Here is a 72,089-nt window from a genome sequence, read left to right as displayed (position 1 = left end):
ATCTATTTGATTAAACATATTATGCATAGATTAATTGAGAGATTTTAGGCCTATTCGACAAGACTCATGCTGAGTTTCATGGCATTAAATAAATGTTCATAAATGTTTTTGTAGTGCAAGGAGAAAAGCTTTGTTGTTCTTTGTACACACACAGAGTTGCCCAAATAGTTTGTAATGTTGCAACGTTTACTAGATGATATCTTAACATTCTTGTGAGAACTATCTGCTGTAATGTAATGTACCTTTTCCTGATACAATTGTAGCATTAGTGCGTGAGAAGCAAATTTTCACAGGAGTTGACAATGGCCTCACTGACAAAAGTATGAATTGCAACTAAAAGTTACCTAACGGAAACTGGTGACAGGAACAGGAGATGAGGAGCCAATCACTGACATGTGAAAGACTGTCTAACTATAGCACAGATTTGAGAATTATTAATTATTGGTTCAACTATGAACAGCCGATATTCTGACCAATGACAAATTGAGAAAATACTTTGTGTTCTTCTAATATAACCCGAGTACACTTGGCAGGAGAGTTAGTTCCAACGTGAGTTCCAAAGAGACGAGCCAGTTCGAGAGACAATGAGACGAAAGCAGACTTGAATGCCCTTTTTAGAGACATTACTTAGTTATTGATCTTTAGATGATGCCCTTCTAATTGGTTCGGCCAACTTATAGCCCATACTGGCTGACCCAGTCCCCTTCACTTTCCCACTGCGAATGCTGACCAGACGGACGTCCAGCTGACGAAGAAATCTCTGCTTGCTGTTTCATTAAGGAGCTATATGAGATTAAATTGTATTTTGTTGCAGGTTTTGTATTTCTTTTCTAGGTACCAACAGCTATATTTTGCTTAAAGCCATAGCTAGATGTTTTCCAAATGAACTTTTGTCTGACTTTTCCTTTTTGCCTGAAAATCTAATCATGCCACTCAAATTAGACGGTTAGTTAGCATGTTCATGTTCTATAGTCATACAACCAAGGATTGATTGTGATCAACTGTCAGTGACTAAATGTATGCTATATCATTAGTTCAGTTATTGTTGATAGTAATTTATATAGAAGCCATTGAATGTTTGATGTTAAAGGCTTTCGCGAAAATTAAGATTCTTTGGCTATTTTGGTCAACCTGTGATGTTCATATATGTCTATCAGCTGATATTGAGATTGCTTTACGTGACTTTAGCATTGTTATTCTAGGGAAATAAATATTCTTAACTTTTACCAAAAGGTGTGGTCATTCATGGTCACATGGGCCATGGTGTGTGAACTTTACTGACTCAAATTTGATAAAAGTTCAAAGTAAATCTGGTGTGAAATTGTAATTGAGATATGAGTAAGGTTTGTAGCCATGGTAAATCACTTTTAACTGAGTCAAAAGGTCCATCAAACCTCTAACGCGTCCCCTAATCAATAAACTATAAAAGGACAAATTAGGCCAGACGCGCCCACTCGACCACCTTCGGGAAGAGGGCCAGAATTTAAATTTCTTACCTGAGATTTGATCTTCCCTGTGACAGAAACCTCTGCTCCTGAATACTCTACCCCTTTGAAGGTAGAACTGGGGTTTGAATTTGTGGGAGAAAGTAGAGGAGCCTCTGAAGAAGTTGCCACCACAGGAAGCATAACGGCCGGTAAAGCGTCTCCTTCCTTTACCAACCCTGCCAAAAACTCTGGAGCTTTAGATCTTTTTTAAGGGAAAACTGAGCTTTGTCCAAAGTGGCGAAAGTAGTTACATACTTGCTCAATTCTTTTATAACAGAGTCTCTGAAAAGTAGTCCACTGGCTTGTTGGCCTTCTTCTCTGGTAGCCAAGATGCCCAGCTTTGGATCCAACTTCAATAAGAGAATGTTATGCCTCTCCTGGGAAATGGCAGTATTCGCATTGTCCAGAATGCAAATTGCCCTCTGAGCCCAGTTAGATAGGACTTCTGGATCAATTTGTGAACCCTCCAGCTTAGCTTCCTCTGCTAAATTTAAGATTCTAGTCAGAGGACCTACTAAATCAAGAAGCCTGTTTTGACAGACCAGGTCCCCTCCACCCCTTTTTTGGGGTCCTTACCAGATTTTGAAAAGAATAAGACCATGTTAGGATCTATAGTGGGAGTGGCAGCAATATTGTGTGGAAGAGAGGGAAGGTGACATTGGGAATGTAATTTTTTCCTAGTGGATTTATCCAACGAATGTCTCAAATGAAGGGAAACATATTCAGCTCCATGATCAGAAGGGAACCATTCTGTAGAATTTGGATGCTGTATTAAAGTGGGATCAAACATTGGTTCCCCCATACAATTGAGAATAGTGAAATCTATGTTATTGGATGAATCACCGAAATCTGATTGAGAAATTTTGCACCTTTTCTCAGGAGGCACAAGCCAGAGATTGTCTGTATCCTGGTCATTAACATCATCCATATCATGGTAATCCATGTCATCATCAGTATTCCTCAACTGGGTAATATTCAGTTGTAGAGAACCCTTATCCACTGTATTAGAATCCTTACGGGGGAAGGACTGGACTTTTGGCAAGAATTTGTATTAATTGGGTTAGAATGAAGCTTAGAAAGGGTATGTTTCTTCCCTTTATTTAATTAAGAAATATTACTATTTTGAGAAACAATTTTTTTAAAAGAGACTTCTAAATTTTTTTACACCTGCAGCATGGAAGCTGAGACAGCTTGCTGGACAGAGTCCTGAATAAAAGCGTTTAAATTATCACAAAATTCTTGTGCCTCATTAACGACATCAGAGTGGTTTTTTGCCATTTTTGACAAGAATATATTTAAATAGTTATTGTAGGCTGGAATGCTCACAAATACACCCAATAAATTAATAATAATAAAATATATATACATATCTATATATATATATATACATATATATACATATATATATATATATATATATATATATATATATATATATATATATATATATATATATATATATATATATATATATATATATGTAAAATAAAATTAAATGTGTGCCTCAGAACAAAATGGTAAAAGGAAACGCTGGTGGGCTAAACGGGCAGCGCGCTCGACAGGAGAACACAGTCCATAATATATATATATTTTTCCTTAAAGGAAAACGAGTTGCAAAATGAAAAGTAAACCGAAACCATTTGGTTTCGTTTTTTTCAGAGTAGGTAGTGGTCCTTAGGACCACTGCCTGCTCTGAAAAAATATTTTTTTTAACATTCACAAAGGGGAAGGGGTCCCATAGGGGACCCCTTCCCTTTTGCGAATGAGTTACCACCAGTGTGACACTGGTGGTAACTGCGAGTTGGTTTGCGACCGCATTCGCGGTCACAAAGCAACTCTGAATTGCGATGCGGTCGCAAATAGGAAGGGAACACCCCTTCCTATTTGCGAGTCGCATTCCCAAATTGCGAGTCGGTACCGACTCGCAATTTGGGAATCAGCATCGCGTTCGGCCGTTTGCATGCCGCAAACTGCGATTTTTGCAGTTTGCGACATGCAAGCAGCTTACTACATCTGGCCCCTTATGTGTTTTTTAATCAAAACCCAATCATGTACATTAAATACAACATCATTTATACTCTTTCTGGTATCATAATCATGTGTCTGCAAAACCTGTTTCTCATAACCTCTGTGCCTCAACCCTTTCAAATCCACATCCACACCCATACTACAAAATGAAGCCATCCGGGCTGGTAGTGGTTTGGATCTGGACTCTCTACCTCTGAGAAGAACAAAAAGAGAAACTCCTGTGGTAGAATGTGGTGTATTCAAATATGCCCATAATTTCTCTTTCAGGAAATCAATTACATTACAATTAGTCGCTAAAGCTGTACACCATCTTTCAGAATACGGTTGGCCCTTTCGACCAAACGATTTGAGGCTGGACTATATAGAGCCACATGTGAATGCCTGATATTAAACTTATTCATAAAGGTTTCCATTTTAGTAGAAGTAAAGTGTATACCATTATCAGTGACAATAACTGATGGTGGACCTTCTAAAAGGAAGAGATGAGATAAGAACAAGATCACAGACTCTGTATCAGCATGCTCAACGAAAGTATAATAGATCCATTTCGAAAAATAGTCTATAGCAACGATCAAGTACTTCATATCCCTAGGTAACAAGTGGAAGGGCCCTGAAAATCAACAACAACACTTTCCCAAGCTTTACTTGGAAAAGGAACTGTACACAGGGGTTTTGTTCGACACTTACAATGCTTATCAGACACAACACAAGTGGAACACTTATCAACACAATCTGACACATGTTTATCAAGACTTGGCCACCAATATTTCTCTTTTAGTCTCCTGCAAGTGGCTGGGACACCAAGATGACCTTCATGCGCAGCCCTGATCAAAATAGGTCTCAGATCAGTAGGAGGGATACATACAGAACCCCTCATACAAATACCATTTTCACAAGACAATTCAGTAGCCAACTGGCAATAAGTGCTAAGTTCACCTTTGTATTTCTTTTTATTGGGCCAACCATGTTTGATATGGTACAACACTTCTGACAATAACACATCCCCAGACATAGCTAGGTTCCAATCCTGCTCAGAAAATAACCCTTCCGATGCAGAAACCACATCTAAAATTCCCACCACGCACTCAGTGTCCTCATCCTCAGCATTCAACTAAGAGTATGGCAGTGGCAGACGTGAAAGACAGTCTGCCCGAACATTTTTTCCACCAGACACATACCTGACATCCAGGTTATACTCTTGTAACCTTGAAAGCAACCTTACTAGCCTGGCAGATGCTTTTCCCAGACCATTACTCATGAGAAACACGAGAGGCTTGTGATCAGTATAAAGAATACAGCAAGTACCCCAGATATACGTCTTACACTTTTGCACTGCCCAGACACAGGCTAAAGCCTCTCTCTCGATGATGCTATAGTTGCTTTCAGCTTCTGAGAGAGCCCTAGACGCAAAAGCAACAGTTTATTCCTGTCCATCCACCCATTGCCCAAAAACTGCCCCCAAACCTTTGAGACTGGCATCCACTGTTATAAAAGACTTTGCTGAAGGTATAAAAGGTTTTAAAGCTGGAGCAGACAAAACAACTTGTTTGATGGCAGCAAACGCATCCACTGCTTGCTTATCCCAAACAAATTTGTTACCTTTCTTTAACAAAGACCTGAGAGGTTGTACCATCAACGCATAACCATTAACAAATCTTGAGTAATATTCACAAAGTCCGAGAAATGAGCATAGCTCATCCTATTTAGTAGGAGAAGGAGCATTTTTAATTGCTTCCAAGTTCCCCTGTTTAGGATTAATACCTTCCGCAGATATAGTGTGACCCAAATATTCTACACTCTCAACCATAAATTTGCACTTCTCAATCTTGATAGTCATACCACAGTTTTTGAGAATGGAGAATACTTTGTCAAGCAAAACTCTATGCTCTTCTATACTTTCAGTGTGTATCAAGATGTCATCCTAAAAAGCACATATGTTGCTTAAGTGTCCAAATAGAGAATCCATCATTTTTTGAAAGACACTCTCCGCAGATGCTAAAACAAAAGACAGCCTGAGATATTTAAAAGCACCAAATGGAGTTACAAATGTAGTAAGTTCCTGAGAGCTCTCACTGAGAGAAATCTGGTGGTATGCGGAATATAAATCTATTGTAGAGAAATTTTTTGAATTACCCAGACTAGAAATTAGTTCTTGGATGTGTGGAAGAGGGTGACAACCCACAAGTATATTCTCGTTTAATGATCTGAGATCCACACATAACCTAAAATCATTATTTTTTTTCTTGGTTAAGACAACAGGTGAAACCCATTCCGACGAGTCAGTGGGAGCTATAATACCATCATCAACCAGTTTGTCAAGAAGAGATTTCAGTTGTACCCTCACAGAAATGGGAACTGGTCTGACTTTATGCAAAACAGGGACAGCCCCATCCTTGACTCTAATACAATGCTCGAAACCGTTCACCGTGCCAAATTTATCTGCAAATACACTGGGAAACTTTGTTATAAAGGACTCTGCCACAATATCAGTAGTGATGGTAGATAACCTAAATTCTTCAGATTTACTCTTAGGTATAATCTCCTAAAGTTATTGGAGTATCACACCCAGAACGAAGCACAATGCCCAACCTGGCTAGATCTCTCCATCCAACGATGTCTCTTCCATTCAATGCCACATAAATTTTAGTCACAATGCACCTCCCCAAGATAGACAGAGTGGTGGAAAAGTATCCTAATAAATCAATATCATGATCCCCAAAAGCTTTGGGATTGATGTCAGCACATTGTAACACCTCCGTTACCGGCCAGAGCTTACCATATGTCGCATTTGCTAATATGGTGACAGGTGCACCCGAATCAGCCATAACGGAAATTTCTTTTGTATCAATGATTGCCTGACAAATTGGTCCTCTGATGTTCCTGGCCACATTCACCCCACCATCAATAGGAATGCCTACAGTCAATACGACATTGGATAATTTCCCTGTGCACTCTTGGACCAAATTTTCATCCTGAGTGTAAACATTGTTAACTTTCATTTTTACTCCACCATGAACAGGTTTATAGTTGCGATTGAACTGTCTACAAACTGCTTGAAAATGGCCAACTTTTTGACACTTTAAACATTTCTTGCCCAATGCTGGACAAGACTGATTCTTACTAACGTGATAACGTGAACCACACCGAAAACAGGACAAATAATTTTTGCTTTGCTTCAAAGAGTTTTCCTTAATTTAACAGACTTCTGAATCTCCAAGCACCTGAATAATAGCTGTTTGCTCAATCTGCCCACACACCACTCTTGATGTAACAATGGACCTCTCTACAGCCTTAGCTATGTCAACAGTTTCATCCATAGAAGGATTGCGACATGCTAATAAGCGTTCTTGAATTTTGTTAGAATGACAATGAAACACAAACTGATCCCTAATGTGCAAATCCACATTGCTGCCAAAATCACACTTTGCAGCAAGTACACGTAGATTAGCCACATATTCATCTACAGATTCATCCACAGCCTGTTTACACATTGCAAAGTTAAACCTCTCCAGCAACACATTAGACTAATCAGAATACTGCTTTCCAATCCTTTCTTTCCCTTCAGTGTACATATTCCATACAATATTATCACCACTGATGTTGTCACCAGCTGGTGGCGGAATAGCAGGCAGGTTAACAAATACCCGCTGCCCAGCCAAACCAAAATGATTGAACAGAAGAGACAACTTCCTTGCTGGTGAATAATCATCGGCCTCAATTGCAATTAAATAGTTTTCAAAAATTCTTAACCACTCACTCCATTTAATTTCCGGCTTTCCTCCCCTTGGTAAAAAATGGTGGTGGTTGAACAACAATATGATTTGATGCCATGTTGCACAAGTTTTCATAGAAATTCAACCCCTAAAAACAATATATACGTCACACAAGCAAGAATGAGTTCTACTGGTGTACAAGAGTTTTTTTTCCAAACGGGTGTTACAGGCAAAAAGTTTGCGTTGCCAAAATAAGAGCAATAAAATAGTCACCACTTTCCACGCGTTGCGCGTTTACCACGCTCAAAGCAGATCCTTCCAGCAACCACAGAGCGCTTACAGTCTCTCAGCGGCAACCACAAAGCACGCGTACAGTCTCCTAGCAACCACTCACCGCGTGGTGCGCGTTTCTAAAGTGCAGTGTAGGTTTCCTGGTAACTACGAAACGCGTACCGGCTTATGCACGTGAAATGACGAGTGTAGGTGTCCTGGCAACCCCAAAACGCGTGCAGGAGATGACAAGCGTAGGTATCCTGGCAATCACAAACGCATGCAGGCTTCCTATAGACATCACAGGAAAAGCATGTGAAAGGTGGTAGGCGTCCAGTGTAACCAACGTCACCATAAGCACTGTTAGGTGTGTGCTCGCGATCCTACCTCTAACCAACGATCCGGCTCGAGCCTCCTCAGAACAGTAAAACACTTGGAAATAACGCTGTCCAAGGTACTTGCATATCCGAAACGAAAATGGAACACCAAAGAAATCAGCAAACGGTGCCGGTCGGTGAACCCGTCACTACTTCCTTGGCGTTACCCCACTCCTGGTACCATATAATGTAGGAATGGGCATTACGAAGAAAGAGAAACACTCCAGCAAAACAAAATCTTCTAACACAAAGTAAAATCTGGAGCGAACAAGCGCTGTATTTATTTCGGGTCCACGGCAGGCACAGACGTCCGTATAGGATGAAAGCTAGAACGCAAGTGCCTCCTGTGAGATCTAGAACCTCAAGAAAGGTTCTACCCAGCGTTAACGATTCAAGAGCAGTTAAAGGAATGAAAGTAAACATCATGCTTACATACAATAAAACATGTAACATGGAATACTACAATAACATATAAAATTATAAAGGTATGTACATAGTACAGAAACGCGAACGCAAGGTACAGCCATCACCATGCATAGCCAGCCGCCCAGCTGCCTTGTTTGAAACTCTAGAATGTACACGTGATAATTGCATATGCAAGAACATCCCCCGCCTGTCATAGGCTGCATACTCCAAGCCCTTCATAACAGTGTCATTGTTGTTGTGTTGTTATGTATGTAATTATTTGAAATACTGAGTTGTTATTTGAAATATGTTGTTGTATTGTGCGCGTGTCTGCATCGCGTGTCTCCGTTCGGATTCGAGAATGGACTTGGAGGAGTTGGAGACAGATCGGAAAAGTGGTTGAAGAGGAGACACGGAGACACGCAGTGCAGTGGATTCGGCAAGCCTTATTACTTGTTAATACTTAATAAATATTCCATACCAAATATAAGGACTCCGACATTACAGATTTTGGCGACGAGAGAATTGGAAGAGGTTGTAACGACGTTAGAAACCCGTGCAGCACAGAAGGAATGGTATGCATTACCGGTAAGGCTTGCCGGGATATCTAGAGTATCAACTCAGTCTTATTGTACGTGTATTTAGTCTACGGATTCGTTCTAACATCCTTTACATTTTTAATGAGGATGTTGGCAAAAGAAGCGTTACCGTTAGTCCTTGGTGACATTTGAAGCGGCGCTCACCATTCTACTTCACGAGAACTATTGGAAAGGATCCAAACTACGTTGCACGCGCTCTTACGCATGCGTGTTAACTTATTAAAGGAAAGGTTTTGGCAACGCTACCTGTTAACGCTACTTAAAGCCTAAGCTGGAGCGTTTTGCTGTATTGGAGGATGAGGAGCAACCAAGCAAGGAAACGAAATACAAAGAGTTTTATTTTTCTTGGATTATTTTGGACATGCGTTTAACAAGTGGAAACTTGTAATAGGAACTTTATCTATACAAGTACATTTCATGGAACGATTCCTAGTGACATTTTTGTTTATTTTATTAGGTTTTGTATGAATGTTTTTTTAATTTTTTTTATTTTTATTTTTTCATTCCAGTTATTGTATATTAAAAAAAAAAAAAAAACTTTTAATATATAATTTTGAACGTTAAAAGATCCAATATGGCTACACAGCAATTTTCCCTTCAGCCTCCACAGACATTTTGGCCAGCTGGTGCGAGTCCATGTATGAAATGGACAGAATGGAAGTCGTATTTTCTAAATTTTCTAGAGACTATAGACGAGGAAGGAAGAATGAGTTCAGAAAGGAAGAAAAATATTTTTCTACATTCGGTGGGCCCTGAAGGACTATAAATATACGAATCCATGACAAAGATTAGTGGCAGTGGGGACACTAATGTATTTGAGAATGTGTTAAAGGAGTTTGATAATTACTTTGCACCTAAAGTATGTTTAGGTATCCTAAGATACAAATTTTTTCAGAGAAAACAAGAATGTGGTGAGACGGTGGATGAATATGTTACTGCGCTCAGAGTTTTAGCGAATGACTGCAAATTTGATCATTTGCAGGGGCAGTTAATTGGAGATCAAGTAGTAATGCATACCCGTGATCCAGCAATTCAGGAAAGACTGTGGATTAATGGAGATGCTGAGTTGGACGATATTTTAGCTATTGTAAGGAAAGCTGAATTATCAAGTCGTAGTGCGAAGGCAGTTAAAATGGAAAATAAGGAGTTTGTGGATGACACAGTTAACAAAATAAAATATAGGGATGTGAGTAAATTAAAGAAAGAAAGTGGAAAGAATCAAGAGACATCAAATTTTGATGGTCAAAGGTGTTATCGCTGTAATAGTAGCTCACATTTGGCTTCTTATAAATATTGTCCAGCATTGAAGCAGAAGTGTGTGGCTTGTGGAGTTATAGGACATTTTGCTAGGGTATGTAAGAAAAAGAAAAAGAATAACACTGTGAAGTATGTGGATGGAGTAGGTGATAATTCAAGTGAAGATGAGGATAAGATCAATAGGGTCATGCAGAGTAGTAAACTCATAAGCAAGGATCAAATGTTTGTTTTCAATGTACGTGAAGAGTCATGTTGCAGTAAAAAGAAACCAGTATGTTTAATGCGCATAGGAGGGATAGAAATTCAAGTTTATGTTGATTCAGGTTCTCCTTTTACTATAATTAATGAGGAAGTGTGGAGGTCAAAATTTGTTGGAAAATTAGGTAAAGGTTTACAAAAACCTGATATTAGTCCAGAAGGCTTTTCTGGGGAAAAAATAGATTTGTTAGGTTTCAGGGAACTTACTTTTGCTTTTAAGAACAGGAAGTCTATTGGATAATTATATATAGCAAGGAAGGGACCTTCAGTCCTAGGTTGGAAGGACCAGGGAGATTTGCACATCACACTTGATCCGAATAGTTCGGAACCAGTCATGGTAGTGGATGAGGGAGAGAGCATTGCAAAAGAAATGTTCAAATAATTTCCTAAGGTTTTTAGCTGGAAAATTGGTATTTTAGAGGGTTTTGAACATAATATTGTTCTCAAGTCCAATGCTTGTCCAAAGATTCACAAGGTGAGGAACATTCCCATTCTGATTAGAAGTGAAGTTGAGAAAGAATTAGATAAGTTGAAGGAAGCGAATATCATTGAACCAATCGAATCTTCCGAGTGGATTTCTCCAGTGGTGGTAGCTAAATAAGATTAGTTTATGCATAGATTTGCGCCACCTGAATAAGAATATCGTAGTGGACAAATTTCCTTTACCACGGATTTCAGAAATGTTGACACTAATTAAGGGGGCTAGATGGTTTTCCACCATAGATTTATCCGCAGCGTACCATCAGATTAAATTAAATGAAGCAGTAAAAAGTACACAGCGTTTATTACTCCAGTGGGATGTTTTCAATACAAGAGATTACCGTTTGGTTTAGCTTCGGCAGCTGCCATCTTTCAGAGATTGATGTATCAGTTATTTGGGAAACAGACCAATGTAAGATGTTTCCAAGATGACATACTATTGTTTGGAAGGGATAGAATGGAACATGATAAAGTCTTGGAGGATGTGTTAAGTATTCTGGAAGAGAAGGGTTTGACTGTAGAACACTCGAAGTGTAAATTTGGAGTACAGTCAGTAACCTATCTTGGTCATGTGTTATGTGGGAATGGTGTGACCATGAAACCTAAATTAGTAGATGCCATCTTGAATTCTCCACATCCTATGTGTAAAGATGATGTCAAGTTCTATGCGAAATTTGTGAAAGGTTTCTCTAGCAGAGTGTACAATATCAGACAGTTGTTGAAAAACCATGTTAAATTCAATTGGTCACATGAGTGTGAAGTGGAGTTTGAGGATGTTAAAAATGCAATTGTGCAAGCTCCTATTTTGGGTAGTTTTGATCCTGATTGTACAAGTGTAGTAACCGTGGATGCCAGCAACAAAGGATTGGGAGGTGTGCTGACACAAATTGATGCTTCAGGAAAAGAGGTCATAATTGCTTTTGCTTCTCGTGCATTATCACCGAATGAAGAGAATTTTTCGGTAATTGAGAAGGAAACACTTGCATGTATTTGGGCACTGGAGCATTACAGATCTTTTGTGTGGGGTAAGGAATGTATTTTACGAACGGATCACAAACCGTTAGTGAAATTACTGACCACCGAAGGAATGTATAAGGCATCAGCAAGAATTGCAAGAATGTCAATGCGGTTGCAGGATTTTGTATATAATATTGAGTATGTTCCTGGAAGAAATAATGTACTGGCAGACTATTTATCCCGTATGCCCACAGAGATTTTGGAATGGGATGAAGAAGAAGTGGAGGAGTTACAAGTTGCTTTGATTCATGATGACGAAAATTTGAGCATAAGGGAAGAGGTGTGGAAGGAAGAATATTCCAAGGATTGTGATTTACAAATGTTGTTGAAATGTGTTGTGAATGGTTGGCCCAACAAATCTAAAATGCCTAATATACTTAAACAGTTTTGGGAGGTGAGGAGTGAGCTTTCAGTTGTTAAGGGAACTGTTTTTAGAGGTGATAGAGCTATTCCACCAATGACACTTAGGTACAGGATTTTGAAGTTATGTCACAAAACGCATTGTGGAATAGTGAAAACTAAACAGAGGGTAAAAAGATGATATTGGTGGCCAGGAATAGATATTCAGGCAGAAAGGGTTGTGAGAGAGTGTATTGTTTGTGCAAATTCTGATAAAACCTTAAATACTTTAAGGCCTAATATGTGTGAACCAATTGTTCCAAGTAAACCTTGGCATACTATTGCCATCGACATCATGGGTCCATTTGGTAATCCTGGGAAGTACATTATTGCCATGATTGATGTTTTCTCCAGGTGGCCAGTGGTGAAAGTGGTGGATAAAGTGGATTTGTGGGAGTTTCTATCATTTATGGACTCTACGTTTGTTGAGGAAGGTTTACCAGTACAAATCATTAGTGATAATGGGGTGCAATTTACATCTGGTTTAACGAAGAAGTATTTTGAAAGAGTTGGTATTAAACATAGAACTACATCTTTATATAATCCTAGTGGAAATGGTATGATTGAGAGATTTAACATAGTTATGAAGGGTGCGATTCAGATTGCGTGTAAGAATGGAAGTGATTGGATGGTCCAGGTTAATAAAACATTATGGTCTTATAGAACTTGTTATCATGAAGCACTTGGTTTATCCCCCTTTGAGCTAATGAGGGGTAGGGTACCAAGGACGAAATGCAATCCGGAATGGTTATTGGAGGCTTCTGAATGCAAAGTACCATTTGAAGAAGTAAGAGATCAAATTGTGAGAAAACATAGGGAATATAAGCAAACATTTGACAAGAGTAGGGGTTCAAGGAAGGATGTGGAAGTTCGTGTAGGTAGTTGGGTTAAAGTGAAGAAACCATGGAAAGTGAAGAAGGGTGAGAGTCAATTTTCAGAACCTATTCAAGTGAGTAAAGTTCTGCGCAATGCGGTTCTTTTGAGTGATGGAAAGGTATGGAACCTTAAGAGGATTGCAGTATTTAAAGGACAGCCTATTAATAGGCGGAACGTAGATGATTTTTTAGAAGATATTAGAATGGAAGAGAATATGGTGAGTGACAATCTCATGAGTGACAGGGTTGAGGACGGTGTGTCTAAAAAGAATTCCGAGTGTATTGTGGAAGATTTGCAGGATGAGGAGGTTCCGGGATGTGTGACTAGTGATGTTGGAGGAAGTGAAGTGGGAGGAAGTGAAGTAGGGGGAGGAAGTGAAGTAGGGCAAAATATTAGATCTATGGAAAAGCAATTAGCCTTTGGGAATGCTGATAACAAGGAAAGTTCAAGTTTAATGGGTAAAAGGATTTCTTGTAAACCCAAATGGTTAAATGATTATATTTTGTGATTTATTCTTAATATGTATGTATTGTTTTATTTACTCTTTTGTATTTTGTTTAGGGGGAAGATGTGTTGTGTTGTTATGTATGTAATTATTTGAAATACTGAGTTGTTATTTGAAATATGTTGTTGTATTGTGCGCGTGTCTGCATCGCGTGTCTCCGTTCGGATTCGAGAATGGACTTGGAGGAGTTGGAGACAGATCGGAAAAGTGGTTGAAGAGGAGACACGGAGACACGAAGTGCAGTGGATTCGGCAAGCCTTATTACTTGTTAATACTTAATAAATATTCCATACCAAATATAAGGACTCCGACATTACAATTGTCTACCAAACTTTTGGTTTCCAATTCAAAAATAATGTTAGCGCTCTAGATCTTTGTGGGCAGTAAGGAAACACAAAAGAACAACTGTATGAGAGGTGGGTTCGATTAAAGCCATTTTGGAATGGTGCAGCTAGCAATTTTCAGCACACGAAAGTCAATCGCCTCTGATAACAGTTTTTCTTGACAAGCACTAGAAAAGGCTTTATTGCCGAAATAACAGTGGCCTCATCGTAAACTGTATATACGAGGAGCGCATTCCCATACAGATGCTAACAGAACAAAGGAACATTGAGGGTGCGGGCAGAACCGAAACTTGGATATTTGTGTGGGAAACGGGCCTCATAACCAATCACTGCGCTATATATATAATTTACAAACACACATTACTTTCAGAGGTATTTTCAGCCAGTCGTCTACGTTCTGAGGGTGGGGCTTGCTTAGGGCTTGTTTTTGTGGGCGGTCGTACACGTTTTGTTTGCGGAACGTGCCGGTGTGAGTGGGTCGTCACTTCCGGGTTTGTCTCCAGCACTTCCCGAGACCTGCGGGTTAGGTCTGTTCTTCTCCTCCGGCGCTATGGTCTTCTACTTCACCAGCAACGGTAAGAGAGGCCCGTCCTGCGGGTGGAGAGGGCGCTTTCACTGCACCCACGAGGATCCTTATGCAGTCCTTAGGAGTTCATGTGTACTGCACAGAGCACCTTTGTGTGTAGTCGAAGATCCCCTCCATGCTGTGTCTGCCCTGCTCCGATGATCGCAGGGTGTTCACATCTCATTATCTTCACCCTATAACTCACCAGGCATGCCATCTTCCCAGAAGAACCTTGCCTGAGCAGAAGTTACAATTAATTGAAATGAAGTCCTTTGCAGAGCCCACTACCACACAAGACGAGGGGTGCCTGTTTGCACGTTAAGAGTATTGAGTTTCATCTGTATATCGGCGTTTTGTTTTTCATGACACGTCAGTGGGGTTGTGCCGTGACCCATGTCAGACCTCTGTGCTGGTAATGGAAAACAGTGCTGCAGAAACCTATACATATGGGGGTGAAGGTGTAGCAGCAGAAAGGAGGCGAAGCTATGAAATACAGAATCTGGCAGTCAACGCATACGTTTATTTTTAAAAAAAATCTCTGCTACAAAGAAATTGTCAAAAAGTATGAATGTGACAGAATCTGTTCTGCGTTCCTTAATTGGTCACAAGCAGGCTGTATTTTAAAATCTTGCCTTGGGTTAAGGCACCTGCTGCAGAGATCGCCAAAATAACTCTAGTAGTTAATGTATTTGCCGGAGAGATCTATGTTTACCCTAGTCACAGTTTTGACTAATAAAGTAGCATAAAGAGTTAATGTGACTGCTGCAAAGCACATCCCGTAGAATGCAGATTAGCGATTTGTAATTTATGTTACTAGGTATAAGTGGGCTGTGACTTTTTGTCACTGATCCTTTTGTTACTCTCCGTTTCTAAATTCCAATCCTAATATTGCACAGTAAGCTTTTGTCTGGCCTCAAGAAGCTGCATGAAGTTTTATTTGTACAGACAACCCCAAATACAACATTATGTTTTAAACCATTGCTTTTTTTTCTTGGCCATGCACTCTTCAGCTTGTATTGCCTACCATTATGGATGATTTGGAACTCCTATATCGTGTAACCCTCATTGCCTTATGTAACATTTGCTGTACACTGATTACACACTTTTATCATGTATTGTCTCTGTAAAAGGGATGTGTGATGTAAAGCTCTTTGATACCCCACTTTGGGATTAGCACCACTGGGAAAGAATGAAGCTTAAAAACAACTAAACTAGCAAGTGCTGTTTACATCATCATTTATACAGATACATCTGATATTCTTACCATTCATGCACGTTTCTTACATACAGGGATTGAACAAAGTCAAAAACCTGCTTCCAAATCATTTTTTCTCTGAAGTACTTGTTAAGTAATAACAAGTGGTGTGCATTTGTTTCCCTCCACTGCATTAGCATCTATGGGTTAGGCCTCACATAGTTGACAGCCAGGATGCTGCTGGAACAAAAGGAAGGACTGATGTCCCCTTAAATCTGGCTTTTGTTTTTGGCCCAGCTGGAAGTGAAAATAAGAAAGCCCCCTCGCTGCCTACATATTTCTGCTGAGAATGGAAAGCAGGCAACGTGCAGGTGCCACTGAATGTGTCCCTGTGTAGACAAATTACACCGGAACAAATTCGACATCTTTCACTGGTTTCATACCAGGTCCAGCTCGATATTAGATGCCTGATCTGGGATCCAGGTGGGAACGAATTGCCCCGAGTCCTGGGGGGCGAGGTAGAACTTAATTCTAGGGTGGCATTTTTGAGGTTGGAGGATATTGGGGTGAGTGGAGAGAGTATTTGTGGGAATTGTCACACTGGTGGCCAAAAGAGACATTGGCCGCAGGGCCAGCTCTCCCATCGTTGACAGAATGGAGGAGAGGACTGGTGCACCCGCCTGAAACAACCGATCTATGAGGCGAGGATGTGTTCACGGAAACATGATAAAATCTGGGGTAAATAGTGGGAGTATCGTGACTAATTGCGGGGATCATGATCCTGTGTGAATGCTTCTTACACACCTTGAGGGACAAAAAATGACTGTGCAATGTTCAGACTGAAAATCATTAACATTTGGGTATTTTTTTTTTTTTATCAATAGTGCCATGTTTTAAGATGTAGTGAATGTGAAGTGAAAGTGAGAATGGGTATACTAAGACACAGTTGTGAACATGGGGGTGTTCTGCTTTCTTGGTGCTGAGGAATCTTACATGGTTACATTTAGACATTTAAAACTAAAGCTAAATAATGATGCAAAAAAACTACTAACTTGCTTTTGCTCTTTTGCAAGGCTGTACGTTTTGAATGTTCGTTAAGAAAACGGTATGACAAAGCCATATTTTGGTTATATCCAGCTCTGTTGTTTGCAGTTCCTATTTTAAGACCGTGGCAGTAATGTTGATGTCACTTTCGGTTTGACATATCAACCTACACACTCCAGCTCTTTACTGTGCTTTTCTGGGCAAGACATAAAAGACAAACACTAAATCATTTTCGTTGGATTAATAGCCATCTTGAAATGGTGCAGCTGGGACTGATATAACATAGGAGTGAGAGGAAATGTCAAGAATAGTCACGTCCAATATCAAATCTTGGCTAGAGCTGGGACATGCTCACTTGCCCAGTTTTTTTATTTACCTAATCTGACAAATCTAGGTTATTTTCAAAGATGTTTGTATATGTGGTATGATGACTTAGTGATTTTTGCAGCTCCGCAGAACCTTGTGCTGAGCAAAGTTGAATACTTCTCACATGTATGCACCAGCAATTTTGGTAGGTTCTAATGTTGATTTTTGTGTTCTTTCCTCAGTTGTCACACCGGCATACACAATCTACATGGGAAAGGATAAATACGAAAGTAAGTCATCACTATTTGTAAATGGATTATCATGTGTTTTCTTAGTTTTGGTTGTGTTTGGGTGAAATGATCTCAACTTTGACCATATGTATTTTTTAGGCTTTGATTTTGTGTGGGACTATTAAGGCCTAACCCATTGGTATGTTGCACAAATGGGACACAGTAAGCCATGAGTTGTTTAAGGCTTCCTCTATCGTTGCCAGGAACACCAAGTACTGTTGGTGCATGCCTTTTCCTATGTTCCTCTGCAGATGTACTGTTGCATTTTGAGAATGTGTGGAAGCATTGATTTGTTGGAGATAATGTGTTGTTTTGTAGGTTCTGCTAAACCTAACTCTGTGTGCAGCTTTCACCGTTACTACAGTGCTACAATAATACAGCACCAAACTCAACAACAAAACTACACCTACTACAGTCTAACCACTACTCCGCATCACTACAACAAACTATTATTATAGCTGTAATCCTAGGACTATAACACCACAGAAAACACTGAGGAAGGATGAAAGTGTCACATTGCAGCTCTTCACCTGCAACCCTATGGACACCACTCTGTCATACTGTTATGGATGTCCAGTGGTCCTTCTGGATCAAACATGAGCACTTCATAAAAAAACCTAACACTGTAACAAAGCCGTACCTATTGCATTTGTCTGTTGTGGGTCACCTTGTAGTTTGTAGCACATGGCACTCTGGGGCCTTAGAAACATTACAGTGTTGCAGCATGCAGTTTGCAAGCTTTTTTACTGACTGGTTAAATCAAGCCTAAGAGAACCTTGTTTCTTTCTTCCCACTGGACCTTAATAAATCAGGATTGGGTTACCTTGCTGATTTATTTCTTTTTAAAAGAAACCTTAGTAGGTAGCACCTTTATTTCCCTGTTGACGTGACAAGTTTTAACCAACAAGTGTCCTGGAGGGGTCTGAGAGAGAAAAATGCAGGCACTAGGGTTAGAGGTCTTATTTTCTACCCAAATTTGTTTTTCTTTTCACTGATATTGATACTGCAAGATCCTTTATTCTAGTTGTAGACTTCACCTTCACCTAATAGGATCGCGTGGCATGTTCCCTCGTATAACCTCAGATCTTCTACCCCAAAACGTTAACCACTCAGAGAATTTTCAAATCCTCCTGGGGAGGTAGAAGTTTTTCCCACTTATACCTGTCATCTCTGGAACTCACTTCCAGTTCACCTCAGAAGCCAAGCCAACTTCTTAAAACATGGCTTTTTAGTCGTTCCTAGTTGTATATCCCTTTCCTTGCTTATTAGTTGTTTCTTTCTTAAGATCTATTAGATGTTTCAGATTATCACACTTTGGGCCTTATTATGAGTTTGGCGGATGGTTTACACCGCCCGTGGAACTTCTGACAGAGGGGTTGCCACCATACTGGCTACCTTCCTGCTGGGCCCTTTAAGAGTTTCCTGCTAGGTCAGCTGGTGGAAACCTGAGTTTCTGCCTACTGGCCTAGCAGGAAATAGCCTACAGCATTGTCTCCGGCTCGTAATTGAGCCGGCAGCAATGCTGTAGGATGCAAGGTTCACCAGCACCCTTGCAGTGAACATTGCTAGGGTGCTGGCTGCTTTTAGCAGCCCCCCTGCACCCGTTCTCCATCAGCCTTTTCTTGGCGGTGCTACCACCATGAAATGGTGGCGGGGAATGAGGTTGTAATCCGCAGGACGAGTGACCACCAGAGCTGTAATGAGGGACTTAGTGTTTTGTTTATCTTCTCCTAGTCCTATTTTGTAAATCTGGTTTCTGCCACATAAAGCAGCACATTTGTTTGCTCTTTATAAATTATTAAACTCAAACTCAAACCTCATTTTAGGGATATAAGCATATTGCCTGTTGTATTTTTAGAAGATGACATACTATATAGTTCTAGAGACTCATTTTTTTTCAAAGTGTTTTTTTATGCAAAGCACAAAATTGCATGAATAAAACTAGTAAACCTACTTTTAGGGCACTTTTGGAACCCCCCAAAAAGATATATATTTTTTATCTAATTTCCTTAGAAAGAGAAAGATTACCCGAGCGCATTATTACTAAAATGTAAATAGAGGTAACCTGCATTAAAGTGCAGTGAAGTGCATTAATTTGCTGTAAAGTACAGTAGTGCAATAAAGTGCATTCAGTATACACACAGGGCTAATATACCTTTACAAAAAATAACAAAGCATACATTTTCTTTGGAGGCTTACCTAATACGTTATGTACAAACAACTATTGTTCGAGACAGTAAATGAACCCTTCTTGCTTAAAGGCTTTCTGCAACAAGTGTAATTCTCCCCTACTTAACCAAGTAGTTTATCAGGGGTGAGCCTTCAGGAGCATGCGCTAGCATATGCATCTTACTTGCAAGACACTACTGTTAATAAAAAGGACTTGGAGCCCACCCATTGCTTACCATTTGTTGGCTGCAGTGTCCCTATTCTTTGCAGCCTCCTTAACTGGCCAGTGCCGGCCAAACGTCACTTTCAATTCTTTCAGTGGTGCTGGTAACAAGCATAGATTGATTAAACTTGTATCAGTCCCTGTCTGCTGCTCCTGACGTGATTCAGGTACTATTTCTTCCCACTCATGCTGCCTACGGCTCCCTCCATAGTGCTTTTTAGGTCTCACCTAGACATGTTGTATAGACTTTGTGTGCTTACAGCCTGTCCATTTTTGAAATTTGTTTCTTTTGAGTGTCCTTTAAAAAGTCTTGCTTTGAAGTGGTTAATCTTACCTATTTGTCTCCCCTTTTCATGGGTTGTTCCCTCCCACGGAGCACCACCCCATTACTTGTAGCCTTGCCCGATTTCAGCAACTGCTTTAGGAAGTTTATTTTTCTTTGTCTCAGATAACTTCAAAGGAGCAAGAGTGTTTTCAGTAAACAGGGCTGTAATTCTTGTTCTTATCTCATCACATTTGCTGTTCATTCAAAGATCAAGATCAAATGTCAGGCGCTGTTTCCCCAAGGGCACCTATTTACTTTTCTTTGTCCGACTTCTATGTGAGAGAACCCCCCAACCCCCACTCATTCTGCTTGCCCCCTTCTGTCCCTCATTGCTTGTTTTATATTTGTGTGTGTGTGTATTCCACAAAGGAAATTTCTATTCTACTCTTGGTTTAAAACCGGAATTAATTGTTCATTGCTCGACCAAAGCACATTGCTTCTTTTTCAATCCAGCCCTTATCATACAAGATGCTCCAGAGCTGGCAGATGTTCATTGGAGTAAACCATGCATTTCTGTGAGAGCTGTGTGCAGTATAGTTCCCCACTGTAGACCCCATTATGGGACACCTGGCCCTTTCCTTCCAGGCAATGTCGGGTGATGGCTCAAAAGGAAAAAGTATACCAGAATGGAGAGCAGAGCCTGGAGTTTCTTGGTATTGTTTCATCTCTTCCCTGTGCTTTGGACAGACGTTTCACACAAACTGCCCACATATGTAAACCAGCGTTGCTCAGTGTCAGCAAATTATGCAGCGTCCACCCCTTCCTCGCTGTTCGCTCATCTCATATTGCACACACGCCATTTTTGGTAACTGTCTCCGCCTCCTGCGCTCTTAACCCTCTGCTCTCTCTCCCACCCTACTGTTCATTTTTTTCCAATTCCCAACTCTCTTCTCTGACCATGACTCCCTCCTGTCCTTCCACCCTGCAGCCTCACGTCCTTTTTAGCCACTCCTCCACTCTGTTTTCCTGAACTGTCCTAGTTCAGCTTTCTTCTTTCTCTGTCCCTTCTTCCTAACTTCCTCCATGCAGCCTCTCTTCGCACCCCTGTCCTTTTCACCCACTTTCTTTTGCCTTTTGCTTTGACAAATTGTGTTCCCCTTTCGACTCTCAGTTTCCATCCATAGCCTCTACCCCTTTCGAACTGCTGCCTTTTTTTTGTCTGGTAGTTTAACATGTTCTCTTACTTCCGGTTTCTCTGATTCACTTAAAAGAACAACACTTTGAACTGACATGCTGGATGGATAAAAAAGGGTAGAAATGGATGGGTTACAAAAATATTACAAGCACTGGCAAAATCAATAGGTCTCACCTATGCGACAACTATGGGCTTTGGCAATTATTTGTAGCCATACTGTACAGTGGCACGGATGCTTTGCGGTGTGGCTAAAACTAATTAAGAGCGCTATGATGCAGCCAGGACGCCTTGTCTTTTAAATGTGCATTATTGCTTGGTGCATCATAGTCTGTTATTACTATTCTTTTTATAAATGCTGCACAGCAGCTACGGTGCTATATGGCATGGCCACAAATCATTGCCAAAGTCAGCAATGCTCATGCTGTACAGCATGAACAAACGGCAATGGGCCTGGGTGTGATCTATTGGCTTTGCCAATGCTTTTTTTTCTTCTAGTTTTCTTTCTTGTTGCTTCTACGGCAAACTCCGGTTTTTGCATGTTGCCACCTATTAAATGTTCATAAAACTTGTACTTAACACATTTTTTCAGACGACGCTTGTTCTACAGCAGCGAAGAGTGCTTCATGTCACAGAAATTTGACCCTGAGCACTCTTGTATCGAAACCTGTTGGGTGCTTTACTCATGCGTGGTGTTTACGCTGCTGGGTTTAGATAGTTTTTGGTTGGGGGTGATGAAAGCACTTTGTCCTTTTAAATATGCATAACAAATGCAGCTATTTTTAATATGTACAACGTCCTTGCTATTCATTTTCTACAAATATGGTGATATTAATGCTTTGAGCTGGCTGGAATGAGTTTTCAGTGGAAAAGCCGCTTTTTCTTTTATAATTTCAATACTGAAACCCGAACTTCCATGTAATTTAAAGGTTTTATTTTTAGAAGCAATGACGGTCTAACTCACTAAGGGCCAGATGTACCAAAGGATTTTACCCATTCGGTGTCTATGGGAAAAAGCTTTCGTACATATGGCCCTGAGTTATGGGCATTGTCAGTTGGCTATGGTATTCTTCATCTGTTAGGACTATTGGAGGAGCCAGTCCTGCTGGGGTTCGATCCTGTGCTCTGATGATTGCACACTGACCCGCGCAGCAGGTGCTCAACCCACTGAGCCTGTGTATCGATGCGCTCTTGTTGGAGCATTCCTGACTGTTTGAAATTAAGTTCATATTGTCTTTATGCTTTTTGCCCATGTCAGCATTCCTGCCTGACTACTTTCTGGGAGATGTTACAAATCGTTTACTAGGAATTATGCGTTTCTGATGGGTATTTAAAAAAAATAAACGATCAACGGTTATTTAGTAAACCGTGTAAACTAATATTCTGTTCACGGGCACGCTGCAGGATGGAAAAATAGATTAAATGACATCACTTAGTGTAATTTAACACATTTGAACCTTTGACATCAGATTAGTGCTATTCCACTGCTGCAGAGGAGTTTTACGCAGACCTATCCGCTAACCAACGAAGCACATAGAGCATTGTGCAAAATACACCACAATATAAGAACACTGGATGGTTGGAGCTGCAAATGGCCACAACATGCACATTATGCGGAATCTGATAGCCGCGCTGGGGACCAGAGTATTAAAGACAGAAACCGCGTTTTTGTCCCTCCGTAAATTAAGAAAGGTAGCAGCTGACCCAGTCATTACAGAGTAGGATAATCCTGTTAAATCCTCAAATGTGTCCTCCTAAGGGCACTACCATAAGTAATCTTCACGTGAAGACCCTCCCCCGTCTCCCTCCTGTCCCTCTCCCCCCCACCCCAACAAGAAAAAAATCCTTATCAACAATATTTGAGATTGGAGTAAATGTGTTTGTATGCTGAAGTGGGGTGCATGCTGAGTTTTTTTTTGTTTGGTTTTGCCAGTCAGTAGATTTATTCCAAGACCAGGCTCCAGCAACTAACCTACTGAGAATCCAGAGTGCATCTAATACATTCCCACGTCAGCCCCTCTCAAAGTATGCACCCTAAACAAGTCTTTAAAAGCTGTGCAGTGAATACTTCTCCCATGTAAGGATGCATCTTTAAAAGCTGTGCAGTGAATACTTCTCCCATGTAAGGGTGCATCTTTAAAAGCAGTGCAGTGAATACTTCTCCCATGTAAGGGTGCATCTTTAAAAGCAGTGCAGTGAATACTTCTCCCATGTAAGGGTGCATCTTTAAAAGCAGTGCAGTGAATACTTCTCCCATGTAAGGATGCATCTTTAAAAGCAGTGCAGTGAGTAAACTAACATCTGAGACCATTTTTAATGCACGCATGCACCAACACGATCTGGTGGCTGCGTCATTATGCTTATTGTTTTATTATTGTTTCTTTTATCATGCCTTCATGCTGTACAGCAGCTGTTTTGATGCTGGACAACATGAAGAAAATAAATTGGCATCACCAGTAGGTAGGTCTCTAAGGCAAGACCTTTTGGCTTTACCAGTGCTTGTTTAAGTTATAAAATTGATAATCCAAATGGGTCCCTTTTGGAAGTTGTTAGGTGTGTGTGTGTGTGTGTGCGCGACATATTTGGTCGCACAGCTGTAGTTGAAGACTTGCAAGAGAGGTCCTGGACAACCATTTACTTCACTGATTTTCCTTTTTTCAAAGATGGTTTACAGTGCTGTAGACATGCATATTAGAGTGTTTCCATAAAATAAGCAAAGCTCTGGTGAAAATCTCTGTTTTTACCTTATTTATCGAAATGGCAAACACAGCTGTACAGGACAAACAGTATTTTGCGTAAATATCTTTGGTGCTCTCTTGGGTCTCCAGCAAACCTATTTTGTAAAAGTTTGTCAGGCGGAGGGAGCTTTGTATATGATTTCCTTAGTGCATAAACACCATTGCTTACATCAAAGCACCCATAATAACCCCCTTTCCAGTCCATTAACATGTAGTACAATCTAGTGCTGCTTTAGCAACGCAAGGTGCAAAAATACAAGCGCTTCTATTAAACCTCAAACTGGTAACATTTAAATAATATAAGAAAGCAGATCAAATGGGTTCATATAAAAATCAACAGCTTGAAGACGTGACCTTCTCTCAATGTTTCTTGCAACAGGCACAGCCCTGTTCCATAACTAAGTAGTTCTTTCAATTAATTTGATAAGATTAATACTCTAAACCGACCAGGCCTGGACATTTTTGTGTGTGTGTAATCAATGAGGTCTTATCTTTGCCATAGACTCTTGCCATCAAGTTCAGCGTGTAATGCCGCAGAGTATCCCAAAACGGGTTATTCCTTCTCACAACTTGACAAAATTGTAGTTCATTTATTGTAGCCCTAATTCTCTTGCATTCAACAACTATCATAATTACTACAAATTTACCATTGCACACAAACGTCAAAATGGCACTGTAAATGATCAATAATAAAGTTTATATTTTATGCCAGAAAGAAAATGTAAATGCATTGGAATTGCAAACAGCCTGCACCACTGGTACAAGGGATATCCCCAAAATACATACTTCATTAAACGAACGGCTCCTAACAGCTGATCATCTTTGGTTGTTTAGGTGTAGTAATTGTACCTACAATCAAGTGGTTTCGGTGATTCCAGCAACAGCACCAGTTTAGTTGGTTAACAGGATATATTTGGATCAGTTTATGAATTAGATTTTTTTTATTGTTGCAGATGAAGATCTCATAAAGCATGGCTGGCCAGAAGATATATGGTGGGTATTGAAACGAGGATGCAAATCCTGCATTGTAAGGATAAACTCTTTTTAGAACCTGTTTGAAACCATTTTTGTGCTTGATAATTTAATTGATTTGTTGTGACAAGAAAGCCTGATTTGGACTACTTTTTCTGGGCTTGACTGCTCAACTGCCTACACAGATACATTGCTTCCAACATGCACACAGCGGACTTTGGGTTCACACCTTTCAAGTGCTGGTGCTTTTTTAACCAGCCTTTGGTTTGAGACTTTCTCATTCACATCTTGATTTGGCCCGGAGAAGCATTATTCAGCGTTTCGAGTGTATTATTCGGCCTCTTCAGAGTGCACGCATTGCAATGAGTGAGGGGCTAGTAACCATCTCCACGCCTCGCCTCTGTTGATGCCTTGTTAATGAGCAGGCACAGTTGCACAAATGAGCATGCTGGTCTTCACATGCATTGGCACATTAAACCCGGATCTATTGACATTGCCAATGCTTATTGTATTTGTGCTTCTTTGAGGAAAACTTTAAAATTAATTATTGAACCAGTTTGGAAACCGTCTACTCTCTTATCCTGCTCGGTGGTTCTTGTGGCCTGCCACGTTTGAAATCATGATTACTGTTAGGGTCTGTCTAAAAACAGCCATTCATCTTGTTACATTCCACCATTTACCACATTCTTATTTTTAGTCTGTGTTGAAGGGAGGCGCTAACCTCGCAGCAATAAGGTTTTACAGTACACATAGGAAAACACAACAAGCATTGGCAAAGCCCAAAGGCTGTCAGCCGATATCAGGCTAATTGGCTTTGCCAATGGTTGTTTTATTCTGAATTGTCCTCAGGGATATGCAATGCTAGACTTGTCACATAGGCCTGTGTTTGTTCTTTGATGGTTGTGCACGTAGTGGTACTGAATGACTGCCATAGCAGAGTCTGTTACTCCAGCCGAAGATTAATTGAATGAATCCACAACTATGGAGAGGATCTGCAAGCACAGAGCAACCCTGTCAAACCAGAATATAGCAGAGTTGATTTCAAAATCTTGCTGAAAAAAATACATTGGGACACACACAATTGATTGCCAATTGCGCTTTCTTAATAGAAGCACATAATATGCATTACATGTACGGAAGTGGGATGCCCTATCCTTCATTTCTTATTACAGCATAGATATTCTGTTAACACTTTTTCCACCCCAGTCCGACTGGTTATGTCTTAGGCAAGGTCATGTAGTGCAGAACCCTGTGCATTGCAGCGGTGTTATGATTTGGATTTCTTTTGTGTTCTTGGAGGAAAATCATTATAAGTTCAGAAGTTGCCTTTAAATGCAGGGAAATTATTTTGAATGTCCGTAATGTTCAACTTTTTGTTTTCGCCAGGTTCCATGTGGACAAGCTCTCATCGGCTCACGTCTACCTCCGACTCCAGAAGGTGAGGGGCTCCTGCTCGCTTTACTGCACCGTGACTTTCTTTATAGGATCCTTTCACTGGAGAACTTCGGTGAAGAAGATGGTTTACCACACTGAATCCACCACCTAATTTAATGAGCACGTTTATTTTTGGGACAAGTGGTGTTCCTTAGTTCTTCAGAGACCTGCATCTTACCATCTGTGAGGTGTATTAAACAACAGTTGTATATGGATGAAAGTTCTCAAGGGAGTGTGGTAGAGTGGAGAAGAAACAACAATACAAATTTAACCCACAAAGCAACTAACTGTAGACACACAACTTGTAGATTGCGAGTTTCAGGGGGGTTCCATGCTCCTTTCAATGCAGATTCCAACAAACAGAGCACAATGTCTTTCCATACTCCTCTCACTGTCACTTACTGCAAGAATTTGCTTAGAGTTTTCTGTTTTCAAGGACCTTTACCCTTTGACTAAAGAATCTGCGTTTCTGAAGGGAAGGTAAATTTAGTCTTATTCCATTTGAGAAATAAATGCTCTCCTCTTGAGCTTGGGGCGTGGAGACGTTGGCATAAAACAGCCTGAGACGGTAGAATAGAAGCACTACGAAGAACAGTGAAAAGCTGTTAGTAGTTGTGCCTTAGTCCTGGATTCTAAGCATTCAAAGGGATGCTAATGAGGGTCACAGTGGGACAGATTTTTTAAAACTTGTAGAGCTGGCCTGGAGACAGCTTCAGCTGTTAAGCCAGCCTTATGTTTACTTGCTTCGGGCATTGGCTCCGCTCGCTATGCGTGTTGGAATGTTCCTTCTTCACATGTCAGCATCTGCCTAAAAAGTGACCATGCTAGGGCTGCTGGGCTAATCTCTGCTTTCATTTCATATTATTTAGTTTTTACTTATTTTGTGATTGCCTATTTATTGTAAACTTAGGTAATGCTATATTTAGACTGCAGCTTTTTGAATATCTAATACATATTTTTCCAAAAGAAAAATATTGCAGGCTGTCCACGGCCAATATACTGAACTTTGCCAATATACTGTTATGTAGCCATACTAGCATACCAGGGAATGCCATATAAACCAGTGGAAGAAGTAAAACGTTGAATTAATTATTTGTAATATTACTGGCGAGTCATCAGATACACCTACCTCTGTGCAGCGTTTTGCCTGCCCCTGCTGAACGGATTCTTGAGACTGAAGCAGTGTTACTGCTCATTGCTAGCAGTCCGCACTGGCATCATTAAATGTATAGGCTGGCCTCTAACGTTGCACTTGGAATTCATTTTAGGGTCAGACGATAGAAGACATCCCCAAGGAGGTGCTTGTAGACTGCGCACAGCTTGTGAAAGCAAACAGCATTCAAGGTAATATTTGGTGTCTACGCCGTATTGAATAAAATACCTATTACGGAATGTTTTGATGTGCTTTCTTCTTTTAAACATGCGAAATGTGAGATGGTCTATATTTCATAATGTGTTTACATTTAAATTGTATGGTCTACATACAGGAAGCTTACTGTTCTTTCAGAGATGAGTGACTTCCTGATTAGCATGACGTAAACTCAAGAAAGACACCAGTTTTAAAGCGAGAGTATCCAGTGTAAGTACAAGAGGGCTTTAGCCTAGAGACATGTTTGAGATAATCATTCCGTAGGTGAGTACATTAATATTCATTATAGGAACATTTCATTTCTGAGGATATCCTTAAAACCTGGCATTGTCCTTTCTGGGCCCACGTAGCACCCCGGTTATAAAGGACGTGTTGCATGTATAGATGTAGGGCCTCACTGTCACATTTCCCGCCCTGCCATGGACTGGGCATTATTTGCGAACTCCCACCTGGTAAATGGCCCCCGTTCTGCACTGAAGAGGCGCAGCAGCCTGCGATGAACCGCTGCACCGTGCTCATCCGCTGCCTGCACTATATACTTGCAGCATTCGCCCCCTGCACCTTCTGCTTTACATGCATACTCTGTTATCACGAAGCCTGCTGACGCTCCTCAGTGTAGTCTGTTACACAGATGTTCAGGTGAATGAGCTGTATAACATTTGTATTTCTTCTAAAGTTTGGGGTTGGAGTTTCTTGAATGTGGTTACTAATGTCATAAGCAGTGCACGAATAACATAACCCTTTGAAAGGGGAAGGTAGCACGATTAAACATTATTCCTTTGAACAGAAAACTTTACTTTTAGATGTGTTGCTTGTTCTCTAATTAAATTTTTGATTTCCACCTCCATTACTGAGTAGCTTGGACTAGTTATGCTACTTAATAATGAAAAACTCAGACACCCAGTAAGAAAGAATGATGTAGGTGTTTCTGAGGCAAAAATAACATTTTAGCTACTGAGCAATTCTGTATGAAAATTTGGCATCTGTGTTGTTCAGTCTCTTAGGAGCATCTCATACCTTTGACCCAAGTGCCTGTTAGCAGCGAGGTGAGACATGTGAACAGTGGGATTAAAGTGTTTGACTGTGTCCCTCGTACCTGTCTCGCTATTAATTTCAGATCAGATAAGGGACACCGGATCAGTACAGTTCCTATAGAGATCGTTATCTTCAGATGATCAGCTTGGATTTCTGCCATTTCTTAAAATTCATTACCTCTACGGAGGTGTTTCTGGTGCTGAAAAATGCCCATTTGTAAACTAATATTTTTTGATGCAGATGTTAACTCTTTTGTTGCAACCTTGGTGTATTATCCTAGGCCTCAGGGGTTTGTGGTTAACCCAGAACGATCTATGAACATGAACATGTTTTGTGTAGCTAGTTTCCATCACCTTTGCGTGCTGTTCAAGCTCTAATTCCTCGCTTCTTTTTTGTATAGTTTTTTATGTGTTCTGGTATTACCCATGTTAGAAGTGGAAACCCCTTCTCGAGGTGCTTGTATTGATCTGCGCTTGCCCCACTGAGAGAAGGGCTCCACCCTGCACTTAGCCTGGTATCCGGGTCAGGAGATGGGTCTCCAGGACGCTAGTGTTAAGCCTTTTTCTCTCTAGCTCCCTGTGCCTGTCACAGATGCAGCTTGAACTCATCTAGAGAGCAGTTCTTCTCACAACCTCCCAATAAGGTGGTCAAGAAGTTGCAGGTGGTGTGGGGAGATTTCATTGCAGGATCCTTTACAATTGGAGGTTGCTGTTGAGAAATGTACTACGTGTTTTTTTCTGGGGATGCTTGTGAGGTCAGTAACTCTGCCAACAGGCACACGAAATGCGTGTTCAATGACTTCATCTTCTGAAAAGGTTAAAAAACCCTTTTGATATCCTAGTCTTGGTGCGTGTTATTTTGAAAATTCTCTTAAGTTGTTTTTCTAATACAGTGTTCATATGTTGCAGTTTTCTGCACAGAGGTATATTTCTTATGCATTTTTTTAATACATGAACAATAAGATAAAACACACAACGACAGATTTGCAGAAGAATTAATTCAAAAATTAATGTGTGTGTGTTTTATATAAAATGAATTTATTGGTAACCAACCCGTTTCTTAAAAATGAGTTTCCTTTTTTAAAAATATATAATCAGTTCTTGCTGTATTGCAGCTTTTCCAGAAACTGTTGTTTGTAGATTCTCTTCTGCAGGTATATTCAAGTATAATTGTGTTCTATGTTGACTTCCCACAAAAAAATATACTATAACAAGTAAGCAAACACTATTGGCTTTCAGGCTATTATTCCTGAGCCAGGCCTAATAGCCTGAGACAGTAGACGAGAGTTTACACTTTGTTTTGTGATGAAGCAATAGAGTGAAACTATGTTAAAGTAACTACAGCTGTGTACTAGAGATCCAGGCCGATTGGATATGGTTTGCACTACACAGAATCCGAGTCTTCACGCGAAGAAGATGCAGAGTAACCAAGTCCAGTGTCAGCCCTCTCGCCTCAGCAAAGATACGAGTGGCTCAACTTGTAGCGTTGAAGGCTACAGAAATGCTTCTTCACTTTTTCATCCCTGATCTGCATTGCTCAGGCCGCTTCCAAACAGTAGTATAAGCAGCTGCCCGTTGGTGGCAGTGTTGCCCTATTACAGACTCTCATGGACAGTTTTTTTTTTTTTTTTAATCACTCCCCTGCCCTACGCATCGACACACATCTCCTGACTACACATGTTGTAGTTTAAGGCAGATACAGTGCAGTTGTATGGTTAAAAAATACATTATTTGAGAAGTATTTTATTTTGAAATGTGTTTTAATATAGGATTGGATAAATCTTTGGGGCAATAGTCACATAAGTATGTCATTAAGAGTAATTCTGTTCAGTTTGAAATATTACATTTAGCCTATTCAAATTAATTGTTAGCTTGATGGGAAGCATTTTGTTTAGTTATGGCCAATACAACAAAGGTAGGATGAATACAAGTAACTCTAATGTTATGGATCGGCGGGGGGAGGTTGTGAAAGTTGTTGAATTAAAGACTTACAGCCAGTTAGAGAAGTCAGGCTGTTTGCATTCAGCTTTTCCGACATTAGTTAATCGGGTATTACGCGAGGAATCAGTTGACTGACAGCCGAGGCACTGAAGCATACCGGTTTTGATGTGTAAAGTGACTGAAGTAGACGCTGACACCCCCCCCCAGTCCTTCCCCACAGGATATTACTCCTGTATCTCTGTAATCCTCTCTTATTATGGGGCAGATCTGCGTGCCTGCCCCCCGGCTGACCTCGAGAGACTCCTGTGAGAAGACCTGCCAATGTTACAAAAGCAGGCAGATCCGCCACGTGTGGTTCTCATACACCACAAACACGACTGGTGACACTACAACAATCACATCCTGAAAAAATGGCAAAATAAGACTTATCCAATCTGAAACGTTGAACAAGTATTTCACAAAAAAACAAGCTGGGTCAATCTAGCCAACCAAATGTTCAGCGGAGGTGGCACCTTCCGGCATTGAGAGACACTGGCTCGTTTAGATTCATGTTCGTGATATTATATTTAAAAGTACTTAAAAAGCCAGGGAAGGCAGCTTGTCATTTTTGTATCCTTTTTGTAGGGTTAATAGTCTATGGGACACAGCCTTCCAACATGAATGTCAGTTTAAATCACCACATATTCTATTATATGATCGCAACATTTTTATTTTTTCAGTTTGATGAACCCTTTTCATATTGGATGCTTGTTGAGATTAAAAAATGCACGAAACTTGAATACGCACTATAGTAAGCTTAAATGTGAAAGGCGGTAGAATTGATGGTTTCTTATAAACAGCGCCTGCCTGGCTTAATTAAATCCCCAGTCTTCGCAGGTACGCAGGACGCTGCAAGCAAAAGACACCGTGAATGTCATCTTTGGTGCTCGTCCTCCTTCCAAGCTCTCTGCAGTTCATATGGAGGTGCTGCTGCCCCCCTTCTTCCAGCACAACTCTTGTTCTCCCAGTGCAGTCTGCTCCATATCTCTGCACGTTACTGATAGGAACCAACGGCATCAGTTGGGGACATGTTGCCTAGTGCTTTTATCCCTGGTCCTGCTGGGCACCACCAGCTTCCCTCGCCCGGTCCCAGGAGCTGCAGGACATTGGTCTCTGTGATGTCCAGTGGCCTGTTCCTGGTGCTGAAGGTCGTCAGTGGTTTCACTGGGGAGTGATGCATCTGCTGCTTCTCAAGGGCGTTGATATTTTTGGTGAGTTCCATCACTTTTGTCCCTGGTGCCAGGCGACGCTCAGAGCACAGATCTAAAGCAGAGCTCTTTTACAGAACATCATTTTCAAAGTCCGAGAGAAAGGGCATGTTCTGCACTCAGTCAGATTAGCTGCGGTTCTTCCTGTTTACTGAAGCCTCCTATTCTTGGATACATCAATGTTGAGGTTTGACACTCTAGAAATGATTTTAGCAGCAAAGTGGAACAACGTCCCTGTTAATGACTATTTTCCATTTGCATTTCAGGATCAAAGATGAACAACATCAACGTCGTATACACGCCGTGGGCCAATTTGAAGAAAACTGGGGACATGGATGTGGGTCAGATTGGCTTTTACAAGCAGAAAGATGTGAGTGTCTGGTAATGAGAAGATGCGATTGGTATTGCTCAGAATTAGGATTGCTTAAGGTTTCGCATAAGCCACTGTGGTGGAGAATAGACAGAAAGAGACTTTGTTTGGAACTGTGCGTTACTTGAAGAGCGCAGGTTGATGTTTTATAGCCATTGCGGCCACAATTGTGCAGCACAGGCTTCTCAAATGCAAGATCCGAGGTTTGGTTCTGGCACCACTGTGGAGCCACATTAAGAACAAGATATTAGTCTTATTGCAGCATCGTTCAGATTTTTTAAAATTATTTATTGGTATAGCGGCATCAAATATGCTGTTAGGCACGTCAGTTACAAACCACTGCCATAAGAATGTGCATTGTCAGGAAGAGGGAAGTATGTCTTATAGCAAGCAACCTATAGATTACGGATTGAAGTAACTTTCTGACACAAGGGAAGGAAGAGTGCCATATAATCATTTAGCAAAAAAAAATAAAACAAGTACTGCAATCAACCTGGGCATAGTGCTGGTTTAAAAAAAAAAAAAAAAAATAAGAATAAATCCCCAGAATAAATTAACTATATCACATTTTTTTTGTCTTTATGCTAATTTAGCAGAATGACAGTTTAGATCTGGTTATAAAGAACTTAAGTTCCTTATTCTTCTAAAAAACCAAACTTACACCACCATCAAAACACAATCTCTAAACTGCCTAGTAATAAATGCTTAATCACTGTCTAAAAACAAGCACAACATCTATGACCTACTCACTGAATTACTCTTCATAACTGAGTCATGGTTGGGAGATGACATGGCTCCAGTGTTGCATGCGGCTCTTCCTCCAGGCGATTAGACTATCACACGCAACCGCGTAGGCAAAAGAGGAGGTGGACTAGCTGTTATATTCAAGCAAACAATAAATCTCAGCACAACAGACAACCTTTCCATACAAGGTTGTGAGGCCCTCATTGCTGGATGCAACCCAACACCAACTTCTTCCTGTAACTTCCTCCTCCTTTACAGACCACCACCTAGCAATGCAACATTCCCAGACACGTTTGTAGACACGTTTGTAGTCAAAGCAAGCAGGCCTTCCAGCTGCCCTTCTGACCCCTGTCCACTACACATTTCCAAGAACATTCTCTTATCTTCCTCTGCTGCCATACCAGTAAGAAGAATCATCAATAATTCTTTAATTGCTGGAATCTTTCCAGAAGACCTTAAAAAAAAAAAAATAAAAAAAAAAAAGCATGCATACGCCCCTTATTAAAGAAAACAAACCTGGACCCGCATGACCCCCAACAACTGCAGACCAAATACAAATGGACCTTTTCTGGGCAATTTATAGAAAGAGCAACATTTGCCCAGATGTCATGATTCATGGAAAACAACTCCATACTTACAGGCTACCAAACTGGATTCCTCCCAGAAAGAGGCACAGAATCTGCACTCATCGACATCTGAGTTGACCTTAAAAACAAAGATCGCTATAGAGTTGCTGCACTACTTCTCTTGGACCTCTCAGCTGCCTTTGACACAGGTGACAATGACAAAGACTTTACGAAGCCGGCATAGAGGGGACTCCTCTCGACTGGATCACTTCTACCTTCAAAACAGAAAAATGTCATCCATAGCTCCCTTTCTCATCCACACCGTACTTCACAAAACCTGGGGTCCCTCAAGGCTCCGTCTTCTCACCCATGCTTTCAACATCTGCATGATGTCATTACCGGCAAAGATCAATGAATTTCAACTCGCATGCTACAGCTTTGCAGATGATACCCAAATACTCCTTAAACTGGAATGCCCCAAAGCCATTGGAAACTCACAAATCTTCAGCTGCCTTAAAGCCATTGATCAATGGATGACATGGAGCCATCTCAAATGGAATGCTTCCAAAATAAAAATACTCACATGTGCCGATTGGAAAAATTATGACCCACTCTGCACCTGGCCTGACAATCTGGGAACACCTCCTAAAATATTCAAGGAAGTAAGAAACCTTGGAATCACCATGGACTCCAAGTTAACAATGAATGCCCGAATGGACAAATTAACAAGTTTAAGCTTCATCACCATAAAAACTCTGCGACGCATCTTCCCCCACCTGGGATTTCCCCACACGGTACAGGCTACAATCTCTCTTGTACTGTATAAGATGGATTACGCCAATGGCCTTTACCATGGATCATCTCAATCAACTATAAAAAGACTACATCAGATTCAGAACTCTGCTGCCAGACAACTCCTAAATGTAAAGCCACAAGCCCACATCATCCTTGCCTTTAGGGCCCTACAGTGGTTACTGATTGCCGGAAGATCCACCTTAGAGCTGCTTTCTATCACCCACAAAGCAATACATGGAACAGGACCGATTTTCATCAGGAATATAATCACCAAATACAGTCAACAAAGGAACCTCCGCTCAAGATTTGCACCGCTCCTCAAAACTTCACCATACAATGAAAAGACAATAGGGGGTACATCTTTATCTGTTCAAGCGGCCAAACTATGAAATTCATTACTTCCAAATATAAAATACATGTATAACTCTCTAATCTTCAGAAGACTACTCAAGGGATGGCTAATTCTACATAACCACCATACTCAAACAGCAGTGTGCTGTATATCCCTGTTTATGTAAACATTAATAATTCGATTATATGTATATATCTAGGTATGTTTATTTCTTTGTAAAAATATGTATAATAACTGTTTTTTCTTAAAATGTATACACATACTGTTTAGACCTGCTTAAGAAATGTATATACTATCTACATTATATATATATATATATATATATATATATATATATATATATATATATATATATATATATATATATATAATGAAATACCTACTGGTTGTTGGTAGTTCTAGTTAGGACCATGTTTCCATTGAAAAAGCTTTTTTGATGTGCCTCTATCTTTGCTGCCGTTTGATGAATCTTAATGAAATTTCCAACAAAAAGTATTCTTATGAATCTTGTTGCAAATGAGAAGTTTTGGGGTGATTCATCAAGCGGGGGCAGAGAAAAAGACATTACTACAGCCCAAACCGCTGGCCAGGCCCTGCAGCAAACCCTGCCGTGCACGGGTGAAGGCCGTGTGCTGCACAGGGTTGGGTGGCTATCGGGGGCTGGCCACAGGCCAGACCCTGCGGCCAAAACCCTACTGTGTACAGCCACAGGCCGTACGCTGCGGTGATTGGATTAACGAATAGTAACTAAAATTACTTTGTTAAAAAAAATATAGAAATTCACTGAAAAAACAAAGGTTACAGGGATGTTAGAGTTAGGTTCTGAATTTAGTCGTACAAAACCGTAGAAATTCAGCAGTTATAGTTAGTTATTTCAAGTAACTATAACTTGCTCCCTAAGGTAACTATAACTCGTGCCCTTGCCATGCACTGCTAATTACCCCACAAATTACAGCACTCATGACATCTTTGATAACATCATTGATAATGTCACTATAAGATATGCAGTAAAATTATTGATCAGATAACTGTGCATGGCGGAAGCGCAAGTTATAGATACTTTAGGGTGCGAGTTATAGTTACTTGCAATAACTATGACTATAACTGCTGAATTTGTAGGAGTAAATTCTGAACCTAATTGTAACGTTCCTGTAACCCTTGGTTTATTCAGTGAATATATATCCGAAACAGCCCTGTTTTATGGCGTGATCGCATGCTTCTCCGCTCTCTTTACGGTGGTGCATCTGCTCACGGCAGGGTATGCCGACATTTATCCTCGTGCTTCCCTCTCCTTTCAGAAGATGAAAAAATTTGTAGAAGCACTCTCATGTAGCTTGAGTTGATGCTTTATTTTAGCAAAAGAAAAAAAAGTCGGCTTCCAATTGGAATCCGACAAGAATATATATGTAACTTATTCTACGCTTAATATGTTTATAGGTCATTGCATAGTTTCTATATAAGTTGTTTGATTTGATGTTTATGATATTACCTTAACTATTCACCTGCAGTCATTTCACTATTGAAATATTGAGGAAAAGATAAAAATAATGTTATAAAAAGTATTCAAATGTATTAACTTCAAACACTGCAACATTTTAGTCTGTTTGTATGATACAACTTTAAATCTCAATTTATTATCTTTCTTATACACACATTCCCTTTCTATGTAATCATATATCTGTATGTTTATGACTTTAGTACTGATGTACAAGAGAAAAAAAAAAGTAAAACAAAGTCATTCCCTCCAACACACTACTCTGTCTCACCTTATACCTCTATCAACCTATCCTTTATCTCCAACTTCTGACGCATCCCAAACCTCATTCTACTACGATCTCCAAAATAACCCTTCCTAGAGTCTTCCCTCCTAGTTCACCCCAAACCTCAGATTACTACTGTGATCTCCCAAACAATCCTACTAAATTTTCCCTCATGTATCTCTCCTTCGACTCATCCCAAACCTCATTTTGCTACTATGGTCTCCCTAATCTCTTTCTACAGACTCTTCCCTCCTCCGTCTTTCCTTTACTCATCCCAAACCTCATCTTACTACTATGATCTCCCAATTAACACTTTCTGGATTCTTCCCGCTTCTATACCATCATCATTCTATTCTATCCAACTAACAGATGCAAATGTCCACCGCTCAAATGAACTCATATTTCCCTATATTAATACTATACTCATATTTCCTTATGCTAATCCACCCTAATCCTTTTGGGTTCCGGAGTAGCGTGCTACTTGACAAAAAGTCCTTTGATGCCTTGTCAGAGGTAGTAAGCGCTATATAAATATAATTACAACTAGTGTCTCATACTTCCTGTGCTGCATTATAAGTGTTAAGGACAAACCATATATTAACTCAAAGCATAAAGTTTGGGAATCTAGGTGATTTGTAAGACTTGTAAGTTGTAGCATATTAATCTTTAACTGTTTAGGCAATATGGTTAGTTTGAAATTGTTAACATTATGCTTTCAGGAAGTATTTCATTTAAAAAGATTTAAAAGCCTTTTTTCCACAAAATTCATCTGGCCATAACCTTGACCTTGTAAACTGCCTTGACAGTAGTGCAGTGGAGCGCATGTACTGTTCTAGCCGGTGCTGTGTGCAACTTGGAGAAATGTTAAATTGTAATAATAGAGTTTGAATTTTGACTATTTTAGTGTTCAGATTAAATATTTAAAACTTTTTTCCTAGTAACGTCATTCAGTACTAGAACAAAGAGCGCTTTGTGCCTCTCTTACAAGAGACGTACTCCTAGAAGTGTGACTGTGCCAGAATCCAAAATACTGGCTGCATAGGTTCATCCTGGTTTGCAGTGAATTTTGCGTCTCCACTTTGTTACCCTCCTGATTGTCCCCTTCATTGTTTGGTCCCTGCTTTACTATTCCATGGCCCCTGATTAGATATGATTAACTTCGAAGTATTGGCATAGTGGATGCTCCTGTTTATGGGCAGGTTTCACATCTGCTTTGGTGTTTACATCTGTTCAATTCAGTGCAGTTTTTCAGTTTGCATCTGCTTTTGTGGCAGTATTTTGTTTCCAATTTGCATCAGTATGGATGTGGTGTATAAGGCAATTTCCTAATTATTAGTCCAGCAGTACCTTTGTGGAAATGATGCACAGGGGGAGGTGAGTTGGTGTATCCTCATTTCTTGACCAGATGTATAGGGTGCGTCTGTCTGCTACTCACAGAATTCTTTGTGTAGTTTGATTAGAAGGTTGCCCAATATAAGTGTTAAAGTTTTTGTGCTTCTTTATATGTGGGCCTCTGTGTGGTTCAGTTTGTTCTGATAGCATTAGACAGACCCTTATGAGCGATTTTGTAAATTCTTACTTGTTATGTGTTAGGGAGTAGGACTCTGCCTTTAGAAAACATATTTGAATGACTTGTGGTGGCTTATAAAATATCCACTTGTCCAAGGGGGTGGGGCACTACAGTCTTTTAGTTATCCTGTAAAAATTCCACTTGTCCCTTTTGGTGCCATACAGTAAGGTGACATGTTACAGGAGCGTTCTCACCAGAAGTCTGGTAATGGTAGGGGTCAAATTAAATGAGGGTTTGTGGCACGGCTCTGATTTTGCACTTTTCTACAAATCTACATGAAGGGTCTGAAAACAGACAGGAATCAGTAGTGGACTGCCATGTGAGTGGGTGTGTGCGCACTCTCTCTCTCTCGCTTTCTCTCCTCCTCCCTCCCCCTACCACCATTGGAAATGTTCTCCAGACAAGAGCGTGAGTCAAACATAAGCCTAGTTCAGACCTAACCCGGCGAGACTATGTTGCTGGTCTGTTTGTAAGGCGCAGTCTTTTATCTGTCCCATAGGTTAAAAGTGTGATGGTGGAGAAGAAGGTGAATGAGATTGTGAATCGACTTGAAAAAACAAAAGATGAACGATACCCTGACCTTGCGGCAGAGAAGGAGTCCAGAGACCGAGAAGAGCGAAATGAGAAGAAAGCCCAGATTCAAGATTTAAAAAAGAAGGAAAAGGAGGAGATGAAGAAGAAAAAAGAGATGGACGAGCTCAGGTTTGTCTCTGTGAAACACACCATTCACCACTTCTCGATATTCTTTAGCATTGTTTACATTCTACAGAGATTTAGAAGTTTGTATTTGGGGAGGTATGGGAACATTGTTAAGTAGAGGAGGCCTCCATGGTATTGTAGCTGTATCCTAAGAAAGAAACAAGGAGTTCCTATCCTCTGAATCTTCACAAACATCCTCCCAGCTTATCTCAGTTTTGGAATGTTCTATAGGCCAGAGAAATGAAGCATATGCCATATTTCATACCCCATTCCCATTTACCTTTATGGAGTGGCAGAAAACAATAAAAAAAATGAGACCTGAATATTCTCCATCAGTTTGGCCACTCTTCATGGACCCTTGATGGTAAGCCTCCAACATCTCACATGAGCCATGCAAAGTTTTACACACACTGCGCTGAAGTAACTATAAGGAAACGTGCGGCGCTTTTTGAAATCCAAAATATATAAGAAGAGTCAAGAATCTTCCAACAAACTACAGGCACACTAGAATAAGAATAGCTTTCTGGCAACTCCAGCACAATGGATAAACGGTATCCACTGCACTTCCAGTTCAAGCCTAAATACATGACTTTTCTTTGAGGATTCAAAGATGAGATCATTGAGGCAAAGAAGCAGAGGGAGGAGGAGGAAGAAGAGGGTGGACTGTGCTTCGAGGACCTGAAAGATGCACGCGTTGACACACTTGACTGGTCCTTTGTTTTAATAGTCACCTGTCGTCGTACTTCCACGCACTCCCGACCTCCTGATATCTCTGTTCCTGATCGTTTGTCCTGACAGTCTAGAACTGCCCCTCGGACAGAGATTGGCCAGTTCCCACGCGCTTAAGGAAAATTTCAAGTGTGCTTGGGCTTTCCTGAGATGCTGGCAAGGTCTAGGCAAATATATTTCCTTGTTTTGTGTACTTCCCAGCACTAGGTGACAAGCCTAGTCTAACAATCAATGCATTTCATGTTCAGGATATGGTTTACACCTGTGACAGTACAAGGAAAGGCTAAAATTGTGCTAAATTTGTGCAACCAGTCTGCCCATATGCCTCAACTTGCCGAAAAGCTGGCACCACCCTCCCAGTTGGTCCCTTGGGCGAGGGTTGCCCAAGAAAAAAAAAATCACCTCTGATTTGAGAAGCCTTGGCAAGGGCAGAGTGCTTCTGCAACGGAATTGTGTATACTTTTATTGTATTCAGTTGCCCTGACAAAGCATTGGTGATTTGTGAGGTTATGTTTCTTCTTGTTATTACATATATATACACATAGTGAACTAACTACTCGTAGACACAGTTGTGTACCCATACTCAACTCCATTCTTTTCCCCACAGTCCTGGTTTCCCAATACTAGCCAAGTGACAGCAATCTGCCCTTCTGTTCTCCTTCCTTTCTTGGGATGCTCTTTTCTGCAGTTTTTTTATAGGTCGATTTGTTCACACTTTTGATATTATGACTCCGTCACTTTTTCTATATTTCCCTGACTACTTTGGTCATTGTTTGCATACTTTACTATCCATTGTTTCTGTTTTGCTCTGTTTGAGTGTTTTTTAGGTTTCATCAACTTTATTAGGAAGTCACCATGACTTGTACGTGCAACACACATAGCTTAAGCTCTAATCTAAGAGAAACACAAGCGAATAAGAGAACAACTGCGTAAAAGGTATAACCCTTTATTTCGAAATCTCAAGATATCGCTTGCAACATCGCTGTAGTAAAGGTTTGCATGGACTGCTCTGAGACCACAAGACAACTCCCAGTCAGAGGGGCTAAGGAGAAGAGCAGACAGCGGCTGAAACCAATGCCTCACATGCTTCATGTAGCGCTTGGTAGCACCTCTCTTAAAAGGGGTGGAGAGAAACATTAGGTAAAACATTGGTTCCCACACGCGGAGAGCCACAACCAAGAGTACTGCGTCTGTACAGTTGGTTTTGCTCATTAACAAGCTGTGAGAGTCTTAAAGAATTCTTGCACCATGAAGTGGAAGATCTTCCCATCTTCCTTTACCTTCTGGCTCACAAGGAGCCAGTAAGAAGCATCAAGCGCCTTCGCAATCAGGTCCTTATTTTTCCTGTCTCCCTAAATCACGGAATACATGCACTTTTGCTCCGGGTATTGTCATGTTTTACTTTCTTGCCATCTCCCTTCTTAAGGGGGGTTCGGTGGGTTTGACCGGTCTGCTCGAACAGTACAATGCCAGTTGCTTGATCTCTTCTCGCAATCCTTGTACGCAATCTGTGGGCCCTGTTGATCTTAAGTACTCACTATTTCAGTTTGAGCCAGATATAGCTATATAGCTTTAAGACCATCTCCCTGACATTTGGATGCGAGCTCACGACTCCTAGGTATTGGGCTTTCAACTTTGTTCTTCAAAATACTCCATCTTAGCCTCTAGCTGCATCAAGGAAGCCATCACACATAGTTAGAAAATGATTGGTGTGTTCAGCTCCCACACTCCATTGCTCCTTCCTTGCTTCCAAAGTAGGGATTTGTGGATAGAGCTGTTACTCACTTCTTGTTATGATCCACTGTCCCATTATGCTGTCCAGCCTTGCAATGCTGAAATGTGGATTTCAGTACAGCGGTTTGACTGTTGCAACTAGTTTAACATTAGCTCCAGTGCCACATCAGCTTGAGATAGGCCGGAGCTAGTGTTAGCATGTTTTTCTGATTTCCCCTGCTCGAGTTTCCATGTGCAATGGCATTTAGGTGTAAATAAGTGTCTCACCTCTTTTAGGGGCTTCTGCACCACTGTCCCCATCCCACTGTCTTTTTTTTTTTTTTTTTTTTTTTTTTTTTTATCATGTTTTTGCAAAAGCATTTACCTTGGTTCTACAGCTTTCAATAAGCTTATTTTCTGGTGTCCTTGTTATGGGTCCAGAATTAATTACTATTTTTTATTTGTACTTGTAATTTAGTTCTTATACCCTCCTACTCACTGTGAACTTTTGTTACTGGTTTATTTTGGCCACGCATGCGAAGTCTGTTACTTCATCCCCCCTAATTTGCTAGGAAATGTGATTACATGTCAGCAAATACAGTCTCACAACTGTACTGTTACATAATATTCCAAGATGGTTTTAGACTTGTATCTGTGCGCTTTTACACACATTGATGAGTGAAGACCACGCATAGGCGTTTTCGGCCTTCAGTGGTATTAATGGAACTCAGTGAGAGTTACATGTTCACATTTGCTCAGTTACACACAGCGATATGCTAATACCAATATGCAACACTGTGCTAAGACCATTGGTGTAACACTAGTGGAGGTATAGATGCAATTTCAATGCTTAAGTGTGCTCCCATCTACCTTTAGATGCCTCCTGGCTCCCATTACGTATGCTTGATTACTAATTGTGGCGTTTTACATTAAACCATTGTCTTTGTACATTGATCAGATGCTGACTCAATTCGTTATTAATAATGGTGCCTCAATAAATCAGAAAACTACATACTTAAAAATCATACCTTCTGCTGGTTTTCGTATAATTTGTTGTTGTTTGTGGAATCTCGATGCCCCTACAATGTGCCTGAAAGCTTGATTCTTTTTTCAGGAACTACACAACACTAATGAGATCAGAAAACATGACTTCCAATGAGGTAGGTGTCAGTAGATCCAGAATTGTTCCATTGTGATGTTTTGTGGGTCCTGCAAGGTGGTTTTCATTGCATCCGTTTTTAGTCTCGAGTTATAGTGAGCTCATTTGGTAAGTTTGAATTACGAGAACAGGTTTTACCACGAGGGCGGGAGGGCAGCTCCCCTTCACAGTGAGCTCTCTGCAGTGGGTGGAACAAGTCTGCAGTGGTCCATAATGTAAACAAGAAAAATGGCCCCACACGAGGCACGGTTGTGTAGTGAAAATAACTCCTGATTGTAGTGCAGTAGACCCCTGGCCACGACATCATGCACCTGTTGCACCAGTGAGAGCCACATCACTGACTTGTTCAACCTGTAGCACAGTCTCCTTCTGCAAAGCGTACAGCATCCTCTTTTGGCTCAGTAACAGAAGAGCTGCCTTTAAAGATCGCTCATAAGCCAGTGTTGTGTCCACTGTTAGATGCATTCCTCAGCTTCCAAAAGCACTGCAGGCGAAGGCCGAAGAGGCTCCTGCTGAGCCTGGCTCCTGCCATTCCTAACGTTACTGTTTTTCATGTCCCCTAAGGCAGTGTTGTCCAACCTTTTTACCGCCGCGGACCGGTAAATGTTTGATAATTTTTCCGTGGCCCGCTTGTCCCATTGTGTGACAAGCGGGCCACGGAAAAATTATCAAACATTTACCGCCCGCCACAGTGGGGCGGTCCGGTGCCGATTGATCCACGGACCGGCAACGGTCCGCGGCCCGGGGGTTGGGGAACACTGCCCTAAGGGACAGTGCTTCATGTGTGAGTTTTCCCTTTACTGATCATTGGCTGGTGTTTTAGTTTCATTGGATCAACTGAAGTGATCCAGGACTACAACTGCCGGTATTGGAGCCCCTACATCAGTGCTTAATTTGTAAATAAAAAGATGCCGGTGCCCAGAGCTTTCCTCTTAAATACGCAGCTTCTGCATTTAAATGTGCGAACGGAATACTGATGCAGCATAATCCTGAAGCCATCTCGGCCCTCTTCAATCCATTTACAGCCACTCCCCACCCCGTCAGCTCTCTTGCAGCTTTCTGCATTCTCCCTTTGTGACGGTTTTCTGTTTTTCTATTCCTCCACCTTTCCCATATGTGTCTTTTGCTTGCAGCAGAAGAATAAGCCCAGCCCCTCAAAAATAAGTGCCGGTGCTCAGCACTGGAACAATAAGCCCAAATTAAGCACTGCTCCACATCCTTGGTGACATGGCGTTATCTGATCACTTTCGTTCTTTGGATTTGGTGCATGCTCTGTTGTTCTGCACAGATTCATTCAAGTCAGTCTGTTAGATGCTACAGGAAGGCCTATCTCTGGAGAGGTTGATGGCTTCTATAATGGGCGGCCGCAAGCTTCCTTGATCTGCCTAACTCAAGCCATTGGTTTCCTGCATAGCCATTTCTTTTCCGACAGGGCCAGAATTTAATTTATTAGGTAATATTGCAATTGTCATCTTCAGGGTTTTGGAGCAAGACATATTTCAGGGATGCCTTTACATAGCAAAATTCAATTTTATTACTCTATTTCCTGCTAATTCAAGACTGTAAGATACCAAACAATACTAAATTATATGCTAAACTTTAACATGGGGAATACAAACACAGCTGATATATGTCTTGCCTGGGACCTTATTTGTGAAGAGTTTGGGTTCCAGAATTTGGCTGCCTGGGTAGAGATTGAGTTTTCATCAGTTTTGGAATTTTTAAAAGGTGGCCTGGTCCAGTGAGGAGGCAAACAGGGTTGTAGTTTTCTTGACTGGGGATAGGTGTGATGTTTCATATAAAGAAAAAGTGATATAGTCTCATGGATTGATCTATCAGCAATGCTTATTGCTTTAATAGTGATGTGTCTGGTCATAGGACACTAGTGTAAGAATATGATGCCTGGTATGAGCAGAGTGTTGATCAGGAATTAGAGAAGGTGTCTGGCAGCTGCATTCTGAATTCTCTGCATGTCTTAACAAAGGTACTCCAAAGCATACAATGTTGGCATATTTGAGATGAGAAAATATGGAGGCGATAGTGGCTTGAAGTTTTTGAGAGAATTCACAGACTAGACAATGTGTCTAGAGTAGGTATTTTATCATGTAGAAACTTTGTTTGGAAACTTCATTTACTTGCGATATAGGTAAACAAAATTGTAATCTATAATGAGCCTTAAGTTGTTTGCTTTTGTTGAGTATGATGGGTGTGGCCCTGGTTCTTGAGGCCAAAATAAATGAAGGGTGATACTTGATACAAATACCACATTCTTATAGCTTAGTTTTTGAGGTATGTAAATTTGGGTGGTTTGCTAGCATTCATGATCAATTGCTCACAGATATCGTTCGATAATTCAGAAGTTAATATCCAATTGCTTTTTGAGCCTTAGAATGATTTGTCATTGATGTATTTGTGGCTGTTGAGATTAAATGATGCCACAGGTACATGTAGATGGCAGAGATAACACTAAATGATATTAGAGGAATGGTTGAGCCTTTGAAAGTGTGATTTGTGGGTTTGAATGCTGCTGAGGCAATTGGAGGACATGAATTAGTGAGTGATCAGTTAGTGTGGTACAAGGTATTCCATTTAAGTACAACACCATTAACTCCTATGTTCTCATGTCTCTGAGCGCAAAGGGATGGACCTTATCAAAAGCAGATAAAATGTCCAATAAGAGGGAATCTTGCTTCTTGGTTTGAGTCAGTGGAAGTTTTGATCACATCCCCTGTGGCTATCAGTGTTTCATCAACCCAACACCAGTTTGGTAGTATGAGAGCATCTTATTTTCATCAATGATTCCAGATATTTGATAGGAGGCAGATCTTAAACTGCTCTTGGCCTGCAGTTGGAAAGATCCATAGGAAATAATACTATATGTCTTATGTTAGAAAACAGTATGCAAGCAGTTTTGAGGTCATCCAGGAAGTTTCTGGACTTTGAGGTGTGGGTGGTAATCACCTTTGTACAAAGGCAATAGAATAGGTGCTTTCTATCGATCTACTGACAATCTGGTTAATCCACAGGCTTTTGTGTTATTGATCTTCAGGAATTAATGGGTAGGAGAGTACTGTCAGGGAATCTGGTATTGTTGTGTTATGTTGAAAACAGTAATGTGAAGATTAGGTTTTCCTCCTTGTTTTTCCCCAGAACATTTCCACATCTTTGGCTTTGAAATAAAGTTGTCAGCAAGTGAGTTGCAACATTTCTCCAAAGTGGTCACTTTTGAGTCTGTGCATTCAGGATTCTGGAATGTATTAATTATGTTATATAATAAACTTGATGGGCATTCTTTTTGCCTCTTTGACAGAAGCTTTATGGATTGTGGCTCTGTTACTGTTGGTCTTCATTAAAGATACAAGAGAAAGGAGGGTACATCCAACTTTTTCGTTGGTCTGCCACTTCATAATGTACTGTGGGAGATTGTAGTGCTGGTAAGAGTGGTCGGATAGGATCACATGAAAGTCAGTCCAGTGGACACCAGGTGGCTCCAACACTTAGATGATGTTAGTAGAGGCAAATATTGCATTCACTGCACACTCTGATGTGAGTGGACTATGAGACCTGTTGCAGAAATGTAATTGGCTCCAGGATATAGAATAGGATTTTTGATTGTTTGCCAAACCATTTATTGAATTCTTCTAGCCTAAAAAGTTTAGGGTACTTCATTGTAGTTCTTTGCAAAGATGTTCGGCAAGGGCTCAGCTAATGCGACGTGCAGTGTCACCAGGTCATGGTGCAGGCAGCGGCGCTGGCGTTGTTGAATCAATGTAGTCGTTAGGCCCAAGTCAGCGGTGCAGCATGAGACGGGCTCCGTGCGGCATCCACGGGTCACGGTGCAGGCTGGTGCTGGCTTTGGTGGTCCGGGGCCACAGTGCGGGGCGGGACGGTGCTTCGTGTACCTCCCAGGCGGTGTCCATAGGCCACGGTGCAGGCAGCGTCGTCGTCGGGGATGCCCAGGCTGCAGTGTGAGCAAGGCAATGCCATAGTGCGGGCCCACATGTCACGGTGCAAGCAGTGGCTCGGTGGCGACGTCAGATGGTGACATCGGTGAGACCTGGATTGCTGTGCAAAGCGGGGCAGTGCGGCTCCATGCGGCGTCGGCAGGTCACGGTGCAGGCCAGCAATGTCATTGGCGGCGGCGCAGTGATTTTTTTTCTGTTGCAGCACAAAACGCACAGTTCTCAGTGCTGTAGGCAGATGAAGCTGAAGTCTCTGATATCCCTGAGACTTCCAACAGGAGGCAAGCTCTACTCCAAGCCCTTGGAGAACTCTCTCAAGCAGGATACAGAGCAAAGTTCACCCTTTGCTCTCTTTTAAGAAGAAGCAGCAAATGCAGGCAACCCAGCAAAGCAACACAGCAAAGGGGCAGTACTCCTCCTCCAGCTCTTCTCCTTGGCAGAGGATCCTCATGATCTAGAAAGATTCTAAAAGTCTGGGGTTTTGGGTCCACTACTTATACCGCTTTATGCCTTTGAAGTTGCCCAACTTCAAAGGAAAGTCTCTACTGTTGACAAGATCCTGCCTTGCCCAGGCCAGGCCCCAGACACACCACAGCGGGGTAAGAGACTTCATTGTGTGAGGGCAGGCACAGCCCTTTCAGGTGTAAGTGACCACTCCTCCCTCAGATGGCTCATCAGGATATCAGGCTACACCCCAGCTCCCTTTGTGCCACAGTCTAGAGAGAGGTGCAAACAGCCCAAGTGTCAGGGAATCCACAAACAGAATGGTTTAAGCAAGAAAATGCCTACTTTCTAAAAGTGATATGTTAGAAATGGGTTTTTTGGTTGGCAGTCAGGTTACCCTCTGTCCAAGCAAGAACCCTCACTCTAGTCAGGGTAAGTCACACACAATCCAAATTATCCTGTGCCCACCCTCTGGTAGCTTGGCACTGAGCAGTCAGGCTTAACTTAGAAGGCAATGTGTAAAGGATTTGTGCAATAAATCATACAATAACATAATATAGCACCACAAAAATACACCACATAGTGTTTAGAAAAATATATAATATTTATCTGGGTATTTGCAGGTCAAAACGATCAAAGATGCAATATGAATTTGTAAAGATATCACTGAAAAGTGGTATAAAGTGTCTTAAGTCTTTAGAAAGTAAACAAAGTCTCTTTCAAGCACAAAGTACCTGGTTTGAAGTGGAAAATCTCCGCAGAGCGCCGTTCTACGGGATGAAAAATGGTGTGTGCGTCGGTTGCGGCCCTTCACAGACGAACTTGCGTCGTTATTTTTCACTCGGGGAAGATGTACGTAGTTTTCCGACACGCGGACCATCTCCTATGGATCGCGGGATTACCCGATGTCCCAGGGTCTGTGCGTGGATTCTTCGGCTTGTTTTCCGGCTGCGTGTCGTTCTGGGAGGCTGTGCGTGGAAATTTCTTTCTCACGACAGCCGTTGCGTCGATTTCCCCTCTGGAAGTCGGGTGGCGTTGTCCATGCGAGGCCGTGCGGCGAAGTTCCGGTCTCCCCATAGGCGTCACGTCGAGCAGCGTCAGCGATTTTCTCGCCACGGAGCAAGCTGTGCGGCGAAATTTTCGGCGCCATGAAGAGTCCAAATGAAAAAGAGAAGTCTTTTTGGTCCTGAGACTTCAGGGAACAGGAGACAAGCACTATCCAAGCCCTTGGAGAGCACTTTTACAGCCAGACAAGAGTTCAGCAAGGCAGCAGGCCAACAGCAAGGCAGCAGTCCTTTGTAGAAAGCAGACAGGTGAGTCCTTTGAGCAGCCAGGCAGTTCTTCTTGGCAGGATGTAGTTTCTGGTTCAGGTTTCTTCTCCAGCAAGTGTCTGATGAGGTAGGGCAGAGGCCCTGTTTTATACTAAATTGTGCCTTTGAAGTGGGGGTGACTTCAAAGAGTGGCTAAGAAATGCACGAGGTCCCCTTTCAGTTCAATCCTGTCTGCCAGGGTCCCAGTAGGGGGTGTGGCAGTCCTTTGTGTGAGGGCAGGCCCTCCACCCTCCCAGCCCAGGAAGACCCATTCAAAATGCAGATGTATGCAAGTGAGGCTGAGTACCCTGTGTTTGGGGTGTGTCTGAGTGAATGCACAAGGAGCTGTCAACTAAACCTAGCCAGACGTGGATTGAATGGCACAGAAAGATTCAAGTGCAAAGAAATGCTCACTTTCTAAAAGCGGCATTCCTAGAACAGTAATATTAAATCCGACTTCACCAGTCAGCAGGATTTTGTATTACCATTCTGGCCATACTAAATATGACCAATGGCAGGCCTGAGACAAGGTGAAAGGGCTACTTAAGTGGGTGGCACAACCAGTGCTGCAGGCCCACTAGTAGCATTTAATCTACAGGCCCTAGGCACATATAGTGCACCCTACTAGGGTCTTACAAGTAAATCAAATAGCCAATCATAGATAGACCAATCAACAGTACAATTTATACAGAGAGCATATGCACTTTAGCACTGGTTAGCAGTGGTAAAGTGCCCAGTGTTCAAAAGCCAACAAGAACAGGTCATAAAAAATAGGAGGAAGGAGGCAAAAAGTTTGGGGATGACCCTGTCGAAAAGCCAGGTCCAACATGACCCCCCACCAGCCTAAAGCCAGGGGAGAACAATCACTATCCTGATGTACTTCCCTGTTTGAGGCGATAAAACAAGGACCCAGGCCCACAACAGCAGGGGCATGCTCCAGTTCTTCGCCTTCCTGACACCAGTTGGTCCCTCTGTCAATACTCTCAGGGCCCACTAAGCCAACCCATGGGGAACCTTTCTCCTTACCTGCAGATACCATCTGTGCAGCACCTAACCTTACTTTGCTCACAAACGTATCCCAGGAGCAGGATAGTACCACCAGGACCAACACCGTGGTGTTGCCCACTCTACCCCCGGGGTGTGACACTTGTCCCCTCCCCAGGGATAACTCTGTCCACCCGGACAGCAAGCCACAGTGGTTACTGACAGCTGTCAGGGAGGAGAGCCAGGCCTCTCAAAGCTCTCCAACCACTGTGGCTGTGGAGAGTGGGGGGCGGTAGCCCCAGGTGCTGGGCACTCTTTAACCACTCTCCCTTCCACCAGGTCAGGGATGACAGCCTGAACCTGGTCCTCCCCTCTGAGGCTCTATACCCTCCCTCCTGGAGCGGTACCCCCAGAGTCCAACATGGTCAGGGTCCTTTTAGAAGCTGCCCTGCCCCATTCCTCCACCAGTGCAGGGCTGTTAACCTGCAACTGACCCTCCAACCTGGGGTCTGTACCTTCAGGTTGGACTAGGGCCCGGGGTGAGGCTTCCCTCCCCCTGCCCTCCCTTCTGGGGTCCAGCACCCTCCAACTAGGAGTGGCCTCCTCAGAAGACAACATGGTAGGGGCACTGTTATCAGTAGCCCCTCCCTCCAGGTCCGGGGGGACACCCTGAACCTGGTCTTCCGGCCCAGGGTCTGTACCCTCAGACTGGATCACTGCCTGGCAAACCAGGACTTTCTGGGGGGCACACCTACCCCCCCTCCAGGTCAGAGTTTAACCTTTGAACCTGGCCATCCTACCCAGTGTCACCACCCTGAGGTTGAACCATTGCCTGGCATGCCAGGACTTCCTGGGTGGCAAACTCACCCCCCACAAGGGACACACCGTCCCCATGGGCCATACAAGAGTCTGGTTGGCGCAGGTCTCCTGACCTCTGCCCATCCGGCAGAGTCTGGATCTCCCCCAAACCAGAAACGGTTTCACCTGGGTCATTCCTGGGGGGCTCTGCTCTCAGAGCTGACCCCTGACTCTCCAGGACCTCCACTGGGGTCCGCAACCCCCTCTCAACCCTCTGTCTGGACTTCTGCACCCCCTCACTAGGAGTGGTACTGCCAGACACCAGAACTGGTGGTATGCTGGCTACAGTCACCCCCCAAGTTCTTCTGACACTGCAGGGCCTCCCTCAACAGGTGGCCCTATGGTACAGGCTAGGCTTCCCTCCTGGTGTTCCCTCATGGAACCCTCTAGGACCTGGGACCTACCTGGGACACTACAATCCTCTCCCACCTCACTTGGTTGGGAAACACCTAGACCACTCCCTTCAGGAGCACCCCCAAATGCCTCTTCAGCCTCTCTGGTATTCACCCAGAAGTCTGCCTCCATTGTAAGCTCCCTGGGGTCAGAGAACTCGCTCTCCACCTGGTGTTGGCGTAGCTCTGGAAAATAAGGACCAGACATATGCTCTCCAGCAATTACATCACTCTGCCCTTCTCATGTATTAACTACAGTACCCTTCACCCAACCATCCAGTGACTCAGCCTTGAAAAAACACTCTACACCACCCTCCTGAGACTGGTGAAACAGTATCTGACTGTCCCTGACACTCAACCCATACTCTACTGGGATGTCTCCACACTCTATATCCAGGACCTCCACCAGGGGGGAACCCTTTTCCCTGTCACTCTCTTCTAGAGCCAGTAAAGTGTCCCTCCCCCCAGTAGGAATATGACTCCCTGTGCCAGTTCCCCAATCCTTCTCAGAGACCCTGTGCATAACGGGAATTACCTCATCCTCTTGAACTGCCTGGGTTGTGTCAACTCCCTTCTTCAAGTTGGGCACCACATCTCTGGGCTTGTGCCCTTCTTCAGCGGTACTGGATGCAATATTTTTGCTGCCACCATCTGAACTGGACTCAGCCCTTCCAGCCTCCAGTTTCAGCTCTTCACAGCTCAGCTCCTGAGCTGCAATCTTTTCTTTTTCCAGGGCTAAGGCTCTTGGTGCCTCAGCCCTTTCAATAAAGTCATCTAGCTCCTCTAGCGACCACTCTGCCTCTAGGAGCCATTCATTTTTCACTGGTTCTCTTTCCTCATCTGAGTAGTCTTCCTCCTCATCTTAGGAGTCCTTAGTCATTTGGTTTTTTGCTGCCTCTTCCTCTGCCCATCTTTCTTCCCCCCCAGGTTATGTAGGTATCTAGCAGTTCCATCTTAGTAGATCTCCTTGACATAGGAAGTCCCCATTTTCTGCAAAGCCTTCTTAGGTCAGCCTTAGTGAGGGATTCAGTAGGCACAAAGAATGACACACAGTAGATACCCATTCTCAATCTGATAAGGTATCACAGGCAAAAACCAAAATCCAAAGTCCAAAATATCAATAATATATCCAGGAGGACATCAGAGAACCAAAAGCAAAAAGATGAAAAATCAAGTTGACCTTCAACTGTGGGTAGGTAGTGAAATACTTAGCTACTGTATGTCACTGCACAAATACAAGTCCTATCCTCACTGCTGATCACCAATGTTAGAAATAGGGTTTTTGGTTACCCTCTGTCCAAGCAAGAACCCTCGCTCTAGTCAGGGTACGTCACACACAATCCAAATTATCCTGTGCCCACCCTCTGGTAGCTTGGCACTGAGCAGTCAGGCTTAACTTAGAAGGCAATGTGTAAAGCATTTGTGCAATAAATCATACAATAACATAATATAGCACCACAAAAATACACCACACAGTGTTTAGAAAAATATATAATATTTATCTGGGTATTTGCAGGTCAAAACGTTCAAAGATGAAATATGAATTTGTAAAGATATCACTGAAAAGTGATATAAAGTGTCTTAAGTCTTTAGAAAGTAAACAAAGTCTCTTTCAAGCACAAAGTACCTGGTTTGGAGTGGAAAATCTCCGCAGAGGGCCGCAGAAGAGGAGATGCATGGAAAAATGGTGTGTGCGTCGGTTGCGCGCCCTTCACACACAGACTTGAGTCGTTATTTTTCACTCGGGGAAGACGTGCGTCGTTTTCTGGCACGCAGACCGTCTCCTTCTATGGATCGCGGGATTACCAGATGTCCCAGGGTCTGTGCGTGGATTCATCGGCTTGTTTTCCGGCTGCGCGTCGTTCCGGGAGGCTGTGCGTGGAATTTTCTTTCTCACGGCAGGCGTTGTCGATTTCCCCTCTGGAAGTCGGGCGGCGTTGTCCATGCGAGGCCATGCGCCTAAGTTCCGGTCGCCCCGTAGGCGTCGCGTCGAGCAGCGTCGGCGTGCAGCGATTTTTCTCGCCGCGGAGCAAGCTGTGCGTCGAAATTTTCGCCGCACGACGAGTCAAAATAAAAAAGAGAAGTTATTTTGGTCCTGAGACTTCAGGGAACAGGAGGCAAGCTCTATCCAAGCCCTTGGAGAGCACTTTTACAGCCAGACAAGAGTTCAGCAAGGCAGCAGGCCAACAGGAAGGCAGCAGTCCTTTGTAGAAAGCAGACAGGTGAGTCCTTTGAGCAGCCAGGCAGTTCTTGGCAGGGTGTAGTTTCTGGTTCAGGTTTCTTCTCCAGCAAGTGTCTGAGGTAGGGCAGAGGCCCTGTTTTATACTAAATTGTGCCTTTGAAGTGGGGGTGACTTCAAAGAGTGGCTAAGAAATGCACGAGGTCCCCTTTCAGTTTAATCCTGTCTGCCAGGGTCCCAGTAGGGGGTGTGGCAGTCCTTTGTGTGAGGGCAGGCCCTCCACCCTCCCAGCCCAGGAAGACCCATTCAAAATGCAGATGTATGCAAGTGAGGCTGAGTACCCTGTGTTTGGGGTGTGTCTGAGTGAATGCACAAGGAGCTGTCAACTAAACCTAGCCGGACATGGATTGAAAGGCACAGAAAGATTCAAGTGCAAAGAAATGCTCATTTCTAAAAGTGGCATTTCTAGAATAGTAATATTAAATCCGACTTCACCAGTCAGCAGGATTTTGTATTTCCATTCTGGCCATACTAAATATGACCTTCCTGCTCCTTTCAGCTGCCACTTCAACAATGTATGAGGGGAGCCCCAATGTTAGCCTATGAAGGGAGCAGGCCTCACAGTAGTGTAAAAACGAATTTAGGAGTTTTACACTACCAGGACATATAAACTACACAGGTACATGTCCTGCCTTTTACCCACACAACACCCTGCTCTAGGGGTTACCTAGGGCACATATTAGGGGTGACTTATATGTAGAAAAAGGGGAGTTCTAGGCTTGGCAAGTACTTTTAAATGCCAAGTCGAAGTGGCAGTGAAACTGCACACACAGGCCTTGCAATGGCAGGCCTGAGACAAGGTGAAGGGGCTACGTAAGTGCTGCAGGCCCACTAGTAGCATTTGATTTACAGGTCCTGGGCACCTCTGGTGCACTTTACTAGGGATTTATCAGTAAATCAAATATGGCAATCATGGATAACCCAATCAACCATACAGTTTACACAGGGAGCACTTGCACTTCAGCACTGATCAGCAGTGGTAAAGTGTGCAGAGACAATAAACCAGCAAAAACTAATACGGAAAAATAGCAGGAAGAAGGCAAAAAGTTTGGGGATAACCCTGCAAAAAGGGCCATTTCCAACAACGTTCAATGTAGAAAACACGTTCAATGTAGAGAACAAACTGTGCGTGAAAAAATATCTGTGCCACCGATGTGATGACATTTGAAACTAAGCACAGCGCAAAATGGAGTCAGTGGTCAAAATGGAATCAGTGGTTAAATACAGATAGCGTTATATTCATGCATTACTGAGTACATAGGTAAGGAAATTAATAGATTTGAGGTGTACATATTTGATGTATTTGTTTCAATATTTATACACCACAACCAGTATTTGTATGAGGATGCTTAAAGAGAAAAAAGGAGTTAGAATGAAATTGCATTGAGATAGGGAGATCAAATAAAGTTGAGACAGTGAATATTTACTTTGTGAATAAACATAAGACATTTGATGGGGGAGGTGGTTTAGGAAAAGGATTTATTAGAATGAGGGGTGTTCCTCATCAGATAAGGAGTGATAAAAGAATTGCTAAGCGGATGAGATTGGTTTGCTACTTAAGGAATGGAGAGATGTAGTTTTTCTCAGATAAACTGGGAGGGAGTTCCATGCCATACTCACACCTCCTGTGACAGATTGCTTTCTGGTTACTCAGTTCTTGAATTTGGGAGTTTCTAGCAGTAAAGATTACCTGCTTTTAGAGCTGGATCCACTGTAGGTGGCCAGGAGTTGGGCTAGGTATAATGATTTCTTCTGATGGATTTCAGTGAAAGTGAGGATGACTAGTTTGAAGCAGAAATGAGCATGACGAGGGAGCCTCTGGAGGTCATATAGAGTAGAATGATGTGGTTAATTTCTGGAGTTTGTGTGCCAATCTTGCATCTGAATGTTGTGCTGCTTTGATTGGAGCCAGGTATCCAGGGATGAATATGGAATACCATTCATTAAGTAATTCCCGTATTCTAATATTGAGATGAGAAGAGCATGCACTGCTGACTTTAGTATTTGAGTAGGAATGAGTTGCCTTATTTTTGTTTAGCATGTGAAGATGGTAATTTGCAGCTTTAGCAAGTTTATGAATATGTGGGATAAAAGAGAGGACAGGGTTGTAGTGAAACCTAGTAATTTGACTGCTATATTTGAAGCACTGAAGCCATTAAGGTTCAGGAGTGTCAGTACGGAACAATCACGCTTTTTTACTGATGAGAATAGAAGGAGAAATTCAGTTTTCTATGGATTAAGAAGAAGGAAGTTGTTCTTTAACCAAGACTGTGGCCTAGATAGACTGATTCCTAGGGAGTTGATGTGATGGATGGTTGCTGTATTTTTTGGTAAAGCTGAGTGTCATTAGCTTATTGGTGAAGGTGAACTGCCAGTTCTCCCATTATTGACGTGAGCATCCCCATATAGGTATTAGAGTTGGCACAAGAATAGAGTCCTGAGAGATCCCACTGGTTAGTTTGGCCGGAGTAGAGTTGATGTTTTAAATTTTTCCCAGTAGATGTCAGTCTGAGAGGAAGGCGGGGAACCATTAAAGGATATTTCCTCTGATGCCCCTTCTACCTTTCATCGTAGCAGTTACTCAATTGTAATTGATCCCTGTGAAAAGCACATGACAAGTCAGTCAATGAAAACCAAGAAGCACATGACACCATTGTCTAGGATCTGATGAGCATCGTTGAGTATGTTTAACTTCGCTGTTTCAGTGCTGTAACCAGCTCGAAAGCATGTTTGATGTCTGGATAGAAGTTGATTCTTGTTGATAAGGGAGATGAGTTGGCCTCCGACAGCGGTTTCTGTGGATTTGCCTACACACAGTAGATTTGCTAATGTGTGATAGTTTAATAGGTTGGAATTGGCTGGTCTTCGGTGAGGAGGGAATTGTCCCCTGGCTTTGCTAGGGATTGATCAAACAGTGCCCACAGTTGCAGAATAGAGGGAAATTGTCATTGATGATTCAAGAAAGTAAGACATCTGGAAATTAGCGAGTAGTTCTGAGTTTACTGATAATTGTTTAAGACCATGTAGGAACAGGGGCGTGAAGTTGTCCCATATTTCTGAGCGTTTCAGTTTAAGGATCGGAAGAAGAGAGTGATGGTAGCTAGTTATATGTAGGATGTTTCTCTGGAGGGATTCACTGAGGGCTAGTTTCTCGAATTTACAAGTTCTTGCATATGGTAGAAAAGAGATCTTGTAGTGTTGGTTGAGGTGTATATTGGCTTTTGTTTAATGTAGAGAGTTTGACTTGGTCTATTAATGTTTGAGAATTGTATTTTCCCTATTCCTCCATTTTCTGTGTACATGGCAATACATGGTGGGTCTCTTAGTGGGTTAAGAAAGAGAAGTAGTAAAATGTAAGGTAGAGCCACTGTCTGAACCATGAATGCTCAACAAAGATCTTACATGGCTTGATAGATGTGGGTGTGCAGATTCTGTGGAGTCCTGGGTTAGTGTGAGGTATAGTATGTGCACTATAAGAGCAGGAGAATAGTGAGGAGAACATGTTGAAAGCAAGGGAGTTAGTATTAGGATGCCAAAGGAGAGGATTAGGGTGAATGAAAAACATAGTGTGAAGGATAGGAGCTGGGTTTACGGGTAATGTTAGTATTGGTAGACCAAACAGGGTTATGTGAGTGAGTGTAGAAATTAATTAGATTTTAATTTAAATCTGCCTTTTCTCCATGGCAACCGCAGATTGTTCACCTTTTGCTGGACTCTGGCTTCTAGCTTTAGAACTCTGTGCACTTTGCCTTTGCTAACCAGTAATAAATTGCCTATGCTCCCCCTTTAAATAAGTCAAATTGGCAGACTCCTAATTGGTATATTTAGCTTTCCTAGAAGATCAAAGTATATGCTACAAAATGTACGCTGTGCCTAGAAGTTAAATCTCGCCAGTGTGAATCTTTAATCCCAAAAATACAGTGCACAGTATTTAAAAGTGTGACATGTAGAAAATTAATATTACCAAGTCCCTACTGTGATAAGGCCTTAAAAGGTAATTTCACTGTTGCAGGTCTAGCTGTCCTATGTAGAAAACCAGTGTACAGATTAAAATACGAATATTGTATCTTGGGAATGGTATCAGCTAGAAGATTAACTGAACTATTTTTAGTAGTTATTAAAAGTCCAAGTCAATGGTAAAGTTGTATTTTTAATAAATATTAATAATAGTAACTTTTAGAAAGTTATCTTTTCTCTTCCTTATGTTCTTGGAGGCTGATGTGCATTGGCTCTCCAGCTTCTCCCAGCCAATGGTTATCCTTGAATAGTTGTGAAAAAGGAGCAAAATCCCTCCCAGGAACAAGCCATGCGCTGAACTTAATAGGCAGAGATGACTCCTCTGAACTCTGCAGAATATACAGGTTGGGGGCTGCGGGCCTCCTCTTGACAGCGCAGTGTCAAATCCCTCGGGGCAGATGTCTTGAGCTGCATGTAAAACTGGGAGCAAACTTGAAAGGAAGAGAACAGGACGCCAAAACAATTCTTGTGGATCCCCTGTCTGGTTGCTGATGGACCCTGCTTTTGACCATCTACCCGACTTCTGTCTTTGGGTTTGTTATAGGTACAGCACCTGCTTCAAACTTGATTCTAGTGGTAGCTGTGACAGGTCACAAGGATTAGACACCCTTCCCCCAGCTCTCAGAGCCCAGGTTGAGCCTGGCAGAATACTTTTGCATTCTTGAAAATGCCCGAAGTGGGTAGTGGTGGCCCCTGAATATTTTACCCCATTGAATAGGACATACTCGGGAGTCTTTCCCACCATTAGCTAGTGGCATGTATAAATGTTGCCCCTCCAGACATCCACTTGAGAACACTTTTTGGACCTGCAGAAATCAGAAGGACTAGACCGGCCCCCTCTTGTACGCAGGACAAAGAAGTGGTCTCCAGGGGTTTGTTGTCTGACCTTCTGCATGGCTATAGAGAGACAACAAGCTGCATGAGGCCGTTTGCTGGAAGTACCCAGCTGATCAGTGCAACTGGCCTGGAGACTGCTCTTGGCCTCTGTCTAACACCTTGTGAGTCCTGAGGTCACGAGGGACATTAAAAGTGTACTGCTATGGTGGGTGTAGACTTAAAAGACTAAGGGGGTTATTACAACTTTGGAGGAGGTGTTAATCCGTCCCAAAAGTGACGGTAAAGTGACGGATATACCACCAGCCGTATTACAAGTCCATTATATCCTATGGAACTCGTAATACGGCTGGTGGTATATCAGTCACATTTGGGACGGATTAACACCTCCTCCAAAGTTGTAATAACCCCCTAAATTGGAAGCTAAAAGCTTTGACGGCTTTGAGCGAACCTGGTTTGTGTATCCAACCTGCGCTCCATCACAGTCATCCTCAAATTGAGCCTAGGTCCCAGTCTACTGCGACATGGTGCTTTTTGGTACTGTTTGTATTTAAAACTTTAACAATTCATATCTACGCTTTCCCTTATTAGATGTTTGGCATTTTAGTGTAATTTTGTTAATTACATTTAAATGTTTCTAATTCGACATGTTCAATTGCTCTCTTAACTCCGGGACTGTTCCATCAACCTGGAAACATATACTTTTTAAGCAGCTGTTAAAAAAAAAAAAAAAAAAAAAGCCATCAGCCAACCCCCTAAAATGTGAAAATTACCAACCGATCTTCCTCCTTCAAGGACCCAGTAAATTTGTTAATAAGAATTTCTCATTATACCTGGGGACAAATGGCATATTACATACTTCTCAGACTGGTTTCAGACCAGGCAGCAGCACTGAAACAGCCCTGCGTGCAGCCACACCCCTGATCCTTTTGCACCTTAGCTTGGCTTTCAACACCACCTCCCATCCGGTGCTAGTCAAAAGGCTGGAGTAAGTAGGCATAGCTGGTACAACACTCAAATGGATTACCTCCTCCCTCCAAAACAGAAATTTCCAAATCTGTGAGGAAGCCATACTGTTGGAAATCTACTCTTTAAATTGTGGGGTCCCTCAGGGTTCCTCACTGAGCCCCACCTTGTTCAATCTACACGTCCTCTTGGCAGAAATCATAAAGGCCCATGGTTTTTCCTTCATATGCTGATGACCCACAGATTATCGTCTTCCTCTCCCTTCAAACAGACAGAACTTCCAGCCATCTAACAACTGCCTCCAGTAGGTTGTAGACTGGAAGGTGGCAAGCAGTTTGAAATTAAATGTGGAGAAAACTGAGGTGATGGTGGTGGGAAACAACCCAGCGAAGTGGATGGAGTTGAATTGAACTGGTCTGGCTTTCTCGGTAGTCAACCCGCCTCTAAAACTGAGGTCAAGAGTTTGGGCTTCTGGCTTGACAATACGCTTCTGATTGCAACTCAAGCCAAAAAATTCGCGGCAACATGCTTCAGTATGCTAAGGACTCTGAGAAAGCTGCTGAGATGGCTACCTGAACCCTCATGCCTTTTAGTATGCAAGGCTTAGTTAAAACACGACTTGACTATGGGAAGCCCCAAATCGGTCATAAAAAGGTTCCATATCACTCATAATGCAGCAGCCCCTGTACTGATGAGAATTCCTAAACGCCATTCTGTATCTGTGGCCCTGGCAAGTCAGCACTGGCTGCCAGTACGTAAAAGGATTAATTTCAAGGCACACTTTGCCTGGCCCATCAAACGGTTTATAATGAGAGTCCCAGATTGATTTAAAGAGTACTTACCCCTTACAGTCCGACCAGATCGCTGGGCTCCACCAACTGTTGGCAGTACCCAGGATTATGAAAACTAGGAGTGGAGGGCAGTCCTTTGCTTTCCTATTTCCCAAGTTCTGGAATGCTCTCTCTCAGCACATATTGAAAACCGAATCAGAACCAAAATTCACGAAAACAGCAATTCTTTTAGCCTTTATGATCAGCATTGATAAGTAACCTGCTAGCTGCCTCAGTGGTGAGAGGCCCTCCTGGGTGGCCGTGTGCCTTAGAAATCCACACAAATATAATATAATATAATAGAGTGTATTGGCCTGTTATAGAGTGGCATGAAGTGTAGTGGGGTAGCATACCCCAGTAGAGTGGAGTGCTGTATCATGGAGTGTAGAAAAGGGTTGTATAGTAAAATAGAGTACTGTACAATTGAGTGTGTAGGCATAGAGTGGAGTATAGAGTTGGACAGTGAAGTGTACGGGGATGGAGTAGAGAGTTGTGGCGTGCCATAAAGTGCAGTAGACTTTCATAGCTTTGAGTTATATGGACTGGAGGAGAGTGTCATACAGTGGAGCGGCGTAGAGTGGCGTACATTATAGTGCAATAGAGTGGAGTACTGAACAATGGAGTAGCATACAGTGGGATAGGTTACAGTGGAGTGGCATAGAGTGGTGTGCTGTAGACTGGAGTAGGGTTTCGTGAATTAGAGTGGAGTGGCGTACATTGAAGTGGTATAGCGTACAGTCATGTAAATGTAGAAAAATATAAATTGAAGTGGCATCTCGTAGTAAAGTGAAGGGCTGCATTGTAGACTGTCAAAGAGTGGAGAAGAGTGTTGTACAATAGAGGGTATGGACAGAGAGTTGAGTACAAATTTGGACACTGGAGGGTACAAGAATAGTGTGGAATAGAGTGTAGTAGAGTGGCATGAAGTCTAGTAGAGTTTTGTATAGTGGAGGATAGTACACTGAAGTGGAGTAGCATACAGTGGAATTGCACACAGTGGAGTGGCATAGAGTAGGATACTATATAGTGAAGTAGCGTACAGCTGAGTGGTGTACAGTGGAGAAGCATAGCCTGAAGTGGCGTACAGTGGAGTGGATTGGAGGGAATAGCATTTAGTGGAGTGGGGTACATTGGAGTGATGTCCAATGAAATAGTGTGGAATAGAATGGCGTACAGGGAAGTAGAGTGGAATGTCATACAGTAGAGTGCATTACAGTGGTGTGGCGTAGAATGGAATAGCATGCAGTGGAGTGGCGTCCAATGGAGTAGCGTAGAACGGAGGGTGAGGAGTGGAGTGGCATACACAGATGTGGTGTAGATTGTGGAATTGTGTACAGTGAAGTAGCGTACAGTGGACTGGTGTTGAGTTGTGTACAATGTAGTAGCATAGAGTGGAATATTGTACAGTGGAGTGACGTCGAATGTAGTAGCATATAATGGAGTGGTTTTGAATTGAATGGTGTACACTGGAATGACGTTTATTGGAATACCGTAGAGTGGAGTAGGGTATAGTTTAGTGGCGTACAATGGAGTGGCATATGGATTTATGTCAAAATTAGCAGCAGTGTAGATTTTGATGTGCAGAGTAACACCAAACCACAAATTGCTCTGCCTTGCAGGGCCTTACGGTACTTTTTACTCTGACTTAAGTTTTGCATTACTTATGCAACACCATGTATAACTAAGCCTGTATGTAATTGGGTAATTGGTAATTTTAGAAAATGAAATGGCAGCCATATTGTTCTGTGTTAGGGCCTTCGATATAGATAAGTAGATGGGTTTACTGTAGTACCCTACCTATTTTATTAAAGTGGTAATAAGTAGAGAAATGTATTTATTTTTTTAAACATATTTTTAAATACTTATATGGAGTACTTTGCTAGTACCTAGTGAGTACCTTGTTTTTAGGAAATGTTTATTTTTTTTTTGTTTTACATTTTTTTCAAGTTGCACTTTTTTCTTAGTATTTTCTCTATACACTTTACACCTCTTTTTTGTGTTGTTTTTACAGTACCAAATATGTTAACTGTAAATGCATTCTACCGCACCGTAGTTGTGAAATATTGTGTATTAGTATTTTTTCAATTTTTAAAGATATTTATTTATTTATTTTGAGTAACACAATGCTTCCTAGTTAGTACTTACTGCAGGACTCCCAAACATTTTTTTAGACTATATAGAAATGTATAAATATTTTTTCCTACCTATTACCAATTTATTAAAATGTTATGAGGTTGGTAAAAATATAAAATCTAATACTTACCTGTATTCAAGGCCTTACAAAAGTTTAAGGCAGCCATGTCGTTTTAAGGGAGTATTATGCAATGAGATAATGACTTGTTATCACCATATACAGCATAAACGTTTGTTGGTACCCCCACCAATTTTTATCATTTCACCCCTTAATCATTCACAACAAAAATATACATTGTCACAAAATGTAGAAAATGCTACTGGTCTGGAAAGTTTTGTGGTGATTCGTCAAACGGGTGCAAAGTTATTATGGAGCTAAAATCCAAGGAAATCCTATCTCTGGGAGTCCGAACTATAATTACAGAGTTGCAGTCAGATTTAATGTGATTTCTTTCTTATTTGTTGTGTATTTGTTTATTGGTTTACAAAATTGTGTGACCATATTTATCTTTTAGTTGGTCATGTAGTTATTCTGAAACTTTACATGTGGAGTCTAGTTTATTTTTTGGGGTTTCTTGACACTTTTATTAGGATTCTGTTACATATAAAGCCCAAAGAGAATGAAAGCCAATCATTGTTGTATAAACTTGAGATTATTATTTTTTCCCCAGTGGCTAATGATCATAGTAGTTTGTGTGGCTCACTGCTAAGTCACTTTTCCATTTTGTTGCACAGGAGTGCATAAGGATGATGTTTTTTGTTTGGATTGTTTGGCATAGTTTTGTTTTGTGAGCTAGATGGCATGCAAAGACAGCTTATGTATATTAAGATATATTATAGAGTGGATTTGCTTGAATGTCGCTAGGTGGAGTAGGAGGATTATTTTGTCTTACAGTTATGTAGAGGGAAGTAGTGTTCAGTGGCAGAGAGTGTTGTGGAATGGGGTTTAATGGGGTGGATTGGATTGGAGTAGAATGTGGTGGATTGGAGTGGGGTGGATTGAAACTGGTTGAAATGGGGTGAGGTGGATGGGATTTGGGTGAATTTGAGTGGGGTGGATTAGATTGCAGTGTAGTGAGGTGGATTAGATTGGATTGAAGTGGGGTGAATTAGATTGTAGTGGAGTTTGGTGGATTAGAGTGGAGTAAGCTGGATTGGAGAGGACTGAACTGGGGTTCCGGTTTGGGTGGGCTGGATGGACTGGAGTGGGATGGACTGAACTGGGGTTGGGTGGATTGGATTGAGATACAGTGGGTAGACTGGAGTAGAGTGTGATAGATTGGAGTGAGTGGGTGGATTGGATTTGAGTGGGATTGATGTGAGTGGAGTGTGTTGGATTGGATTGCAGTGGATTTGGGTGGATTAGAGTGGGGTGGGTGGATGGATGGATTGGGGGGGACTCAACTGGGATTGGTAGATTGGATTAGGCTGGGTGAGGTAGATTGTAGTGGGGTGGATTGGAGTGGGGTTGGATGGATTGGATTGGAGTGTGGTGGACTGAACTAGGATGGGGTGTGGTGGAATGGGGTAGTGTGAAGTGGAGTGTATTGAAATGGGGTGCGGTGTGGTGGACTGGATTGGATTGGGTGGGGTGGATTGGACTGGACTGGGGTGGATTTAATTGAGGAGGTGGATTGGACTGGTGTGTGGTGAATTGGACTGCACTGGGGTGGACTGATGTGGGATGGACTGATGTGGGATGGACTAGAATGAGGTATATCAGATTGGGTGTAACAGATTTGGTGTGGAGTAGAATAAAATGGATTGGATTTAGTGGGGTGGATTGGATTGAATGTTGTTGATTGGATTGGGGTGGATTGGATAGGGGTGGGTTTGACTGGATTTGGGTGGATTGGATTTGGTTGGGATGCCTTTGACTGGGGTGGATTGGATTGGAGTGGGGTGGATTGGATTGGGCAGATTGTATTGTATGGGATTGATTGATTGGAGAGGGGTGTACTGGATCGAAGTGGGATAGATTATGGTGGATTCGACTGAGGTAGGGTGGATTAATGTGGACTGGATTGGACTGAGTGGGGTCGATTAAAGTGGATTGTAATGGAATGGGTTGGATTAGATTAGAGGAAGGAGGATTGGAGTGATTGACTTGATTGGAGTGGGGCGGATTGGATTGGATTGGTGTAGGGTGGGTTGGGTCGGAGTGGGGTTAGTTGGATTGGGGTGGGGTGGGGTGGGATGACCAGTGGGTGGGATGATTCGAGTGGGGTGGGTTATAATGAAGTATGGTGGGTTGAATTGAAGTCGAGTGGATTTGATTGGACTGGACTGCACTGGAGTGGGGTGGATTGGAATGGATTGGAATGGATTGGAATGGATTGGACTGGACTGGAGTGGATTGAGATGTGGATTGTGGTGAGGTGTATTGGATTGGAGTGGGATAGATTGGACTGGGCTGGATTGGGGTGGATTGGAGTGGGATGGATTGGATTTGTGTGGGGGTGACTGGGTTGTAGTGGGGTGGATTGTGGTCGATTTTAGTGGGGTGAATTGGGATGGAGTGGGTTTCATTGGAGTGTGGTGAGGTGGATTGGAGTGGGGCAGATTGTTTTGTAATGGAGTGGGTTTTTTTGGATTGTAGTGGAGCAGGTTGGAGTGCACAGGTTGTTTTGGAATAAAGTGGGGAGATGGAAGTGGGGCAGATTGTTTGGAGATTGGAGTGGGGCATATTAGAGCAGGGCAGATTGTTTTGGATTGGAGTGGGACAGATTGTTTTGGAGTGGGGCAGATTGTCTTGGATTGCAGTGCAGCAGATTGGAGAGGGGCAGGTTGTTTTAGATTGGAGTCTGGCAGATTGTTTTGAATTGGAGTGGGGCTTCTTTTGGATTGGGGTTGGGCAGATTGTTTTGGATTGGAGTGGGTCGAGATGGAGTGGGGCAGATTAGATTGGGATGGGTTGGGAGTATTGAAGTGGGATAAAGTAGGTTGGATTGGAGTGGGGCGGATTGGAGTGGGGAGTTTTAGGGTGTTCTGCACTTTGTGTGAAAACATAATTTCAGAGATTAAACATAATAAAGAAACACTTGCTTTGCAATATTTTGAACACGTTGTCCTCTTTTGAGGAGAGCACCCCCTACCAAAAACAAAAGAAAACATGAGGGGAAAGTGATAAAAGACGAATTTGCAAAATAAAAGAAAGTTAGCTTTAAAAAATGAAACTTTGCAGTTTTGTTTGTCCTGCTGGGCACGTTTTTGCCAGACACAAGCCTTCTATTTCCAGGATACTAGAAGTTAAAAAGAACAAAATAGTGCCTCGATCATGTTGGGAGTAGTGGACAGGCACTAATTAAGTTGAATCAATCAGTGCTTCGTCCCTGCTCCCCACAGAATGAGGCTGTAAATAAGAGTGCCATGCCATCCAACAAATGGTGAGCAACAGGCGGGCTCCAATACCTTTACTGTGCACTACAGAGTCTTGCAAGGGAGATGCATACTCTAACGCATGCACGCGCAGGCTCGACCCTAAAAAAGGATCATCTACATAGCCTAATGTGCAATGCTGTGAATTTTTATTGCAATTAGTTCAGCCACTACTTCAAATACAAAAAGTCTATGTAAAATGCATTGGGGTTAAAACCTGTTTTGTGACCAACCCATTTTTCTTTGCACCCCCTTGACCAAACACGGTGAAACTTTTCAACCCTTGCTAAAGTAAAGCGAGCAGTAGGTCTGAAAGGTTTAGTGGAGGTTCCGCAAACAGGTGCAAAGTTAAGGGGCAAAAATCAGAACAATTACTATCTCTGGTAACCCTGACTATAACTTAACACCTTCAAATTGTCATAACTCGCGCACCTCCATACTCAGTGTATTCAACTTAGTAGCCACAATATATTAACTATAACTCATCACTTCTCCATGCATCCTTTCATATTATATCATTTATACCATCTAAAATTACAGCATTCACAACAGCATTGAAATCTCAAATCCCATCATTTGTGAGAACAGACTGCATGGTAGAGTGGTAAGTTATAGTGAATGTATTGTGGCTACCATATTTAATGCACTGTAGAATCCACGTAGAGGGGAGTGGCATAGAGGGGGATTAGTGTAGAGGGTAGTGGAGTGGTGTAGTGTGAAGTGGTGTATATTGGAATAGCATTCAGTTGAGGGGAGAAGTCTACAGTGGATTAGCATACTGCTGAGTAGCTTAGAGTGAAATAGCGTACAGTGTAGTGTCATAGAGTTGAGTCCTGTACAACCGACTAGCATAGAGTGGAATAGCGTGGAGTGACGTAGACCGGAGTTCTGTCATACAGTACATTGGAGTGGCATAGAGGAGAGCTGCAAAACGTGGAATATCGTGGAGCGGAATACCGTAGAGTGCAATATTGTAGAGTGGAGTGGCGTACAGTTAAATACCCTACAGTGGAGTAGCGTGTTGTACAGTCGAGTGGAGTGGCGTACAGTTAAATAGCCTATAGTGGAGTGGTGTAGTGGCATACAGTGGAGTAGCGTGTTGTACAGTCGAGTGGAGTGGCGTACAGTTAAATAGCCTGTAGTGGAGTGGTGTAGTGGCATACAGTGGAGTAGCGTGTTGTACAGTCGAGTGGAGTGGCGTACAGTTAAATAGCCTGTAGTGGAGTGGTGTAGTGGCATACAGTGGAGTAGCGTGTTGTACAGTCGAGTGGAGTGGCGTACAGTTAAATAGCCTGTAGTGGAGTGGTGTAGTGGCATACAGTGGAGTAGCGTGTTGTACAGTCGAGTGGAGTGGCGTACAGTTAAATAGCCTGTAGTGGAGTGGTGTAGTGGCATACAGTGGAGTAGCGTGTTGTACAGTCGAGTGGAGTGGCGTACAGTTAAACAGCCTGTAGTGGAGTGGTGTAGTGGCATACAGTGGAGTAGCGTGTTGTACAGTCGAGTGGAGTGGCGTACAGTTAAACAGCCTGTAGTGGAGTGGTGTAGTGGCATACAGTGGAGTAGCGTGTTGTACAGTCGAGTGGAGTGGCGTACAGTTAAACAGCCTGTAGTGGAGTGGTGTAGTGGCATACAGTGGAGTAGCGTGTTGTACAGTCGAGTGGAGTGGCGTAGAGTTAAACAGCCTGTAGTGGAGTGGTGTAGTGGCATACAGTGGAGTAGCGTGTTGTACAGTCGAGTGGAGTGGCGTAGAGTTAAACAGCCTGTAGTGGAGTGGTGTAGTGGCATACAGTGCAGTAGCGTGTTGTACAGTCGAGTGGAGTGGCGTAGAGTTAAATAGCCTGTAGTGGAGTGGTGTAGTGGCATACAGTGGAGTAGCGTGTTGTACAGTCGAGTGGAGTGGCGTAGAGTTAAATAGCCTGTAGTGGAGTGGTGTAGTGGCATACAGTGGAGTAGCGTGTTGTACAGTCGAGTGGAGTGGCGTACAGTTAAATAGCCTGTAGTGGAGTGGTGTAGTGGCATACAGTGGAGTAGCGTGTTGTACAGTCGAGTGGAGTGGCGTACAGTTAAATAGCCTGTAGTGGAGTGGTGTAGTGGCATACAGTGGAGTAGCGTGTTGTACAGTCGAGTGGAGTGGCGTACAGTTAAATAGCCTGTAGTGGAGTGGTGTAGTGGCATACAGTGGAGTAGCGTGTTGTACAGTCGAGTGGAGTGGCGTACAGTTAAATAGCCTGTAGTGGAGTGGTGTAGTGGCATACAGTGGAGTAGCGTGTTGTACAGTCGAGTGGAGTGGCGTACAGCTAAATAGCCTGTAGTGGAGTGGTGTAGTGGCATACAGTGGAGTAGCGTGTTGTACAGTCGAGTGGAGTGGCGTACAGTTAAATAGCCTGTAGTGGAGTGGTGTAGTGGCATACAGTGGAGTAGCGTGTTGTACAGTCGAGTGGAGTGGCGTACAGTTAAATAGCCTGTAGTGGAGTGGTGTAGTGGCATACAGTGGAGTAGCGTGTTGTACAGTCGAGTGGAGTGGCGTACAGTTAAATAGCCTGTAGTGGAGTGGTGTAGTGGCATACAGTGGAGTAGCGTGTTGTACAGTTGAGTGGAGTGGCGTACAGTTAAATAGCCTGTAGTGGAGTGGTGTAGTGGCATAGAGTGGCATGTCCTCTTTTACAAAAGTAAAAGGCAGCTATGTTGTTTTCACCTCACTTTCTCTGTGTCCTGGTTTAGGGCCTCAGATATAGAGAAGTTGTAGGTTTTATTGATCTTCCCTACCTATTCCCACTTTACTAAAGTGTAACTATGTAGGGACATTTATTTGTATTTTTATATATACTTTTAAAAAGTTTGTAGGCTACTGTGCTGTACTGTTCCTTGTTTTTGTTTATTCCTGCCCCATTTCAGACATGGACTAACCAGGTGCAAATCTCTCTTGCCTTGCTCTGAAAAGAGACGGTTGCTGTCATGCCACTGGGACCCACACCTGGACATACAATGCCACTCACTGCAAAAGCCATCTGTAAATTCTTATACAAGCAGAAAAGCAAAATAATGCCATTTATTTATTGTCGCACATGAAGAATTGTTTCTGCAGATTTTGTTGTGCACCCCCTCATCAGATTTAAATTTGTGTTTTCTCTTTTGTAGGATGGCAATGAGTCTGATGAATTCATGTAACCCACTCTTGGAGATCATGTGCTCTTTTAAAGGCCTCGGAGTCTTGGACAGTGCAAATGTTTTGGTTGTGTGTATGAATGCCTAATTGAAACCGCCTCAAGTTGAGTTGCAGCCCCTGGAAACCTCATTTGTCAGTGGCCTGCGCCATGGATTCTACAGCACAGCGATGCCACAAATACATAAAAGCTACTTTTCTTACATGCCAATGACTTCCTTGAGGATGGGTAACTGCAATCTACAGACTGCTGTGCTTTTTCTGGACCCTTCAAGGATCGACCTATTGGACTGGTTCCCAAGGAGCTGACGGATGTCCGACTTTTAACCTGTTTTGAGTGGTTCTTCTGATCCATGACTTTGAGGGATTAAGGTTTAGAGTTATCTCTGTATTCTGAGGTATTTGATAACTCCATTTATAGTCATGGTAGAACCGAAAATCTTAAAGTGTATCTGTGTACGATTACAATGGGTCTAGGAAATGTAGCATGTAAATTAAATTCACATTACTTGTGCTAAAAGCAATTCAGGATTATAGTCTGTCAATTCTTCCCTTCGCCTGATTCATAGTTTTGACATACTAGTGCCAGACATGCATTAGGGAATGGTGGCATAACAGAGACTGGTCGATTGGCAGAAGGCTACTGACCGCTTGATAAGAGATTCCAATTGCAGTCTGTCCCAATGGTGCACCCTTCTATTGTATATGCAAGTGTTTGCTTGTGTGTTGCAGAGCTCTTCTCCTACAACCCTCCATTGCGAAGGAGAATCCATCCTCCTTGCTCAGGCCAAAATGCCACCCATTACCATAACCTCTTTACAATAAGAAGGCATGGCAGATGCTTGTGGTACAGAGTTGATTTCAGAGAAGAGTACTTGTCTCAATGTATTATAACATGTCCAAGATGATAATTTGCCAATTAACCTAAATGCTGTGGTGTGTAGCACAAATCGAGCAGCATAGTTACCACACTCTGCTATTGGTACATTGGATATTGCTAGCTGCAATGCTCACTGGACTATTGTGTTGCTGTATAAATAGCTGTTCCTGCAGTACATAAACATATCATAATTACACAGATTTAGCACGAGTTCTAATCTAAACCATTATAACTTTCTGGACAACAGCTTTTACAAGTTAGTACGGTTCTTGCAGTCCATTATCAGCAGCAGTAAAACGCCTGCAGTGTATTTTGTAATGCCATTAGCTATAGACTCCAATACTGGAGATGGAACTTGGTGCGATGTATTAGGATTCACCCTCTAAGATAACTAGTTTTTGCAAGTTAGAAATGTTCTCGCTGTCCATTGTCAGTAGCAGTATAGTATCGGCACTCTTTTTTGTTTTTGTAATGCCATTAGCTTTAGGCTCCTGTACTAGAGTTAGGCACAGGTATGATGTAACAGGATTCAAACCTCCCCACTCCTTTCCCACTGCCACCTTCATTCATTATAACAACTTTGTTACTTGTGCCCTTTTTTTGTTTACTTTCTTCCCAGCGTCATTTCTGCATTATAGTTGTGAGAGGTTCAGATAATGAGAGAAGTGCCCTCGAAAGCCTATGTAATGAAGCAGGGAGAAGTTACTGGTGCAACATGAGCTCCTTCTTGATGTATGCTTTAAGGAGCAAGCGCCATTCCAAAGCTTCTGTGAGAACAGAAACACAATCTGCCTTTGGAAGATCTGAATAAGTCATTTAGCTGTTGTCTTGATATCATATGTTAGCAGAAAGAAATAACTTACCAATCACCTCCATGCAAATTCCTAGCCTCAAATATTGCAGGTGCTGCCTTCCTCGCTGCATTTGACCAATTGGCATGTAACTTAATCTAGGTAATTATTTTAATTGCTAATGAGGCTCTTGCTGATACTAAGCCACCCTAACACTATATGGCCATTTTTCAAACATGTTATTGCATGGAAGGACATTGGTACATAGTGTGTTGAGCAATAATTGTACTAAATTAACGAAACACAGACTTTTACGTATTAGATTCTTAAACTTGTGTTCTCTGTGTCCTGTGAGAACAAGCTTTCAGCTTTCTCTCTTTTATAGAAAATGTGCGTCTGTTGTGCAGAAAGGCTATACAGTATTCTTTAGTCTTTTGAGTAAATTAGCTTACTTTATACTTGAGCCCTATTCACTGGCTTACAATAGCTTCTACTCCTGGGAGAACATTTGGATACACAAGAAAAACTTCAGTAGTAGACATATTTTTTGTTAAAGTTAAAATGAAAGACTGGGTGCCAGGTTGAAAGTAGATTTCAGATAACAGGAAAAGTATATAAAAATACTAAATATTACCTTGATCATTAGACTTTTTCAAGATGGCCTTTACTAACTGCAGAGGCAATATGGCTGGAAGGGAGGGGACTAGGATTTGTTATACACAATAGACGTGTGCTCTTGGAAAATATTTACAAACTTGCCTATTCTGACAAAGGCTTTGCTAACTTTAAATGGACCAATTTGCACGTCCCTTCATTTTTGCGTACTGAAGATAATTCTAAGCAGGGTGCAAAATATCCTGATGCAGGCTCATTTAAGTTCTACTAGATCAGAACTTGGAATCCTTTCCTGACCAGTGTGCCCTTTTGTGAATGTTGGCTTTTGTTGAGGCACTATATGTGAGAAAATAAAGTACAGATAAGGCAATATTAGCAATATAAAGAAAATCAAAACAAACATAAAAGTGGCATGAAGCAAAACCGAAGTGCAAGGAAAAACTTAACCAAAATCCACACATATTTTCTAAGCTATGTGGCACAAGTGAATTTGTCGCAGCCTAATATTCTTGTGATCTACTGTACAACACTAGGAATGCTCCAGCCTTGGCCACTTGAGGAACTAACGGGTACACTTTTTCTCATTGGGTAGGTCCCATCCCTAGTGTTAATGTGTATCATTTAATCTCATCTCATTAATCTCATTAATCATTTAATTTAGAAGTTCTGGAGCCTTAATTCAATGTGCATAAAATAAGTTTGTCACACACAGATCTAGAGCAGATCGGCTGTCATTGATCCACACATGGATTTCATGTGGCTTCGTTTGCCGTTTTCAAGTTAATCATCATAGATGGTGTTCAAGAAATGTTTGCAATATTTATTCATTTGAGATATTCATAGCCTTCTGTAGGAAGTTGGCTCTGTATGCACTATTTCAAAGTAAGGAATAGTATACACAGAGTCCAAGGGTTCCCCTTAGAGGTAAGATAGTGGCAAAAAGAGATAATACTAATGCTCTATTTTGTGGTAGTGTGGTCGAGCAGTAGCCTTATCAAAGGAGTAGTGTTAAGCATTTGTTGTACATACACACAGGCAATAAATGAGGAACACACACTCAGAGACAAATCCAGCCAATAGGTTTTGTTATAGAAAAATATCTTTTCTTAGTTTATTTTAAGAACCACAGGTTCAAATTCTACATGTAATATCTCATTTGAAAGGTATTGCAGGTAAGTACTTTAGGAACTTTGAAGCATTACATTAGCATGTATACTTTTCACATAAAACACAATAAGCTGTTTTAAAAGTGGACACTTAGTGCAATTTTCACAGTTCCTGGGGGAGATAAGTTTTTGTTAGTTTTGTCCGGTAAGTAAATCACTTACAAGTCTCAGGTTTGGGTCCAAGGTAGCCCACCGTTGGGGGTTCAGAGCAACCCCAAAGTTACCACACCAGCAGCTCAGGGCCGGTCAGGTGCAGAGGTCAAAGAGGTGCCCAAAACGCATAGGCTTCAATGGAGAGAAGGGGGTGCCCCGGTTCCGGTCTGCCAGCAGGTAAGTACCCGCGTCTTCGGAGGGCAGACCAGGGGGGTTTTGTAGGGCACCGGGGGGGACACAAGTCCACACAAAAAGTACACCCTCAGCGGCACTGGGGCAGCCGGGTGCAGTGTAGAAACAAGCGTCGGGTTTTCAATGGAAATCAATGAGAGATCAAGGGATCTCTTCAGTGTTGCAGGCAGGCAAGGGGGGGGCTCCTCGGGGTAGCCACCACCTGGGCAAGGGAGAGGGCTTCCTGGGGGTCACTCCTGCACAGGAGTTCCGTTCCTTTAGGTGCTGGGGGCTGCGGGTGCAGGGTCTTTTCCAGCCGTCGGGAAATGGAGTTCAGGCGGTCGCGG

At 42.2% G+C, this 72,089-nt stretch overlaps 1 protein-coding gene across 1 annotated transcript; it reads left to right on the top strand.

Moving 5' to 3' along the window:
- Positions 1–14,453: 14,453 nt before the first annotated feature.
- CCDC25 (coiled-coil domain containing 25) lies at positions 14,454–68,490 on the top strand. The gene is made up of 9 exons (XM_069233713.1): positions 14,454–14,590; positions 17,368–17,415; positions 24,956–24,995; positions 26,361–26,412; positions 27,677–27,752; positions 32,266–32,369; positions 38,656–38,858; positions 42,412–42,457; positions 67,942–68,490. The coding sequence occupies exons 1-9, from the start codon at positions 14,566–14,568 to the stop codon at positions 67,969–67,971; spliced, it is 624 nt and encodes a 207-aa protein (XP_069089814.1). The 5' UTR covers positions 14,454–14,565; the 3' UTR covers positions 67,972–68,490.
- The last annotated feature ends 3,599 nt before the right edge of the window (positions 68,491–72,089 follow it).

The sequence above is a fragment of the Pleurodeles waltl genome, chromosome 5 (assembly GCF_031143425.1).
Source record: "Pleurodeles waltl isolate 20211129_DDA chromosome 5, aPleWal1.hap1.20221129, whole genome shotgun sequence".
NCBI classification, from domain to species: domain Eukaryota; kingdom Metazoa; phylum Chordata; class Amphibia; order Caudata; family Salamandridae; genus Pleurodeles; species Pleurodeles waltl.
The sequence above is the reverse complement of the archived record's forward strand: the minus strand, read 5'-3'. Positions and strand labels throughout refer to the sequence as shown.

Excerpts from the sequence above, each read along its gene's own strand:
- CCDC25 (XM_069233713.1), top strand. The coding sequence starts at position 14,566 with ATGGTCTTCTACTTCACCAGCAACG. Across the intron at positions 38,859-42,411 it reads AAAGAGATGGACGAGCTCAG|GAACTACACAACACTAATGA; the intron begins GTTTGTCTCTGT and ends TTCTTTTTTCAG. Across the intron at positions 42,458-67,941 it reads AAAACATGACTTCCAATGAG|GATGGCAATGAGTCTGATGA; the intron begins GTAGGTGTCAGT and ends TCTCTTTTGTAG.